This window comes from Chlorocebus sabaeus, chromosome 6, assembly GCF_047675955.1.
Source record: "Chlorocebus sabaeus isolate Y175 chromosome 6, mChlSab1.0.hap1, whole genome shotgun sequence".
In the NCBI taxonomy this organism is placed as follows: Eukaryota; Metazoa; Chordata; class Mammalia; order Primates; family Cercopithecidae; genus Chlorocebus; species Chlorocebus sabaeus.
Window position 1 is genome coordinate 39,221,572 of NC_132909.1, and position 72,089 is coordinate 39,293,660.

A 72,089-nucleotide genomic window follows, 5' to 3' on the forward strand; every position below is an offset into this window, starting at 1 on the left:
AACATGGTGAAACTGTGTCTCTACTAAAAATACAAAAATTAGCCGGGCATTGTGGCAGGTGCCTATAATCCCAGCTACTAGAGAGGCTGAGGCAGGAGAATCGCTTAAACCCAGGAGTCAGAGTTTGCAGTGAGCCAAGATCGTGCCATTGCACTCCAGCTTAGGCAACAGGAGTGAAACTCCATCTCAAAAAAAAAAAAAAAAAAAAAAAAGAAAAAAAATTTAAGTGACTATCCTGCAGGTAAAGACTTGTATTCAATCCTTTAATAAGTATTTCAGTGTCAATTGTGCTTTTTTGTTTGTTTGTTTTTTGAAACAGGGTCTTCGTTGCCCAGACTGTACGGTGGCATGATCATGGCTCACCACAGCCTCAGCTGCCCAGGCTCAAGCGATCTTGCCAGCTCAGCTTTCTGAGTAGCTGAGACTGCATGCACTTGCCACCACGCTGGATAATTTTTGCATTTTTTGTAAAGATGGGGTTTTACCATGCTGCCCAGGCTGGGCTTGAACTTCTGGACTCAAGCATTCTGCTCCTTGGCCTCTCAAAGTGCTGGGATGAGAGGTGTGAGCCACCATGCCCAGCCCAATGCCACATTACCTATCCCTGAAGAAAAAGTCTTAATGGTTCAGTTAGTGTCTACAAGGCAATTTACTCTTCTCTATTTAAAAAATCAGGTATTAAACTAGGGAAAACTGCTCTAATTTTTCCCTAATTAGAACACCTTAGTTAGGAGGTTTTCCAAGTGTGTTCCCTTAGACCAGCAATAGCAGCAGCAGCACGTGGGAACTTGTTAGGAATGCAAATTCTTAGGCCCTGACCCAGACCTGGTGATTCAGATACATACTCACTTGAGAACCTGCCTTAGATTAGACATAGTGATCACATTCAGACTCCATCATTAATGAGAAGCTGACTCAGTACTTAAGTAACACCCCATCTTTCTAGGTGACATAATGTGCCCTCCATACACACAAGAAAAACCAAGCGTATAATTTATGTCAAAAGTACTCTGGACTCTAAACTTATTCTTCATTCATGTGTAAGCCTGAGGCTTGTTTTTTAACTAGTGAACACCAAACGCAGGTCAATATTATCCACAAGATGAATGATAAATAGGCAGTAACTCTATGTTCCAGTTTGCCTCCTGGTTATATCTGGTGTTATGACATAGTTATTCTTGGCACCTTTCTTTTCTCTCAAAAGATTCCCAGTTTAGACAGTAAGTTATTGGCTACATGTTGGGAGGCAGAGGTGGGAGGATCGCTAGATCCAGGTCAAGTCTGCCATGAGCCATGATTGTGCCACTGCACTCTGACCCGGGCAACAGAGGGAGACCCTGACAGCTCACTGCAGCCTCCACCTCCTGAGATCCAGTGATCCTCCTGCCTTAGCATCCAGACTAGTACCTCAGCCACTGTGCCTGGTCCACCCATCCTATTAATAAAAGATAAAATAGCGGCTGGGTGCAATGACTCACACCTGTAATCTCAGCACTTTGGGAGGCCGAGACGGGCAGACTGCTTGAGCTCAGGAGTTCCAGACTAGCCTGGGCAATATGGGGAAACCCCATCTCTACCAAAAATAGAAAAATTAGCCAGGCATGGGCCAGGTGCAGTGGCTAATGCCTGTAATTCCAGCAGGTGGGGAGACCGAGATGGGTGAATCACCTGAGCTCAGAGAGTTTGAGACGAGCCTGGGCAACATGGTGAAGCCTTGTCTCTACTAAAATACAAAAAAAATTAGCTAGGCATGGTGGCATGTGCCTGTAATCACAGCTGCTCAGGAGGCTGAGGTGGGAGGATCACTTGAGCCCAGGAGGTGGCAGTTGCAGTGAATTGAGATTGTGCCACGGCACTCCAGACTGGGTAACCTAGTCAGATACTGTCTCCCAAGTTAATAATAATTAAAAAAACAAGAGTAAATCACTCACAATTTTGGAGCTTTTTTCTTTTATAAAAAACAAAACAAAAATATAAAATAGGGAAGTAAAATATGTAATATTGAATCCTGAAAAATTCTCACCATTTCGCTAAATTTCATTTAACAAAAATAATTTGTGTTCTTACACAATATTTTTAACTCCAAAATAATCTCATTATAAAATTAGTGGGAAGAGGTCAGGCATGGTGGCTCACACCTGTAATTCCTGCACTTTGGGAGGCAGAAGTGAGTGGATCACCTGAGGTCAGAAGTTCAAGACCAGCCTGACCAACATAATGAAACTCCATCTTTACAAAAAATACCAAAAATTAGCTGGGTGTGGTGGTGTGCACCTGTAATCCTAGCTACTCAGGAGGCTGAGGCAGGAGAATTGCTTGAACCTGGGAGACGGAGGTTGCAGTGAGCTGAGATCGCACCACTGCACTCCAGCCTGAGTGGCAATAGCAAAACTTCACCTCAAAAAAAAAAAAAAAAAAGTGGGAAGAATTAAAGTGGGCAAACTTCCTTCCATAACCCATAGCACAGCAGTTGCCTTGCAGTCAAACAAGGAAATGTGCTGCAGCTTAGAAGTCCTTTAGAAAAAGCTTTTATGGTGCCTCTAATTACTGTGTACATTTTTTTTTTTTTTTTTTCTTGAGACGTAGTCTCACTCTGTTGCCCAGGCTGGAGTGCAATGGCACAATCTCGGCTCACTGAACCCTCCACCTGCCAGGTTCAAGAGATTCTTCTCCCTCAGCCTCCTGAGTAGCTGGGACTACAGGCAGGCACCACCATGCCCATCTAATTTTTGTATTATTAGTAGAGACGGGGTTTCACCATATTGACCAGGCTGGTCTCGTACTCCTGACCTCATGATCTGCCGGCCTCAGCCTCCTGAAATGCTGCGATTACAGGGGTGAGCCACTATGACTAGCCTACTCTGTACATTTCAATCCTCTGCCTAAAATCCCTACATGCTTCTGGTATGTGATGATGCCCTCTTTGATTCATAATCTATAGGATGTCACATCACTAGGAGCCAACTTATGTAATTTCTGACAGTGAAAACAATCTCGGATTATCTCAGACCCACAAAGAAATTCAAAGCCACATCAGTGTTAACTTGTGGACTGCAAATGACTGATTAAAAATAAAGGGCATGCTGGGCTAGCAAGAAGCTTCATCAAAAGAAGGAGGGAAGGAGTGTCCGTTCTACTCTATGTATGTTAACGTCAGAGTGCTCTGGAAGCCCTTCAGTATCACGTAAATCCCTAACAAAACATACAGTAAACATTATAAATTTTTTTTTGACAATTCTAGCCAGTATTTAGATCTATAGCTAAGGCACTCAAGGGTCATTTATCATCTGGATCTGAGAAACTCATGTGGCCTAGACCCAGCCAACCACTGAATGAATATACAATTATTTTCCTCTGAAATTGCCAACAATACCTATTTAGGTACCTTAAACAAACAAACAAACAAAAAAAGTAAATCTTCTTGCTCTGTCACCCATTCTGGAGTGCAATGACTTGATCTTGGCTCACTGCAACCTCTGCCTCCCAGAATCAAGCCATTCTCCTGCCTCAGACTCCCAGGTAGCTGGGACTACAGGCATGCACCAGCACATCTGGCTAATTTTTGTTTTTGTATTTTTAGTGGAGATGGGGTTTCACCATGCTGGCCAGGCTGGTCTTGAACTCCTGACCTCAAATGATCCACCTGCCTTGGCCTCCCAAAGTGCTGGAATTACAGATGTATGCCACTGTGCCTGGCCAGAAAAGGAAATCTTTATTACTTACTATATATAAATAGCATTATCTGATTTCACCAAATGCTTTTAATCGCTGGTAGCCATGGATACACACAAATAGATTCCCTAATACATTTACAATAAATTTCATCCATATTCTAAAGCAAATTCATTCATGTTTAGCATACTCTATGACCGGTTGTGGTGGCTCACCCCTGCAATTCCAGCACTTTGGGAGGCTGAGGCAGGTGGATCACCTGAGGTCAGGAGTTTGAGACCATCCTGGCCAACATGGCAAAACTCTATCTCTACTAAAAATACAAAAAACTAGCCAGGCGTGGTGACAGGCACCTGTAATCCCAGCTACTTGGGAGGCTGAGGCAGGACAATTGCTTGAACCTGGGAGACGGAGGTTGTAGTGAGGCAAGATCACACCACTGCACTCCAGCCTGGGAGACAGAAGGAGACTCTGTCTCAAAAACAAAAACAAAAACACCATACTCTAATTTCCTTTCTTGAGCAGAAAATTAGAAGTTTCCAAAACATCTTTATTTTGTTGCTTTCTACATAACTGATTTTCATTTATTTATTTGAGATGGAGTTTTGCTTTTGTTTCCCAGGCTGGAGTGCAATGCTATAATCTCGGCTCACTGCAACCTCAGCCTCACGGGTTCAAGTGAGTCTCCTGCCTCAGCCTCCCAAGTAGCTGGGAGTACAGTCATGTGCTACCACTCCTGGCTTGTTTTGTATTTTTAGTAGAGACGGGGTTTAACCATGTTGGCCAGGCTGATCTTGAACTCCTGACTTCATGATCTGCCCACCTTGGCCTCCCAAAGTGCTGGGATTACAGGCGTGAGCCACCACACCTGGCCCTAATACTAATTTTCTTACCAGAAAGAAGCAACCAACTGTATATTAAGGTACAACACAATCACACTGTCATTGTGGCAGTAATCCCTGCTGCTCGTTCCTTTGATTTCAGCTAAGACTCTATAACCCACAAGGCACTTGAGATTTTTCTCTCAACTGAAGCACAGGGAAGGTGCCTGAGAGCTGAGGCTTTTGGGAGTGTCCATGGTCTTTAGACCCATGTCAAAGATCATGTGTTTCCACCGATGTTGCAGATAGACATTAAGGTTTATTAATATTCTTCTTCTTGTTATTATTATTTTGAGACAAAGTTTCGCTCTTGTTGCCCAGGTTGGAGTCCAATGGTGCGATCTTGGCTCACTGCAACCTCTGCCTCCTGGGTTCAGGCAATTCTCCTGCCTCAGCCTTTCAAGTAGCTGGGATTACTGGTATTTGCCACCACATGCACCACCACGTCTGGCTAATTTTGTATTTTTAGTTGAGATGGGGTTTCTCCATGTTGGTCAGGCTGGTTTGGAACTCCCGACCTCAGGTGATCTACATGCCTTGGCCTCCCAAAATGCTGGGATACATATATAGGCCTGATCTTTGTTTCTTCAAAATACAGTTTTATATAGCCTGGTACTAGATTTTGAAATTACTTTTTATTAACAACAAAAACATGCTGGAATTATTTTTACCAAGTAGTTCTATGTCCCTTGTGATGGTGGTTCATCATCGGATTCACTGAAAGAAATGGAAGCACGAGTTCTCTCTTCTAGTTGGACTACATTCCTTTGCCACTTCAGGGTATGACTTGCGTTTTGTAATAGGATTAAGATGCTTCTTTTCTTCATCAGTAAACCTATATTCAGCCAAACTATAAGACCTTATGATTAAGGTTTTAGGATTGTTAAGATCAAAGTAGATAGTGCAGAAGTTGGCCAGGCTCAGTGGCTCCTACCTGTAATAACAGCACTTTGGGAGGCTGAGGCAGGTGGATGACTTGAGCTCAGGAATTCGAGACTAGCCTGGGCAACATGGTGAAACCTCGCTGGTCTCAACAAAAACTATAAAAATTAGCTGGGTGTGGTGGGCCACGACTGTAGTCCCAGCTACTTGGGAGGCTGAGGTGGGAGGATCACCTGAGCCTGAGAGACCAAGGTTGCAGTGAGCTGAGATTGCACCACTGCACTCCAGCCTGGGGTATAGAGACTCTGTCTCAATTTAAAAAAAAAAAAATGTGTAGTAGAATTCTATAGTCCCTATTTAATAAAGACTGCTTCCTAAGTCAATGAAAGTCATTTCTAATTCCAAGTAGTTATGCAAGAGGCAGCAGTTAGGAATCATGTACATATTGATGTGTGTTGAATATTACAGAACATTTTGAGGAGTGAAGAGTAAATATGTAAAGCCTAAGAATCACTGTAGCTTTTTTTTTAATTTAAGTTTTTAGTGTTACTTTTTAGAAAAGAATAATTTTCTAGGATTCTGGCTTCTTTTCTTTTTTTTCTTTTTTTTTTTTTTTTTTTTTTTTTTTTTGAGACGGAGTCTTGCTCTGTCACCCAGGCTGGAGTGCAGTGGCCGGATCTCAGCTCACTGCAAGCTCCGCTTCCCGGGTCTACGCCATTCTCCTGCCTCAGCCTCCCGAGTAGCTGGGACTACAGGCGCCCACCACCTCGCCTGGCTAGTTTTTTGTATTTTTTTAGTAGAGACGGGGTTTCACCGTGTTAGTCAGGCTGGTCTCGATCTCCTGACCTTGTGATCCGCCCGTCTCGGCCTCCCAAAGTGCTGGGATTACAGGCTTGAGCCACCGCGCCCGGCCTTCTTTTTTTTCTTTTTTTTTTTTTTGTGATGGAGTCTTGCTCTGTCACAGGCTGGAGTTCAGTGGCACGGTCTTGGCTGACTGCAACCTGCACCTTCTGGGTTCAAGTGACTCTTCTGCCTCAGCCTCACGAGTAGCTGGGATTACAGGGGCCCACCACCCCACCCAACTACTTTTTGTAATTTTAGTAGAGACAGGGCTTTGCCATGTTGCCTAGGCTGGTCTCAAACTCCTGACCTCAGGTGATTCTCTCGCCTGGGCCTCCCAAACCAAAGTGTTGGAATTACAGGCATGAGCCATCATGTCTGGATGGATTCAGGCTTAATTCTGTAAGAAATACTATATTCTATATTCTTATATTTCCTGCATTGGCCTACTACAATGACTAAACCACGAATTAGAAATATAAAAATAGGCATCCAGAACATAAAAAGGTAGGAAAATTAGATGTCATCACAGACCTACTTTATGATGTGATGAAACTTTTTGGCTTGATCAACGTCAGGTGACAGAATATGAAAAGAAATTATTTTCTCTTCTGAATAAATACCCAAATTAGGAAAGGCAATAACAGGTTCTTCTTCCCTCATTTTCTCTAAAATCAACTTTTTTTTTTTTTTTTTTGGAGATGGGGTTTTGCTCCTGTTGCCCAGACCGGAGTGCTATGGTGAGATCTCGGCTCACTGTAACTTCTGCCTCCAGGGTTCAAGTGATTATCCTGCCTCAGCAACCCAAGTGCCTAGTGTCATGCACGTCCGTGTGAAGAGACCACCAAACAGGCTTTGTGTGAGCAACATGGCTGTTTATTTCACCTGGGTGCAGGCGGGCTGAGTCCGAAAAGAGAGTCAGTGAAGGGAGATAAAGGTGGGGCTCTTTTATAGGATTTGGGTAGGTAAAGGAAAACTACAGCCAAAGGGGGGTTGTTCTCTGGTGGGCAGGAGTGGGGGTTACAAGGTGCTCAGTGGGGGGGCTTTTTGAGCCAGAATGAGCCAGGAAAAGGAATTTCACAAGATAATATCATGGCTTAAGGAAAGGACCGGCCATTTTCACTTCTTTTGTGGTGGAATGTCATCACTTAAGGTGAGGCAGGGCATTTGCACTTCTTTTGTGATTCTTCAGTTACTTCAGGCCATCTGGGCATATATGTGCAAGTCACAGGGGATGCGATGGCTTGGCTTGGGCTCAGAGGCTTGACAGTTAGGATTACAGATGCCCCCCACCATGCCTGGCTAATTTTTTTTTTTTTTTTTTTTTTGCATTTTTAGTAAAGGTGGGGTTTCACCATGTTGGCCAGGCTGGTTTCGAACTCCTGATCTCAGGTGATTCACCGGTCTCAGCCTCCCAAAATGTTGGAATTAACAAGCATGAGCTACTGTGCCTGGCCAAAATCAATTTTTCTGTGTGCAAATTGCTTTTTTCCTTAGTCATCTCATAGAGATAGGAGAATAGAGAATAGAGAAGGAAAAAATACACTTTATTAGATTTTCTTAAATGTTACTTTGGTATTAGAGTACAATGGAATTCACTTTGACATACTTTTTTCTAGTGATAAAGAACAATAAATTAATTTTAATATCTTAAAATTAATGGTGACAAAGCATTTACCTAAATTCTGCCCGAGAATAAATGGGGTCTAAAAATGGAGTGAATGGGGCAGGTGTGGTGGCTCATGCCTGTAATCTCAGCACTCTGAGAGGCCAAGATAGGCGGGTTACTTAGCCTAGGGAGCCAAGATAGCACCACTAACAATCCAGCCTGGGCAAAAGAGCAAGACCCTGTCTCAAAAAAACAAAACAAAACAAAAAACCAAAAAGCAACAACAACAACAAACCACAGAGAAGTGAAGTGAATGGTTTAGTTCAAACTTACACTCTGAATTAAAAGAAATATAAATGAAACTTGCTTCAAGAAGTCTGTACACTTAAATCATGTTGACATTCCAGCTAAGTTTTAGAAAAACAACATCTTTTGGGAATCACTCTTTTTTTTTTTTTTTTTTTTTTTAAGACGAGGTCTCACTGTGTTGACCAGGCTAGAGTGCAGTGGTGTAATCTAGACTCACTGCAACTTCTACTTCCCAGGTTCAAGTGATTCCTCTGCCTCAGCCTTCCAGGTAGCTAGGATTATAGGTGCCTCCCACCATGTCTGGCTAATTTTTTTTTTGTATTTTTAGTAGACATGGGGTTTCACAATGTTGGCGAGGCTGGACTTGAACTCCTGACCTCAGGTGATCTGCCTGCCTTGGCCTCCCAAAGTGTTAGGATTACAGGTGTGAGTCACCATGCCCGGCCTGGAATCACTTTTGACTAATCTCAGGAAGGATAGAATGCTATCATTATTTTTACTTTTGGAATAATCGCTAAGAGTTTAATAACATTAAAATACATTTAAAATACCAGAGTTAGATTTTAAAAACTATGAAAATATTAAAAGTACAAAATTTCTCACCTTCTAAAGAATAGTGTGGATTTCATCCATTACCATAGATAAGTTTCTGATTGTCTTATTCAAATTGTAAATTCATGTTTTCAAATTGTAAATTCATGTTTTCAGAAATCTTTAAGTTTTCTTATAACTGATGAAGGTCCTTTTTAACTTCTCTGCATTCACCAGAGAGACTTTTGCTGGAATTCTCCGAATTTAATATGGTTTTTTCATCTTCATCTGTTTAAAAAAATCCAAAAATTAATATTTTACTCCCCAAAATTTCCAATTTAACTTTGAGGTTAAAATATCTAAGCTGTGAAAATAAAAAGCTGATAGAATTCCATAAAATGGCAATTATCTGTCAATTTCATTAGTCATAAAGCACACTGCAATATTCATTTCATTTATTTATTTATTTATTTGCTTTTGAGACTGAGTCTCACTCTGTTGCACAGGCTTGAGCAAAGTGGCATGATCTTGGCTCACTGCAACCTCCGCCTCCCATGTTCGAGCGATTCTTGTGACTCATCCTCCTGAGTAGTTGCGACAAAGGTGTATACCACCACACAAAGCTAATTTTTGTATTTTTAGAGACGGGGTTTCACCATGTTGGTCAAGCTGGTCTTGAACTCCTGACCTCAGGCAATCTGCCCACCTTGGCCTCCCAGAGTGCTGGGATTACAGGTGGGAGCCACCGTGCCTGCCCTGTTTCATTTAAATTTTTAACTGGTATTATTTTAAAACATATGTTCTATTTTTAGATGATTGTATAGATTAGAGAACAGAGACTGGTAAAAACTAAGTGGAGGCCAGGCACAGTGGCTCATGCCTGTAATCCCAGCACTTTGGGAGGCTGACTTGGGCAGACCACAAGGTCAGGAGATCGAGACCATCCTAGCTAACATGGTGAAACCCTATCTCTACTAAAAATACAACAAATTAGCCAGGTGTGGTGGCACGCCTGTAGTCCCAGCTACTCAGGAGGCTGAGGCAGGAGAATCGCTCAAACCCAGGAGGCAGAAGTTGCAGTGAGTCGAGATGGCCCCACTGCACTCTAGCCTAGGTGACAGAATGAGACACCATCTCAAAAAAAAAAAAAAAAAAAAAAAAAAAAAAAGAGTGGAACTAGAAGATGATTAAAAGGATGCAACAGATAACAATGAACCTGAGATGCACATGAAGACCTAAGATTCAAAAAAAGCTAAGCAATTTTATAACCTGAACCAGAAATAATGAAAAGTAAAGTTCCTTGCAGAGTGCAGTGGCTCACGCCTGTAATCCCAACACTATGGGAGGCCGAGGTGAGCGATCCCTTGAGGTCAGGAGTTTGAGACCACCCTCGCCAACATGGTGAAACCCTGTTTCTACTAAAAATACAAACAATAGCTGGTCATGGTGGTGCATGCCTGTAATCCCAGCTACTTGGGAGGATGAGGTGGGAATATCACTTGAACCTGGGAGCCAGTGGTTGCAGTAAGCTGAGATTGCACCACTGCACTCCAGCCTGGGTGACAGAGTGAGACCCTGTCTTAAAAACAAATAAAAATAAAAATAAATGGTAAAAGTTCCTTATGTACTTCAATGAAAATACGTGGTATGCATATGCAAATACATGCATAGGTACGTAGATGTGTATGTACATACATAAACGTATATATGTCCCAGCAGGGTGCTAAAAGTATGAACCTATCCAATGCTGACCCTTACCTGTTTTTTCTTCTAGTAACTGCAGCTTCTCTTCTACCTCAGCTCTTAAACTTTTCACTCTTTTCCATTTTTTGCAAGAGGCTTCCTACGTCTACCATTACACCATTGTACACAATGAGGTCAACATTTTCTTCCACATCCTTTGATTCCTGCTTTACTGTTGGTGTTGGAAGTAATCATCTGTTTCCTATAATATGAAATATATCATATTTTAGTGAGTTATTTTTCATCTTTAATTACATTTAATTAGTACATTTATTAAAAAGCAAAACCTTAGTAGCTCAGACCTAGCATATCTTCCGGCAATGACTCAGACTCTTCATGGTTCTCTTCATCTTTTGTGGTGTCTGTTAATTTCCAGTAAAAGCAAGATTCACAGAGCACTACTTTATGAAGCAGCTTCTTTACCTGTTATGCATGCAAGTAAACAAAATAAAGAGATGAAAATACATTTCTTGATTCTCTTAGAACAATTATGTTATAATTTTCACTTTCTTTTGAGAAATAATCTTGCTCTGTCACCCAAACTGGAGTGCAGTGGTATGATCTTGGCTTACTACAACTTCCACCTCCTGGGTTCAAGCAATTCTTCTACCTCAGCCTCCAGAGTAGCTGGGATTACAGGAAACTGCCATCATGCCTGGCTAATTTTTGTATTTTTGGAGAGATGGGGTTTCACCATGTTAGCCAGGCTGGTCTTAAACTGACCTCAGGTGATCCAACCACCTCAGCCTCCCAAAGTGCTGGGATTACAGGTGTGAGCCACCATGCCCAGCTGTAATTTTCACTTATGATGGATATCCATGGAACTGAGTAAGATCCAAGTTACTTTTGAAAAAAAAAAAAAAAAACTTCATTGTTAAAAAGTATAACATTGATAAAAATTTATGCACAGGGATGATTTATTATAGCATAGTTGGTAAATCCAAGAAATGAAAACCACCAGCAACGGAGACTAGGTAGGTCAATGATGGTACATCTATATGATGGGTACTGCACAGCCATTAAAAGAATGAGGCAGGTCTCTATTTTCATGGCAGAATGTATCTATAGAATACTGTGGAATTAAAAAAAGCCAGTCAAAATGTACAGAATAATTCCATGTTTTGTCTATAAAAATGGAACTGAGCTCCTTACAAAAGGATCTAGAATTTTATATATTATAGTTATAAGCAGTAGAAACAGAGGGAAAGGGAGAAGGGAAGTGTTTTACAACTGACTTGTGTTATATTGCATTTATTTATTTATTTATTTATTTATTTATTTATTCATTCATTTATTTTTGAGATGGAGTCTCATTCTGTCACCCAGGCTGGAGTGCAGTGGTGCTATCTTGACCCATTGCAACCTCCGCCTCCTGGGTTCAAGAGATTCTCCTGTCTCAGCTTCCCAAGTAGCTGGGATTACAGGCACGTGCCACCACACCCAGCTAATTTTTGTATTTTTAGTAGAGATGGAATTTCGCCATGTTGGCCAAGCTGGTTTTAAACTCCTGACCTCAAGTGATCTGCCCACCTCAGCCTCCCAACCTGATGGGATTACAGGCGTGAGCCACCACGCCCAGCCCTTGTATTGCTTTGATATATAAAAAAGTCAACAGAGGTTCTATTAACTTTTCTTTCTTCTTTTTTTCTTTCCTTTTTTTTTCTTTTTTTTGATATGGACTTTCCCTCTGTCGCCCAGGCTGGAGTGCAGTGGCGCGATCTTGGCTCATTGCAAGCTCTGCCTCCCGGGTTCACACCATTCTCCTGCCTCAGCCTCCCGAGTAGCTGGGACTACAGGCGTCTACCACCACACCCGGCTAATTTTTGGTATTTTCAGTCGAAACAGGGTTTCATGGTGTTAGCCATGATGGTGTTGATCTCCTGACCTCATGATCCACTCACCTCAGCCTCCCAATGTGTTGGCATTACAGGCATGAGCCACCGCGCCCGGCCCTTTTAAATTTTCACTGGAAAAGGTAACTTTTTGAAAAGTTACTAAACAACGTTTTCCTTTTAAATATTCACAAGATAGATTACCTGAGCCCGAGAAAGATGTAGTCCAGGAGTGTAAAATATTTCTTCCAAATCCTTTTCCAGAAGGTAACCACAATGACTGATCAAATACACAAAAGCCATTAACAGATTTCTGTTAATTGTGATCACTTGAGTCTTTTTTTTCCTAAGAAAATGGAGAAGTAGAAGACATAGTATTCACATTTTTTACCCCTCAGAAGTGAGAAACAGAGACTGTGCATAAAATAGCAATAATCTTGTTAAAGATATTTGCCTCATCCTAGCTAAAATGAGTTAATTTGGTGTATGAATATGAGAGAAAGGAATCAGACATACTAGTTATCTGACATAACCAGAAAAAAACAACTGACGGAATTTTACTTAGTGGTAATTTAGATGTATAAAGACAAATAAACTTCACAACTGTGTTATGTTGAGATGATGTAAGATATCACCGTATTATAAAGAAATACAGTATTCAATAAACACCTTATCTTTAGACGGCCTCTCCTTGCAGTGTCTGTTGATATCTTTTTTGTCATCTCATTTGGTCATTTCTTCCTCATCCCTATCTATAAAATAAATATATCAGTGGCAAAAAAAGTCATCAACACACATATTTTCAAGTTGGGCACAGTGGCACATGACTGTTATCCCAGCTGCTCAGGAAGCCAAAGCAGGATAACAGCTGAGTAGCTGTTATCACGGCTAACTGTTATCCCAGCTACTCAGTAGGGCCAGGCATTCAACGGTGTAGTGAGCAGTGTACCACTGCACTCCAGCCTGGGTGACAGATCAAGACCCTCTCTTTTAAACAGCAACAACAAAAATATAAAGAGAAAACCTTATGCTAAAACATACATGAACCTCGATAACAGGCTAAAAGAAGTCAGTCACAAAAAAACACTTATTGTGTGATTCCATTCATATGAAATGTCTAGATTATCTACAGAAACAAAAAGCAGACTAATGATTGCCTAGGACTGAGGAGGTTCAGGGAAGATGGGGAGTGACTGCTAATGAATCTCTTTTGGGTTCTTGTTTTGAGGGTGATAAAAATGTTCTAAATATATTGTGGTGATGGTTGTACAACTCTGAATATATTAAAAACCACCGACTTGTATATAAGCTCAACTTGGGAGTTACTCAAGGCTCTGGTTCCAGACCACCCCAATAAAGCAACTATTGCAATAAAGCTATTCAAACAAATTTTTTGGTTTTCCAGTAGATAAGTTATGTTTACAGTCAGGCACAGTGGCTCAGGCGTGTAATCCCAGCACTTTGGGAGGCTGAGGCAGGTGGATAGCTTGAACCCAGGAGTTTGAAACCAGCCAGCGCAACATGGCAAAACTCCATCTCTACAAAAAAATACAAAAATTAGCCAGGTGTGGAAGCACATGCCTGCAGTCCCAGTGGCTCAGAGGGCTGAGATGGGAGAATGACTTGAGCCTGGGACAGTGAAGCTTCAGTGCTCCATGTTCATGCTAGTGCACTGTGGCCTGGGTGACAAAGTGAGACCCTGTCTCAAAAAAAAGTTATGTTCAACTATACTGTGGTCTACTAAGTGTGCAATAGAATTATGCCTTTAAAAAGTACATATATTAGAAAATACTTTATTGCTAAACACACTAACGATCACCTCAGCCTTCGGCAAGCAGCAATCTTTTTGCTAGTAAGGGGTCTTGCCTCAGCCTGGGCAACATAATGAGACCCAGTCTCTACAAAAATAATTTTAAAAATGAGCCAGACTAAGTAGAGCATGCCTGTGGTCCCAGCTACTAGGGAGGCAGACGTGGGAGGATCACTTCAGTCCCAAAGGTTGAGGTTGCAGTGAGATGTGATTGCACCTCTGCATCAGCCTGGGTGAAAAGTGAGACCCTCTGTGATGCTGTTTGATAGCATTTGACCCACAGAATAACTTCTTTTAAAATTAGAGTCAATCACTGGGTATACTGACTCACACCTGTAATCCTAGCACTTTGGGAGCCCAAGGCTGGTGGATCACTTAAAGTTAAGCGTTTGAGACCAACCTGGCCAATACAGTGAAACCCCATCTCTAAAAATACAAAAATTAGTGGAGTGTTGTGGCATTTGCCTGTAGCCCCAGCTACTCAGGAGGCTGAGGCTGGAGAATTTAGTGATCCTGAGAGGCAGAGGTTGCAGTGAGCTGAGATCGTGCCACTGCACTCCAGCCTGGGCGAAACAGTGAGACTCCGTCTCATAAATAAATAAATATATATAGAGAGAGTCAATTCCCTCCAATCCTGCCACTGCTTAATTAAGTTTACATAATATTCTAAATCCTTTGTTATTTGAACAATGTCAACAGCATCTTCACAGAATTAGATTGCATCTCAAAAAAAAAAAAAAAAAAAAAACAAAACACGCACACACTTTCTTTGCTCATCCATGAGAAGCAAACAATCATCTCTTTAGTTTACCCTGATATTGTAGCAATCCCATCCTATCTTGAGGCTGCATTTCTAATTTTAGTTCTCTTGCTCTTTCTATCACACCTGCAGTTATCCCCTTTACTGAATTATTGAACCCTTCAAAGTCAACCATGAGGATTTTTGGAAGAGTTGGGGTTTCACCATATTGGCCAGTTTGGTCTTGAACTCCTGGCCTCAAGTGATCCACTGGCCTCAGCCTCCTAAAGTGCTGGGATTACTACAGGTGTGAGCCACTGCATCAGGCCAATAATCGAAATGAATTTCATCCAAGCCACTGTTTTGTTTTGTTTTGTTTTGTTTTGTTTTGTTTTTTTGAGACAGAGTTTCACTCTTGTCGCCCAAGCTGGAGTGCAATGACACGATCTCAGCTCACTGCTACCTCTGCCTCCCAGGTTCTAGTGATTCTCCTGCTTCAGCCTCCTGTGTAGCTGGGATTACAGGTGCCTGCCATCACGCCCAGTTAATTTTTGTATTTTTCAGTAGTGATGGGGTTTCACCATGTTGGTCAGGCTAGTCTCAAATTCCTGGCCTCAGGTGATCCACCCACCTTGGCCTCCCAAAGTGCTGGGATTATAGCTGTGAGCCACTGTGCCCAGCCCAGACTACTGTTAACGTTGATATTTCTACCTTCTCTCATGAACCATGAATGTTTCTAATGGCATCTAGTATAGTCAATCCTTTCCAGAAGGTTTTCAATTTACTTTCCCCAAACCCATCAGAGGAAATAATACATACTATGGTAGCAAGAGCCTTAGGAAATACATTTCTTGGCTGGGTGTGGTGGCTCATGCCTGTAATCCTAACACTTTGGGGGTCTGAGGCAGGATGATAACTTGATCCCAGGTGTTTACCACCAGCCTGGGCAACATAGTAAGACCCTGTCTCTAAAAAGAAAAAAAAAAGTAAAATTAAAAAGGAAATGTATTTCATAAAAAGTAAGACTTGAAAGTTGAGGCTGGGCACAGTGGCTCACACCTGTAATCCCAGCACTTTGGGAGGCGGAGGTGGGTGGATCACCTGAGATCGGGAGTTCGAGACCAGCTTGGCCAACATGGTGAAACCCCATCTCTGCTAATAGTACACAAATTAACTGGGCATGGTAGTGCACATCTGTAATCTAAACTACTCAGCAAGCTGAGGGCATGAGAATCACTTGAACCTGGGAGACAGAGGTTGTAGTGAGCCGAGGTCATGCAACGACACTCCAGGCTGGGCGATGGAGCAAAACTCTGTCTCAAAAAAAAAAAAAAAAAAGTATCTTACTGTTATCTGCTCTCCTATTTACTAACAAAATTCAACACCATTTAATACATTTACTGGTACTGTATTTTCATTTTCTAATTCCACCTTTGTATTGTAAAAAGTGTAGTCTCAGCCGGGCATGGTGGCTCACACCTGTAATCCCAGCACTCTGAGAGGCCAAGGCAGGTGGATCACAAGGTCTGAAGTTCAAGACCAGCCTGGCCAATATGGTGACACCCCGTCTCTACTAAAAATACAAACAAATTAGCCAGGCATGGGCCTGTAATCCCAGCTACTCGGGAGGCTGAGGCAGGAGAATTGCTTGAACCCAGGAGGCAGAGGTTGGAGTGAGCTGAAATAGCACCAGCGCATTTCAGCCTGGCGACAGAGGGAAACTCCATCTCAAAAAAAAAAAAAAAAAAAAAAAAAAAATAGTCTCCAGGAAACTTAAGAGGATAATGAGATATAAAACATGAAAAAAGTGGTAACACAGAAGCAAGCAGCAATTGGAAATTCCAGGGAAACAAACAAAAAAGAACTATAATCCTATCAACATATATTTAGAGCCTAGTTAATTATTTACACTCTTCCAGGAAGTTGGAATATATATTAACAAAGAACACAGAGAAAAATCTCTTTTACTTACATAAGAGCTTTTATTCAAGGGTAGGGGTAGGGGGAGTCGGGCAACAAGCAAAATAAAGAGTATGTAATAAAATAGGTCATAAATTCTGTGGGAAAAACAACGGGGAAGAATAAGAAGAGACCAGAAATGCGCAGTAAGGGAGGGCAGAAGACTGCAATTTTACATAAAGTAGAGTACAGAAAAGGCTTCACTGACAAAGTGATACCTAAGCAGTCTTCATATATGAGAAATTAAGGAAGGTGGATCTCTAGGAAAGACCCTGCTAGCAGAAAGAACTGCCCATGTAAACCTCCTAACATAGGAACATATGTGATGGGTCCAGTCTTCTCAAGAAGAGGGGATAAGAGATGTAATTGGAGACATGATGTGGTAGAGTCCTGTAAGTCATTGTGACCACTGGCTTTTTCTTTTCTTTTCTTTTTTTAAGATGAAGTCTTGCTCTGTCATCCAGGCTGGAATATAGTGGTACAATCTCAGCTCACTGCAACCTGCGCCTCCTGGGTTCAAGCGATTCTCCTGCCTCAGCCTCCTGAGTAGCTGGGATTACAGGCATGTGCCACCACACCCAGCTAATTTTGTATTTGTAGTAGAGACAGGAGTTTCACCATGTTGGTCAGGCTGGTCTCGAACTCCTGACCTAGTGATCCGCCCGCCTTGGCCTCCCAAAGTACTGGGATTACAGGCATGAGCCACCACGCCTGGCCTTCTTTTCTTTTTCAGATAGGGTCTCACTTTATCATCCAGGCTGGAGTGCAGTGGTGCGATCATCACTCACTGAAACCTCTGCCTCCGGGACTCAAGTGATCCTACCAGCTCAGACTCCTGAGTAGCTGGGATTACAGGCATGTTCCACCAAGCCTGGATAAACTTTTTGTTTTCTGTAGAGACAGGGTGTCATGTTGCTCAGGCTGGTCTTGAACTCCTGAGCTCAAGTAATCTGAACAGTGGCTTATTTTTTATTTTTTATTTTTGAGACAGAGTCTTGCTCTGTCACCCAGGCTAGAGTGCAGTGGCGCAACCTCAGCTCACTGCAGCCTCCACCTTTTGTGTTCAAGTGATTCTCATACCTCAGCATCTTGAGCAGCTGGGATTACAGGTACGCACCATCATGCCCAGCTAATTTTTTGTATTTTTAGTAGAGACAGGTTTTCACCGTGTTGGCCAGCCTAGTCTGGGACTCCTAGCCTCAAATTATCTGCCTCAGCCTCCCAAAGTGCTGACATTACAGGCGTGAACCACCATGCCCAGCCGGAATAGTGGCTTTTTCTATGAGGTAAAAATAATGGGGATACACTGGAAGAATTTGAACAAAAGAATGAAATAAATTCTAAATTTTGCAAAAATCATTCTGCCAATTGTATGGAGAAACTTCAGTGTAGAGGGGAGGAAATATGGAAACAGGTTAGGGGGTCTATTAATATAATCTAGGAAAGAGATAATGTGGTTTGGATTATAGTCAAATTAGTGGAATCGGTAAGAAGTGGACTGATTCTGGATCAGTTATGAAAACAGAGCAAATATGACTTTCTGATTGGAAGTAGGGTATCACAGAAAGAAAGGAGTCAAGGATGACTCCTGGGTTTTAGCCTGAACAATTAGAAAGATGGAGTTGTCGTTAAATGAGATGGCTGGCAAAGACTAAGGTTGTAGGATTTGTGTATGTTTTCTTTCTGGTTAAGGGGTTAGCAGCAGTTTAATTTCAGACATAATGATTTTGAAATGCCAGATAACTAAGTGGAGGTGTCAAGTAGACAGATCAATATGGGAAACTGGGAGAGAAGTCTGATATGAGATAGAAATTTGAGGCTTGGAACATCCTTGTAATCCCAGCACTTTTGGATGCCAAGGCAGAGGATTGCTTGAAGCCAAGGAGTTCAAGACCAGCCTGGGCAATATACTGAGACCTCATCGCTACAAAAAGTTAAATAGCTGGGTGCAATAGCATGCACCTGTAGTCCCAGCCACTCAGGAGACTGAGGAGGAAGATTGATTGAGCCTGGAAGTTTGAGGCTGAAGTGAGCTATGACCATAGTGCTATACTCCAGCCTGTGTGACAGACCCTATCTTTTTTTTTTTTTTTTTTTACAGACAGGGTTTTGCTCTTGTTGCCCAGGCTGAAGTGCAATGACATGATCTCGGCTCACTGCAACCTCCGCCTCCTAGGTTCAAGTGATTCTCCTGCCTCAGCCTCCTGAGTAGCTGGGATTACAGGCATCTGCCACCACACTCAGATAATTTTTTGTATTTTTAGTAAAGATGGGGTTTCACTATGTTGGCCAGGCTGGTCTCGAACTCCTGACCTCAGGTGATCCACTCACCTTGGCCTCCCAAAGTGCTGAGATTACAGGTGTGAGCCACTGTGTCCGTCCCAACCCTATCTCTTAAAAAAAAAAAAGGAAAGAAAACCAGAAGTCTGAGAATTAACAGTACATAGACAGTATTTAAAGCTAGAAGAATGGATGAAATCAACATTAAGGGAGTGAAAGGAAAAAATAAACTATAAACCCAGCATTTTAGGAGGTTGGGGTGGGTCAATCATGAGGTTAGGAGATCGAGACTATCCTGGCCAACATGGTGAAACCCAGTCACCACTAAAAATACAAAAATTAGGCTGGGCGTGGTGGTGCATGCCTGTAATCCTATCACTTTGGGAGACAAAGGTGGGCGGATCACCTGGTCAGGCGTTCAAGACCAGCCTGGCCAACATGGTAAAATCCCGTCTCTACTATAAATACAAAAATTAGAAGTGTGTGGTGCCATATGCCTGTAATCCCAGCTACTTGGGAGGCTGAGGCCTGAGAATTGCTTGAACCTGGGAGACAGAGGTTGCAGTGAGCCGAGATCGTGCCACTGCATTCCAGCCTGGGCAACAGAGTGAAACTCCATCTCAAAACAAACAAACAAACAAACAACCCAAAAACCAAAACAACAAAATAGAAAAATTAGTTGGGTGTGGTGGCACACTTCTGTAGTCCTAGCTACTCACAAGGCTGAGGCAGGAAAATCGCTTGAACCCAGGAGGCAGAGGTTGCAGTGAGCCAAGATCGTGCCACTGCACTGCAGTCTGGGGACAGAAGCAGACTGTCTCAAAAAAAAAAAAAAAAAAAGGAAAGAAAGAAAGAAAGAAAGAAAGAAAGAAAGAAAAGAAAAACAGAAAATAAGGCTGACAACTGAAACACTAACAAAATAATGGGAATACTGTTTAATGATTTAACTAAAGCAACAATAAAATAATACTGGGTGTACAGGGGAGAGAAAATGGGGCTGTAAAAGGGGCTTAAGTCTTCATTAAGCAAAGCAAGGAAAGAAGATAAATACTGCTATAAGAATATTATGTCATTGCTACTGAGTTATTATATTAAAGACAAATAAGAGGAAAAATTAGATAGTATTAATACATGCTGTTATGACCTTATTTTCTTAGATGTGATTATGGAATTGTGGTTATTTCAGAGCACATTTTTTCTTAGGCAAATTGAAGAATTCATATGTTAAATTGGGTTACAAAAACAAAACAAGACAAATATTAACAATTATTGAATCAAAGTTGATGAATACATAGGTGTTCACTGCACCATCCTTTCAACTTTTTGATCTTTTTAACTTTTTCATCAAACAATATTAAAAAATGATATGGTAGAGAGAAGAAAATGTAGAGGCAAACAAAAAATACTGTAGGTAAAAATAATTGCCAGAGACGCAAACTGAAAAAAAAAACAAAAAAAAACTGAAAGAACTCTTATAATTTTCTATATCAGAAAAATATGATTTTTTTAAAAGCCACAAATCTACCTGGAAAAGAACAGGTAAGGTATTCAGAGTCCCTTTATAGGTATTTAATCACTGATGTCTATGGTCAGAGCATCTACTGTGTAGTATTTTAAATGTCACCACATGGTACAAAAGTCTGTCTTATAAAACTTAGGTAAAAGGTATACGGGTGTTTATTACCATTTGTCTTTAAACTCTGTATGTACTCCTTTGCATTATGATAATCTTTGTTAAACAAATGCACAAATTAGTTTCTCTCTCTTTTTTTTTTTTTTTTTTTTTTTTTTGAGATAGAGTCTCCCTCAGTCGCCCTGGCTGGAGTGCAATGGCACGATCTCGGCTCGCTGCAACCTCTGTCTCCTGAGTTCAACCCATTCTCCTGCCTCAGCCTCCCCAGTAGCTGGGATTACAGGCGCGTGCCCAGTTAATTTTTTGTATTTTTAGTAGAGATGGGGTTTCGCCATGTTGGCCAGGCTGGTCTCGAACCGCTGATCTCAGGTGATCTGCCTGCCTTGACCTCCCAAAGTGCTGAGATTAAAGGCATGAGCCAGCACGCCCGGCACCAAATGAGTTTTCTAAAGAATATATTCAGGACAGGCATGTAGCTCATGCCTATAATCCTTACATTTTGGGAAGCTGATGTGAGCAGATTCCTTGAACTCAGTATTTCAAGACCAGCCTGGGCAACAAAGTGAGACCCCATGCTTATAACAATTTTTAAAATTAGGCCTGGCACAGTGGCTCATGCCTGTAACCCCAGCACTTTGGGAGTCCGAGGTGGGTGGATCACCTGAGGTGGGGAGTTCAAGACTAGCCTGACCAACACGGAGAAACCCCATCTCTACTAAAAGTACAAAATTAGCTGGGTGTGGTGATGCATGCCTGTAATCCCAGCTACTCAGGAGGCTGAGTTAGGATAATCATTTGAACCCGGGAGGCGGAGGTTGTGGTGAGCCGAGATAATGCCATTGCACTCCAGCCTGGGCAACAGAGTGACTCCATCTGAAAAAAAAAAAAATTAAAAATTAGCTGGGAATGGTGGCAAGCACCAGTAGTCCCAGTTCCTCCAAGGGCTGAGGTGAGAGGATCATACTGAGCCTGGCAGATCGAGGCTGCAGTGAGCTGTGAGCATGCCACAGTACTCTAGCCTGGGTAATAGAGCAAGAACTCGGTCTCAACAAAAAAATAAGAAATTATTATATAAAACATCAGGGACCATCATACATTTTTTTTCTTTGAGACAGAGTCTCACTCTGTTGCCCAGACTGGAGTGCAATGGCACAATCTTGGCTCACCACAATCACGTCGGCCTCCCATGCTCAAGTGATTCTCCTGCCTCAGCCTCCAGAGTACCTGGGATTATGGGTATGTGCCACTACCCCCTGACTAGTTTTTGTATTTTTAGTAGAAATGGAGTTTCACCATGTTGGCAAGGCTGTACTTGAACTCCTGACCTCAAATTATCCACCTGCCTCATACTCCCAAAGTGCTAGGATTACAGGTGTGAGTCACCATGCCTGTCCTATTATACCTTTTATGGCACAGCTTAAGCACCATATTCAAGGAAATTTGTTCTGTCAAGTAGAGTATTAATTATATATGAGACATAGGATAATTAGTAATAAATATGTCTTAAAACAATCTTCTCACCTAAAAATTAGAAAAATTTTCCCACTGAAGAGTATGTTACTCTTTCTATTCTAAAGAAAAAACAATGTTAAATGTATAGATTTCAGCGATATGTCACCGAACAAAAAATGTATTCTTAACTCTAAGAAATAATAAGTAAATTTCAATCATACCATCTTCTTCATCTTCAGCTTCTTCTGCTTCCATAGGGTCATATTCATCTTGATTGCTGTCTTCTTCAGTTTCATCCTCATCCTTAGAATCATCTTTTCTTTTATCTTCTTTCTGTAAATTAAAATGCCTTTGTTTATTTACTTATTTTTAGAAGATGGGGTTTTGCCATATTGCCCAGGCTGGTCTCCAGCTCCTGGGTTCAAGTGATCCACTGGCGTGTGCCTTCTGAAGGGCTAGGATTATAGGCATGAGCCACTGCAGCCAGTGGTTATAATAATATTATTATAATATTATCATAATAATTATATATATTATATATATATAATTTTTTTTTGAGATGGAGTCTGGCTCTGTCGCCCAGACTGCAGTGCAGTGGTGTGATCGCCCTATATTGCAACCTCCGTCTCCTGGGTTCAAGTGATCCACCCACCTCAGCTTCCCAAAGTGCTGGGATTACAGGTGTGAGCCACTGCGCCTGGCTTAAAATGGTTGTAAATTAAGCAAGAAATCTCATCAAACATTAAATTACTAAAACTGAAAAATAGTAAATCCATTAAAGTTATTTAAAAGTTTTACAATGGAAATTACTATTTTGTTTGTTTGCTTGTCTGTTTGTTTGTTCATTTGTTTGTTTGTTTGTTTTGAGACACAGCCTCACTCTGTTGCTCAGGCTGGAGTGTAGTGACACAATCTGGGCTTACTGCAGCCTCCAACTCCTGGTTTCAGGCAATCCTCCTGCCTCACCCTCCCAAATAGCTGGGACCTCAGGGACATGACACCATGTCCAGCTAATTTCTGTAATTTTTGTAGAGAGGGGATTTCACCATGTTGTTCAGGATGGTCTCGAAGTACTGGAGTCAAGCAATCTGTCCTCCTCAGACTCCCAATGCGCTGGGCTTATAGGAGCCAGCCACTGAACCCACACTATAAATGTCTGATAATAATCAGGCTGGGTGCAGTGGCTCATGTCTGTAATCCCAGAACTTTGCAAGGCTGAGGCAGGCAGATGGCTTGAGGTCAGGAGTTTGAGACCAGCGTGGCCAACATGGTGAATACCTGCTTCTCCTTAAAAAAAAAAATTAGCTGGGCAAGGTGGTGCGTGCCTGTAGTCCCAGCTACTTGGGAGGCTGAGGCAGGAGAATCATTTGAAACCGGGAGGGAGAGGTTTCAGTGAACCAAGATTACACCACTGCACTTCAGCAAGCCTGGTCAATGGAGAAAAACTCTGTCTCAAAAAAAGGAAAAAAAAATTTTTAAAATAAAGTATTAGAAAACTAGCTGTAGATGCTCATATTGGCTTAATTTGAAGACCTGAATTTCTTTTCTTTTCTTTTTTTTTTCTTTTTTTTTCTTTTTTTTGAGACAGAGTCTCGCTATGTACCCCAGGCTGGAGTACAGTGGTGCAATCTTGGCTCACTGCAACCTCCACCTCCCGGGTTGAAGCGATTCTCCTGCCTGTACCTCCCCAACAGCTAGGACTATAGGCATGTGCCATCACATCTGACTAATTTTTTGCATCTTTAGTAGAGATGAGGTTTCACCATGTTAGCCATGATGATCTCAAAGACTTAATTTTCTAATATAGTAAAATCTTTCAGTTTGACTTTTACATCTAATATTCTGATGGAAATCAACATCAACCTTTATAACCTAGAAGAGTTAACTGAAAGCTTCTAAACCGGGTTGTTATTACAGACCTTCCTTTCATCTCTATCTTCTTTTTCATCCTTATCATCACCTGATTTTCTCCTTTTGGGTTTCGGCTCATCAGTTTCATCATCTTTCTTCTTTTTTTAATATTTTCTCTCATCTTTTTGCTTTTCTTATCCTTTTCTTTTTTTCCCTCTTTCTCAGGAAGAGACAGTAATGATTTGTATATACGGACACCAAAATCTCTTTGAAGCATTTCATTGAAAAGTTCCGTGAATGATGAAACCTATAAATGATATCAACATGAACCCAGCCAAATTTCAACAGAAACAATAAAGCTAGCACAGTAATTTAGCAAATAAAAACTTGCCACATACAATGATCATGTAAACTTATCGAACATTTTAACACAACCATTAATTCTCCCCTTTCCCCACCATAGGCCCCAGTGTGTGATGTTCCCCTTCCTGTGTCCAAGTGATCTCATTGTTCAGTTCCCACCTATGAGTGAGAACATGAGGTGTTTCGTTTTCTGTTCTTGCGATAGTTTGCTGAGAATGATGGTTTCCAGCTGCATCCACGTCCCTACAAAGGACATGAACTCATCCTTTTTTATGGTTGCACAGTATTCCATGGTGTATATGTGCCACATTTTCTTAATCCAGTCTGTTACTGATGGACATTAGGGTTGATTCCAAGTCTTTGCTATTGTGAATAGTGCCGCAATAGACATACGTGTGCATGTGTCTTTATAGCAGCATGATTTATAATCCTTTGGGTGTATACCCAGTAATGGGATGACTGGGTCAAATGGTATTTCTAGTTCTAGATCCTTGAGGAATCGCCATACTGTTTTCCATAATGGTTGAGCTAGTTTACAATCCCACCAACAGTGTAAAAGTGTTCCTATTTCTCTACATCCTCTCCAGCACCTGTTGTTTCCTGATTTTTTAATGATTGCCATTCTAACTGGTGTGAGATGGTATCTCATTGTGGTTTTGATTTGCATTTCTCTGATGGCCAGTGATGATGAGCATTTTTTTCATGTGTATGTTGGCTGTATGAATGTCTTCTTTTGAGAAATGTCTGTTCATATCCTTTGCCCACTTTTTGATGGGGTTGTTTGTTTTTTTCTTGTAAATTTGTTTGAGTTCTTTGTAGGTTCTGGATATTAGCCCTTTGTCAGATGAGTAGATTGCAAAAATTTTCTCCCATTCTGTAGGTTGCCTGTTCACTCTGATGGTAGTTTCTTTTGCTGTGCAGAAACTCTTTAGTTTAATTAGATCCCATTTGTCAATTTTGGCTTTTGTTGCTGTTGCTTTTGGTGTTTTAGACATGAAGTCCTTGCCCATGCCTATGTACTGAATGGTATTACCTAGGTTTTCTTCTAGGGTTTTTATGGTATTAGGTCTAACATTTAAGTCTCTAATCCATCTTAAATTAATTTTTGTATAAGGTGTAAAGAAGGGATCCAGTTTCAGCTTTCTACATATGGCTAGCCAGTTTTCCCAGCACCATTTATTAAACAGGGAATCCTTTCCCCATTTCTCGTTTTTGTAAGGTTTGTCAAAGATCAGATGATTGTAGATGTGTGGTGTTATTTCTGAGGCATCTGTTCTGTTCCACTGGTCTATATCTCTGTTTTGGTACCAGTACCATGCTGTTTTGGTTACTGTAGCCTTGTGGTATAGTTTGAAGTCAGGTAGCATGATGCCTCCAGCTTTGTTCTTTTTGCTTTGTTTGTCTTGGCAATGCGGGCTCTTTTTTGGTTCCGTATGAACTTTAAAGTAGTTTTTTCCAATTCTGTGAAGAAAGTCATTGGTAACTTGATGGGGATAGCATTGAATCTATAAATTATCTTGGGTAGTATGGCCATTTTCATGATATTGATTCTTCCTATCCATGAGCATGGAATATTTTCCCATTTGTTTGTGTCCTCCTTTATTTCTTTGAAGAGTGGTTTATAGTTCTGCTTGAAGAGGTCTTCACAACCTTTTTAAGTTGGATTCCTAGGTATTTTATGGGAGAAACTTAGTTTTTAGTTTAACTGTGAAGCAAAGATCATAACAGCCCATTCCCAAAACCAGCCCCCTTCTTGACTGGGGGCCAAACTCACTATGTAGGATTAACAAATTAGCCACACGATTAGAAATTGTGGTTTAGGAGTCATGCCACTAAACATGCAGCCAAACAAATTCAGAGTGATTTGAGTAATCACAAAACTCTGGTCTCCTCTACAGCCAGCTCTGCATGAATTTGACTCTTTCTCTATTGCAATTCCTGTCTGGATAAATAGACTCTGTCTGGGCAGTGGGCAAGGAGAACCTGCTGGCTGGTTACAGGAGTACGTAGCAACAATGTGTACTCTTTTCTTCACAACTCAAGACAATTTATCAATCCCATTTTACAAATTCGTTGAATACAGGACTGTCTTAGCTGCTTCTTCCAGTGGTTTTCAGTGTAGTCTGTGCATATTTATACACTGTTAGTGGGAAGGCAAATGAGTCCAGCCCCTGTGGAAAGCAGTTTGAAGATTCCTCAGAGAACTAAAAATAGAGCTACCATTTGATCAAAATGAAAATAAATCGTTCCACCAAAAGACACCTGGACTCATATGTTTGTTACAGCACTATTCACATTAGCAAAGACATGGAATCAACCCAGGTGCCCATCAATGGTCGATTGGATGAAGAAAATGTGGTACATATACACCATGGACTACTATGCAGCCATAAAAAATGAGATCTTGTCCTTTGTAGCAACATGGATGCAGCTGGAGGCCATTATCCTAAGTGAATTAACTCAGAAACAGAAAACCAAATACCAAACGTTCTCACTAGTAAATGGGAGCTTATCATTGGGTACACATGGACACAAACACGGGAAAAATCAACACTGGGGGGGCCAGGCGCAGTGGCTCACACCTGTAATCCCAGCACTTTGGGAGGCCAAGGCAGGCGGATCACTTAGAGTCAGGCATTTGAGACCAGGGTGACCAACATAGTGAAACCCCATCTCTACGCATCTGTAGTTCCAGCTACTCGGGAGGCTGAGACAGGAGAATTGCTTGAACCCAGAAGGCGGAAGTTGTAGTGAGCCAAGATCATGACACTGCACTCCAGACTGGGCGACAGAGTGAGACTCCATCTCAAAAACAAACAAACAAACAAACACTGGAGATTCCAAAAGTGGGGAGGGTGCCAGTGGGGCAAGGGTCAGAAAACAACCTATTGGGTACTATGTTCACTACTTATATGACAGGATCATTAGAAGACCAAAAGGATCGTTAGAAGACCAAACCTCAGCATCATGAAGTACACACATGTAACAAACCTGCACATGTACTCCTTGACGCTAAGATAAAACAAAACAAAAAAGTAAACCAAAATGGGGTCCCTGGACCAGTAACATCAGCAATATCTGGAAGCTTGCTAGAAATGTAAATTCTCTGCTGCACCAAGACCTCCTGAATGGAAGACTTTGGGGTGATACCCAGAAATCTGTATTTTAGCAAGCCTTCCAAGTGACTCTATTTGAAGTTTTTACTATTTTAAGATTTTTGCTGATGTTTTTATAACAATATTGGTACTTTCAAATTCATATTATCAACACTCATATTTTCATATTCATATTTGTAAAATGTTTCATCCTATACATGAGAAAACACACCTAAGATAAAGCGAGTGGCCTAAAATCACCCAGCCGGTGGGTGAGAAGCCAAAATCTTCCAGTCCGGAATGTTTTTCATTCCATTACATTGAAATGCAGAATTAATGTTTCCTCTACCTAGGCATTAAAGGAGAGAATAGGGTTAAGCTCACCTAGGGAAGGTCACCTGGCTGGCCAGAGAGGTGGCCCCCACCTTGGGAAATTTACTGTTCACAGCAGCCACACAGTCTTAGAGATCTCTATTGTCTGAAATCCAAAAGGAGAATCCAACCTTTTCCCAGACAGAGGGATATTAACCAGGCCCGGGGCCACCAGTGTCTGCCTCTCTCAGCAGCTCTTCCCTGCTCAATTCCCAGAAAGCCAATTCATAATAAGAATTCTGTTTTTTCCTGCAAAAGGTAAGGAGAAAATGAGTGTGTGTGTGTGTGCGCGCTTGCTTGCTTGCTTGTGTGCGCGTTTAGTTACATTACTAAAATGTTAATCAAAATCAAGTTAAAAATGGCCTGATTTGTCCACCTGATAATTGAGCAATTTTGAGGAACAGAGGAGAGAATGCAGAAAATAGCTCTTTGTAAACTAAATAAAGGCAAGCAGCAGTATTATTATCATTTACCTGTAGACATTCACAGTGTTGTAAGTTTTTTTGACTACATTTTACTAGATTTATGGTGCATACCCTTCAGAATTCAAGAAAGCTTTCAGCATTTGGTGTTTAGAGTTCTTTTAGATCTTTTAAAATGTCCTGGAGAATGAACTTGTTAACAGAAAGTTACATCCACACACATTCACTCTTAAATATGTGTTATGGAGTGTCTACCAAGAAATCCCGTTGGTTTAGTCGTGGCTGCAACAGCATGGTTTTCGGATAAAGGGAGCCTCTGCAGACAGCAAGGGTGCTCAGATCCAGAGTCCCTGACTCTGTTGTCTGTCACAGCTGTGGTTCTCTACAGCTGCATTGGGTAACTTCCTTCCCTTCCCAGTCTGGCAAGTCCTACCTGGGTTCATTTCTTTCTCATTCATGGTGTCTGGAGCACTTTGAGTGTTTTGTGATTATTATTATTATTGTTTTTCTTGTTCAGGGAAAATTTCCCTTTCTACCCATAATACTATTATTTTTGCACCACTAGTCTAGTCTGCGACTATTCCCACCCATTCTCTACCCACCTATTGCCTCTCCAGTCCCTGCACATTGAGGACACGCCACTTCCCTGACACCAGCTTTCCTTGGTTAGAAGTCACACATTTGGGTTTTCATCATCATTATTTATTACCCTTCCTAAGTGTTTTTTGAGTGCAGAAATGTGCACAAAATTTAGAAAAGATAAATTGTCAACTTTTATTTTGAACCAACTAGTATTTAGTTTATGAAAGTTGAGAATTCAAAACTCCAGTTGTTTTTGAATCTTTAAAGTTCAGTTTACAAACTTTCTTATTCTATTCTATTCTACTTAGCAGATTTTCACAATAATTTCTAAAGGGACTGGGAATAATGTTGGTTCCATTTACAGACCTAGATAAACCCCATCCATCCTGGTATATTACTCTACTAAGTTAGCATTTCTACATCTTACAGTTTGTACTTTACTTTTGTTATCTGTCTTAACAAATAAAACTTTCCCTCATCCTAAATAACTATTATAAATATAAAAATACACTTAATAAGGAGAGCCTTAATTATCTTTGATATTTTAATATAATGCCCAGACTTAGCATGATTTTACCTTAAGACCTGAAGTTTAAGTCAATGACTCAAACATACATTTTAAATCAACATTATAAGATTGTCAGTTCAACAGGTCAAATCATTCCAAGTACCTCAAAATGTTTGATTTGAGAAGTTTTTCATGAGAAGCACATTAAATGCATATAGATTTGATGGCCAATGTTTATTGAACACCTTTTTTGTGTGTATCAGGCATTCTTCTACATTGTTGTTATTATTATTCTTTGAGACAGGGTCTCACTGTGTCACCCAGGCTGGAGTGCAGTGGTGTGATCTTGGCTCACTGCAACCTCTGCCTCCGGGATTCCAGTGATCCTCCTGCCTCAACCTCCTGAGTAGCTGGCACTACAGGCATATGCCACCACACCCAGCGATTTTTTTGGTGTTTTCTTGTAGAGATGTTTCACTGTGTTGTCCAGGTTGGTCTCAAACTTCTTGACTCAAGCAATCTGCTTGCCTTGGCCTCCCAAAGTGCTGGGATTATAGACATAAATACATTATTTTTTTTTAATGAAAAATGTTTAAAGAAAATTTTAATGGTAGGATCTTGCTATGTTGCTCAGGCTGAACTCAAAATCCTGGGCTCAAGTGATCCTTCTACCTCAGCCCTATGAGTAGCTGAGACTACAGGTGCACACCACCAAAGCTATATTTTCCCAAGATTAAAAGATGCTTTCCAATTTATGGAAGATAGTTAATTCAGGTTACTTAAGACTGGAGTCTTGTGAATGATCACAATGGAATACATGGAGCCCCTTGTTACAGTTGTCATTTAATGGACTTTGAAATGTAATAAGGGTGGGCCTCTTTGGTCCTGTAGCTCATTCCTCTGGCTTGAAGTTTTATTCACATAGCTCCCCAGTTCTTCTCTTTATTCACAGAAATCTGCAGATTTTATCCAGGTTGATCACCTGATGGAACTTAATTTTTTTGTTGTTTTGTAAGAGTTGTAAATATATTTTTTCCTTGACTTCTTAAGACCATTGTACCATCTAAAGACAATTGATGGAATCTCAAGATATTTAAAAGTATAGTTTCTATTAAGTGGTAAAGATTTTTTTTCTTGATGTGATTCTGCATTCTTTCATGGTCTTAGGACCTTACAACTCTGATGAATATTTAAGATGATATTCAATTGAATTTTGGATAGTATTTAAGATGACATTCAGTTGAATTTTGGATAGCTCACTTGGCTTTCTCTGACTTGCTGTTACAATTCATGAGGCCATTCTAACAACAGATACACATATGCAAACATTTATGCACAGTGGGGAAAATTTGATCTCACAGGCCTAGTTTCCACTTTCTCTCCTCAAAAAGTGTAACTTTGGTTGGAATAGAAAGAGAGGAATTGAACCTTCTTTTATTCCCTTGTGGATTATGTTGGAGAGGTAAATCAATATTAAGAACTGTATGTAAGAGAAAGGAAATTCCAAAATTTGCAATGGAGTATATTGGTAAAGGATAGCACAATTTTAGCCATTTCCAACTCATCTTTCTTTCAACATTCATTACCAAATATTTACTGAGCCCCTACTATGGGTCAAGCATGGTTCCAGGTGATTTGAGATATACAAGTGAACCAAATGAACAAAGGCAGATGATAAACAATCACCATAATACAATGGTAATTTATATAATATCCCAGAAAAGACGAAATGCTATGGCAACAGGGAACAGTGGAGTAGGGTAGTGGGGGAAGAAGAAAGGCAGTGGTTACCATTTAAATAGGGATGTCTGGGAAAGCCTCACTGAAATGGGATAACTTGAGCAAAGATATGAAGGAAGTAAAGGGAGTTAGCTATGCAGATATGTAGAGGAGAGGTTTCTAGGCAGAGAGGAGCTGCAGCCAAGGCAAAATTGAGGACAGCAAGAAGCCATTATGCCGGATCAGGGATGAGGAGAGCTCTAATGGGGGCAATTCAAGGAGGGTCTGGTGGCCTTTATGGGTGTTGGCTCTTCCTCAGAGGAAACTAGGGAGCCATTGTAGGGTATTGGGCAGAGCAGTGACATGATCTGACTTATGTTTTCAGAGGGTCATGTGTTTGGAATAGACATTTAAGGGGCTACATGGAATCACAAATTGTCTATGATCTAGGCGAGGGAGAATGGTTTGAGCCAGTATGGAAGCAGTAGAAGGAGTGAGCAGTGGTTAGGTCTGAGGTAGCCTTTGAAGGTAGAGCCAAGAGCATTTTTGACATTGGATATGTGATATGGTGTGTTTTATTTATAAAACAAACATATAGTTTGCTGGAATATTTCCAGCTCTATCTATTGAAGGAATTTCCAGAACTAAGATTTTTCAGCTTTTGAATGAAAGGGTCAAATTGCAGTGCATGCAATTTTACATTTTACTCATTTACAACTTGTCATTTTATTCATGGTTGTGAATAGCTCAGACTTTATGATATGCGACCCAGAAACGGTTTCAAAGACCCCAACAAAACCTACTCGTATTCCACATTGAGATAATCATTTAAATTGAACAGAAGCACATTCTTCATGGTCTTTGGAAGCAGCTCAGCCCTTAATGATTGGGACTCAAACAGAGGCAACACAGTTTTCATTTGAACATGTTATTCAGATACAGCAATGATAAAAAAGAATATTGAGCTGGAGGTAATTTTTAAGCATTTTTTTTTTCTGATAAGAAGGATATCTGCTTACCATTTAAAGAGACTCAAATTGTTACAGAAATATATAATAGGGAAAGGGAGACTCTCCTGTAATCTTGCCCAACAGTTTGTTGAAGATGCTGAAGGGAGAAAAGACAGCTGGGCTGGAACGCGTCTACCTGCAGACATTTTGAAACCCCTCTGAAGTTTAATCAAGGGAGTCGTTGGGATTGCTCTGGTCACACACAGACTGTAATTCGTTTGCGCTTCGGCCTTGATTTGCTGGCCCAGGCTGATGCATTTCTGAGTGCCCAGGAGAAGCACAGCAACCTAGCCCCCGCTAGGCGAGGGATGCCCGGCAAGTCCCAGAAAGGTTCTGTTCCGTCCAGTGCAGGCAGCGCCGTGAGGCTCAATCTGACTGCTGCTGGCTCTTATCAGGCCCACCGCCTCTCTGCTCCAGACCGGGAGGATTTGATGCCCTTCAAAATGTAGAGTCTGTTGATCTGTTTTCTAGGCGACGAATGCTGAAGCCATGTCCACTAATGCGACTGCAGAAGGTTAAATATGGATTTGGCAAGAATTATGAGCTGCCCACAAATGTTTTAGAGATGGTCTGAAATGCAGACATAGAGAAAGGGGCAACTCAGGGGCGGGTTTTGTGGCCACGTGTGCATCTCCCAAGGCCAAAGTTATGTCCTCTGTGTTTAATTGGCTTTGCAGTATGCTGGATCTTCAAAATACAATACCCATACCTGAAAAATTAGTATAAATGGGAGGAACGCAAACAATGTCAAAGACAAAAAAAAATTCTCTTTACACATGTCTTACACATTTTTGATACTATGCGTGTATTAATCAGTCACCCTGTCACTCTCCCATTACACTCAAGAAGGTAGAGTATTGAGAGACAGAGAAAGAACATAAAATCTTCTGTAGAAGGCAAACTTTTAACATGTTGGGACAAAAAGAACAAGAATTTAGCAATATTTTACTAAGTGACAGATTTAGAAAGTTCTTTGTCATTTGATCTTCAGGCTTTTTTCTCCTCTTGTTTTTTATACAAAGCGTGGGCAATAAAAATAGTTCTGTTGGTTTTCATTTTGAGTCTGGTTTCACATCTGTCTTTTATGTGGTGGTAGCTGTAGTATGCTTGAATTCATAGAAAATACCTCAGGGAATGCTTACAATCTACTCTTGGGATATTTTCTAGATTTTTTTAAATAAAATGTGTGTGCATATGACCTGATTCATATTAAAGTGGATTTTTGCTGAACATTTCAGCCTCAGAAAACCTAGGTATGAATCTTGACTGTAATATCTCCCAGCCATGTAACCAGTAATAATATTACATCGCCTCTCTCAGGTCACATTTTTTATGTGTAAAATGCTGATAATCACAAGTCACTCACATGACATGTCACAGGGTTGCTTGGTGTGTTACAAGAAAAATATATGAGGTAGTAAATTGCAAATGATAAAACCCACTAAAGACTAATTATTAATTTTGAAATATTTCTACCTTTATTTGAATATTACCATTAAGAGAACCTGTTTGAGAAAAAGTCCTAAAACAGAGTTTGGAGCTCTCCTTGAGTAAAAGAGATGTGGAAATGATGGGAAAGTTCAGGCTTCTGGATTTAAGCATTAGCCTTGGAGACAAACTAAAAAGGGAAGGGAAATTTTTCTAAACAGGCTTATGGATAAGCGGATACCTCAGAGATGTGTCTTTGACTTTTCAGGCTGCTGTAATTGATTTATTGTGCCTGTGTGAAGTTTGCGTGCAAATGTAATATTAACCCGTAATTATACTCTAAAAGTGTGAATTATATAGGCAATTAAATGTTATGAGACTGAAAGGTGATGTTATCCCTGAGGTATGGTTTTGTAGGATCAGACTTCTATTGTGTGTGTTGGTTTCCAGAATTAAAAAGAGCACCTTACTCCCTCACCAGCTCCACTGGAAAAGTAACATGGGTCTGCATGATTTAGAAAACTTTCTCTTCTGCTGATTGTAGGGTGGGGCTTAAAATGAAAAATGAAACACTGCTTGTCTCGATGATCATATCTAAAAGCATATGATGTGCCAGCAGATATAGGAACAAGAAGTTCTGCTGGTTTTTTCTCTGGCTTTTTTAAGAGGGTGAGGTAGAGATAATATTCTTTCATCTTCTGTACAGTTCTAAGGGCATTGTGGATTCTCAAAAATTACTAAACTACCCATGACAGTTTCAGATCTGTGGCATGGATGGTTTAATAGATTTCACCAGTTATTTGCTTCCTGAGTGAATATTCAGCTTTTGTCAAGTTCAGGAGAAGAGAGCACTTTAAAAATCAGGAAAGTGACAAAGCATATTTAGTTTGTGGATGAATGACAGTAACTGCAGATGCAGCAAGTAGAACCAAATCAAAAAGTCGTTAGAAATGCTAGTTGATGCTAATTGACTTAATGTGTTGGAATATCTGAGAGTTCAAAAGTAGCTTCAAATAAGCTGCTTTGTGATTGCAAGCCAGCTTCATCACTTACCAGATGGGAAACTTTGGGAAGGTTGCTTAGTCCCTCTGAGCCTCAGTCTCCTCATTTGCAAAATGAAGGTAGACCTATTGTAAGGTTTCCATAAATTATTACAGTTAAGGTACCTGAAAGTATACCTAGAACATCACACTCACTCATTAATGCCAGCTATTATCTAAATATTTTAGCAAAATAATTTAAGCAAGGAAATCTCTTCATATACTGAAATTCCTTGTAAAGTCAGAATAAAAACAATGTGTTCAAATTGTTTGGTTGGCTTTTTTTTTTTTTTTTTTTTTTTTTGACAGTGCCTTGCTCTGTCACGCAGGCTGGAGTGCAGTCATGTGAGCTCACTGCAGCTTTGAACTACTGGGCTCAAATGATCTTCCCACTTTAGCTTCCTGAGTAGCTGGGATTACAGGCACATACCACCATGCTTGGCTAATTTTTATTTTTCTATTTTTAGCAAAGATGAGGTCTTACTATGTTGCCCAGGCTGGTCTTGAACTCCTGAGCTCAAAGAATCCTCCCATCTTGGCTTCCCAAAGTGCTGGGATTACAGGAGCCCCCGTGTCCAGCTGTCTGTTGGCATTTGTATTATGACATTTGGCACAATGGTTATGTTAATAGAATTGCTGAGAAAAAAGGGTATTGTGCTAGGTGAACCCAGGCTTCATTTTTCCTGCATCCCAGCCCTCATTGTGATTTAAAGAGGGACACCGACATGTAACAATAAAAGATAATGCTGATGTGTAACCACTGGGCTTGAAATGTTCCTTACACATGACGTAAGACAGGCATGCAGCAAATTCCCATTAGATAATTCATTTTCAAAACATCCTCTGCTATTGCTATCCCTGTTGCATATACAACATATATGGCATCTGGCAAAAACCATATCCCAAGAGTCTCTCTATCTACGTGGAACTGACTCCTTCTCCATCCTATCAGACATAACTCTTTCTTTCATTTTTTCTGTTTCCTCCTTTCCCTCTCACAGTTTTACCATACTCTTTGTTTTCTTTAATTTTTCGTTCTTTTTCTCTGTCATGTCTGAAGTTTTCCAAAAAAAGTTGTAGCCATCCTCTACTACCAATTAAGTGACAGAAACACAGAAATTAGGCTCTCCTTAGCAGAGTATGCTTTACTCAATAAAGAAAGGAGAGCATAATTTGGCCCTTCTAAATGTTAAAGTCACTGCACATATCTTTTGTTTGAATTAATCATGGTTTCTGGTAATTGTTGAAGTGAGGGTTAACTTATTTATTTCTGTAATTCTTCCTGCCAGCATATGAAGACAGCAAATGGTAAATTGATCCTAGCCAAAGACTCCAAAAAAAAAAAAAAAAAAAAAAGGAAGTAGTGGTGGGTTGTGCTTCTGTTGCTCTGGGGTTATACATTTCTTAGTGCTCTTTGGAAAAATAAATGGAGATACCAATAGGCATAATTATCACAAAGCGAAGGAGGGAAGGAACAATGAAACTGACATGAGAAGAACTGCGCATAGGTTGGCACTTCCGAACGTGGAAGTGTTGCTGCTGGGGAGGAACAGAACATACCGCTTTGGGCTGAGCTCTAATCCTGCAGAACAGGAGACCTGGGGAGAAGGGGAAGAAAACGTGGGTGTAGCACAAAAGAAGCAGAAAGAAAATGAAGCCGTTTCCAAGGAACAGGTGACTAGGATTCACCTAGTTGTGAAAACAGATCAGCTTCTTTTCCGAGTTCTGTTTTACTATTGAATAAAGTACAGTGACTCCTTAGACACTGCCACAGAACCTTGTCATGATGAATTGTCCTTCTCCTTAGCTTGCAGTAATGGGATTGTATACTTCCTTCTCTAGCTAGACTGGCATCCTGTCCCCATGTGCTATTCCTCAAGTTGTGCAACTGCACAGCCATATTTTCTTGCTTGTTCAAAGGGTGTGCATGTGGCCTTGGAGACTTCACTGTTTTGAGCTGAAGTCAGTCTCTCTTATTCTGGTCTCAAGTTTCAGTGGGTATCTCCCTGTATTCCAGGCACATTTTCCAGTTGTAATTTTTCTACTTTCTACAATGCTTAAAAGTCAATGGGAATTGATCAAGATGTAAGAAAAACTGAGTTGTCTTTGGAATGCTTTCACGCTTTGTGATGGCCTTCTTAGAATTAGGACATGGAGAACGTGTCTACCTCTTTAGGGCCCACACTAGGATGTGTGGGACTCTGGGCAAGTATTATTTTGTGTGGGTTTCCCATTTATATAAGCAATTCCTTTGAAAAATGTTTTGCAAAATTTTAAACATATATGAGGTTTAGTGATTGATCACTGAAGATTCAGAATCATGGGTAAAGAGGTGCTGATGTATTTGTTTATTGTCCAGACTACTTGATAATTCTTTGTACCATCCCGACACTACCTCTTTCCTTCTGGATCCAGAAATCGTCTCTTCATATTAGTTATTGTCAAATGTGCTGTTCCTGGGTAATTCATATTTCCCACTGTGAGAAAAGGGTAGCAATTTTGTTATTATTCAAGACCTATAGCTTGTCAGAACCTGTCCGTGTTGAGGCATTCTGACTCTTCTTGCCTCTAAAGTCCCCAATGCTATTTGTTTCATGCTGGCTACATCATTACTCACGATGCTGTACCATCCATCCTGCTGCCTGTGAATACTGGCTTCCGATGGCTTTTTAAGAGGTTGTGCCTGTATTTCTTTGAAGACGACCACAAAGGCACAGAGTATGCAGGAAAATGTGCACAGTCATTTATTTTATGGTCATGTTAAATTTACCCTTTGGAACTTTATGGTATAAATATAGAACAACACATTTTTCAACCGTGTCTTCTCTTGAACCCTTGAGGCTGTAATGACAGCATTCCTAAAATGTGATCTCTTTTCATGTGGACTGCACCCCTGGTTTCCTCACACTGTTTCCAGTGGTGGAGCAAGAAGAGTGATCTCATTTATGCAAGGAATCCCTGACCCTTATCTCGCTCAGCTTAACCTGGGAGGGCCAGGCACCACATCAGCTGGAGGAAAGAATGAACATGGATTGGAAGAGCCTGCTGGTGTTGCAGAACAACCATCTGGAAAGCCCTTGGAGGAGGTGGGTGAAGCCACCCTTGAGCACTGTGGTGCAGCCTGCAGAGGGATGGGGCGATGACCCTGGGTTTCAGCAGCAGCAGGGGCACAGTATAAACCTTGCCTGCCACCGCGGGTGCTGCAGAACAGAGGCAACACCACAATAGCAGCAAGGGGGATAACTGAGGAGGCAGGAAACCTCACATGCAGCTCAAACCCAAGGGCTGGCTGATGGCTGTTGGGAGCCCAGAGTCCTGAACTCATCCTGTGACGGAGTGAGTGAGAATCATTCAAAATCAGGATGTCAGCACCATTCTGGTGGCCCAATCACACACCATCCCATGACAGCAATCCTGTGCCAGTCAGCAGAATCAATCCACTCCCTAGGCTGCTTTTCTGGAACTGGAGGTCAGCCCCAGGGCCCCAGGATGACCTTGCAGGGACGATTTCTGGAGCTCTTTGGAATGTCAAGCCCACCTCGTGCATAAGAAAGTGGGTTGGAAAGAACTCTAAAGGGGAGAAAGGGGGACTGGGTACAAGCAAATCCCTATTTGAGCTCAGGAAACCTGCCCAGACCACACTACCAGCTCCAGCCAGGCCCAGGAACCAGAGGGTTGGGGGTGGGAGGGTTTCTCAGAAACTATCATGAAAGACATTTTCATGGGCCCCTGAATCGTGAGGACTGAGGGAAGAGCCCAGCTCACCTGGGTCTAAAGCGAGCCCTGCTGTTTGTTTCTTTCTGCAACAAAAAGGAGTGGAAAGGATGAAACAGAGGGTAGGCATGGAAGAGTTGAGGTCAAGTATGAACTGCTCTTGGAAGCCTGAGTCCTGATAAGGGCTATCCACAGGTTGGCCCCTATTCAAGGGCTAACAGTTTTTCATTAAATAATTGAACTAATATATAAACAGTTACAGCGGCAGCAACAGCAGCAACACACGCTTCTATAATGAAGCTCTACCAATTCTGCACTGGTGGGAGAAAATGCAAGAAAGGACATTATTCGGTCAATGGACAAAACTAGAATATGATTGTTAGAGTAGAAAAAAATTATTGTATCAATGCAAATGTATGAAGTTGATAAGCCCATGGTGGTTGTAGAAAAGAATATCCCTTAGGATACACTGAAGTATTTAGGGGTAAAAAACAATGTTCAGAAAAAAATTATCTATTTATCTGTCTATCAATCATCTGTCAGTCTATTAATCTACTAATCTATTGATCATCTATCATCTATTGCAAATGACAAAGGAAATGGGAATAAACTATTAACAGCAGCAAAATCTGGGTAAAGGCTAAATGGATAGATGGTCTTTGTACTATTTTTATTTTTGTGACTTTTTGTAATGTTAAAAATAATTTCCAAATAGAAAGTTAAAAAGGTTACCTCAACACAATGTATCAATTTTGGTAAAATTAGTTATAACAATGTTTTCTTTCCTTCCCTTCCCCCATCCTCCCTTTCTTGTCCCCCACCCCCTTTCTTTTCTTCCTCTTTCCATTTTCCCTTGGCATCATATAAATGAATACAGTTAGGAAACTTCTGGCATACTGGCATGTTCCACAGATTAAAAGAATTTAAAATTAAAGAATTAAAAGGAAGTATTGGCTAGATCCAGGATGAGTGAGATGGCAACAGAGTTGCAAGCAGAAGCAAGAGGATCCAGAACTTGACTTTGTGTTTCTGTAGCTAATACAAAAGTTGTATAGAGAACTTGAGTAAAAGAATCATAATAAGCTGGGTGCAGTGGCAAATCCCAACACTTTGGGAGGCCAAGCTGGGCGGATCATCTGAGGTCAGGAGTTCGAGACCATCCTGGCCAACATGGTGAAACCCCATCTCTACTAAAAATACAAAATTAGTTGGGTGTGGTGATGTGCGGCTTCCCTTCCCTTCCTTTTCCCTTCCCTTCCCTTCACTTCCTCTTCCCTTCCTTTCCCTTCCCGTTCTTTCTTTCCTTTCTGGCTCTATTGCCCGGGCTGGAGTACAGTGGTGTAGTCTCAGCTCTCTGCAACCTCTGCCTCCTGGGCTCAAGAAATTCTCCAGCCTCAGCCTCCTGAGTAGCTGGGATTACAGGCATGCACCGTCATGCCTGGGTTCTTTTCGTGTGCATTTTTAGTAGAGATGGGGTCTCGCCATGTTGTCCAGGCTGGTCTTGAACTTGTGAGCTCAGGTGATCTGCCCACCTGGGCCTCTCGAAGTGCTGGGATTATAGGTGTGAGCCACCGGGCCAGCCTAGAATGTCCTTATTTCTAATGTAATGGTTGCCAAGGGCATCACAGCGTGCCATAGTGGTTAGTAATGTGGGCTCTGGGAAAAAAGAGTTTGAGTTTAAGCTAAGCTTTTGCACTTCCCACCTGGGTGATCTTGGATAGATGGCTTCATTTCATCATGTATCAGCTTCCTCACCAGTAAATGGCATCTGATAGGAATATCTTCACCTGAAAGTACCAGAAAGTATGACTTACAGTAGCTTAAACAAAGAGAAACCCAAAGAGCAGGTGCTGTTGATCAATAGTGTGAGAGAAATGAGGTTTTTTGTCTCTGCCATACCGTGTGTGCGATTCTACTTTTCATACAAAAAGAAGGAAAAAGAGACATGGGAGAATTTTAGCTGAGTCGGCCTTTTTGTCAGAAAATCAACACTTTTCTCAAATTTCCAATAAGCAGAAACTCACTTATGGGCCTGATTTGTGTCTTCTGACCACCTTTGCTTGAATTTGCGAGAGAAAGGAGATTCTAGATACGGCTTAAATCAGACAATCAAGAGCATGGGTTATAGTGTGTTACAGGATTCTGAATATTAAATGAGCTAACGGCTGTAACGTTCTGAGAAAAATTCACAAGTGCCCAATTGTTAGCTTGTTATCATATTCGTAATACTAATAGAAGTAGAATTTTTGTGTACATATTGAAAATATCATCAGAAATAATTTTGATAAAACCTGTGGAAACGGAAAAAGGATGAAGTCAACAGCTCCCTCCTTAGTTTCACTCTTGGAGAAGGCTTAGAAGGAAGTGAAGCATTGAGGTGTAAACCACCTGCATGCTTACAAACACCAGTGATTGACCCCCTCTGTAGGCCAGGTAGGAGTGTGGGACCTGCTACGATTGAGAAGGGCTTGTAGATTTCAAAGAGGATGCTGGGATTCCAGAGTAGCACAAGTGGCTGCACTTATTCACTTATTTTGATTATAATAATATATGTGGTCATCAGTTTCTCCCTTATTTTCCATGTGGATGAGCTATATTTATTTTCTTGGGGTTGGCTCAAAGTAGACACAACAGTCTTTGCCTTGAACATTTTCAGTGAGCCATGTTGCCCCTCCTGGAAGTGGGGGTGCTTTGTCTGTCCACTGGGGCTCCAAAGACACAAGTACACCCACATTTTATTGGTGGCTCTTTTCCAAGTTGCTAGCTTGGCGCTTTTCAAAATGTGCTGAATGGGTGTTTGGAACTTGTTTCTGCTGACTCTACTGGGCTCAGTTTCAAATCTCTCCTAATCCACTAATGAACCTTTATTAAAGTGGGAGACAGAGGGTGAATCAGTCTTTGGACGCATTATTAAAATAAAGTAGGAGCAGTGAAATGATCAAAAGAGAACAATTACAAAGGAAAGCTCAGTCTCTCCACCACCCTCTATTCAGTTATTTAAAGCTGATATTTTGGGGGAAGAAATGTCAATATTATTAGATTAGTTTTCAGTAGTCTTTAATTTTGTTTTATTTTAACTTTAATTTTGTTTTATTTTTCAGGGAAGCTCATGAAGAGACTGTCATTCACCAGCAAACCCCTGCCCCCTCACTTTTTCTTTTTGGCAATTGGAAGTTCAGGTTGAACTGCTCTGTAGTTATTTACCCACTTCTGCTGGCCAAAGGCCCACAAGGATTTAAATGACTAAATAGGCCATAAAATGTCAACCTTTTAGAAGTGTAAAAAATGTCTGCTGGATCAAACAGTCATCATGAACCACCCTTAGATTCCTCTGCCACCCACTTTGCTCCCTGTGTCTGGGATACCCTGAGTCCACAGTGACTCTGTGCCAAACTATAAAGAAACCATCATGTACCTTTTCAAAAATGTCCACTTGTCCTTAAAGTCACGAATCAAGGAAGAGATGGCTTCCAGATATGCAACTCGACTTCCGACAGCCATCACCCCCTAAAATTTCCCTGTGTTTTCACTGAACTTATGCACCCACTTCTGCTGGTTCCTGGTTCATATAAACATTGAGCAAGTAACTTTCCATTAGACCTAGAGGATAGACTAGGATAGACTTCAGAATGTCTGAAAATTCCTGGTCCTCAACAAACCTGTGTTCTGCTCAATAATTTATTTTGTGAGAAGAAGTTATAATAAGTCTAGTCATTAAATTAAAAGAGAAAAACCTTAATTAAGTATAATATTGCTTGGTATTTGTTTTTGTCCATTCCATTTCTTCATTACCTTTTTGATTGGTAAAATAAAGATCATTACACAAATCTATTCTCAAATGTAGCCATGAATGATTTGATTTCTCTTTGTCTCTTTTCTCCCTCTGTGCATACACACACACACACACACACACACATATATACACACACTCAGAGAACAGAGTTGTCTCTCTATATATATATGCACACACACAGCATGTATATATATGTGTGTATATATACATATATGTGTGTGTATACATACATATATGTGTGTATGTGTGTATATATATTTATATGGAGACAGAGAGAGGAAGATAGAGAGACAGAGAAAATAGAGAGAGAAAGATGCTCCTCAACTTATGATGGGGTTATGTTCTGATAAACCCACTGTAAGCTGAAAATATTCCAAGCCAAAAATGCATTGAATGCACCTAACCTTCCGAACACCGTAGCTTAGCCTAGTCCACTGCAAATGTGCTTAGACAGTTAACTTGTAAATGCACAATATTTACATTGGTCTACAGTTGGACAAAATCATCTATCACAAAGTCTATTTCATAATAAAGTGTTGAATATGTCATGTAGTTTATTGAATTCTGTACTGAAAATGAAAAACAGAATGGTTATACAGGAACTTGAAGTACAGGTTCTACTGAATGTGTTTCACTTTCACACCATTGTAAAGTTGAAAACATCGTAAGTTAGGGACCATATGTGCATATACCTATATGAGATATATATAAATAAGATATATATGTAAACAACATATATGTCAATGAGATATATAAAAACATATAAATAATACATAGATCTCCTTGTTGAATCCTACTGTGTACAAGACATAATTTTTTATGCTGGGATTCATCAGTGAAGAAAAGGAAGGAAAGCTCTCAGCTTCACAGAACTCATACTCTGGTGAGGGAGACAAAAATTACATAGAATATAAGAAGGTGAGGGCCGGGCATGGAGGCTCATGCCTGTAATCTCAACACTTTGGGAAGCCAAAGTGGGTGGATTACTTGAGGTCAGGAGTTCAAGACCAGCCTGACCAACATGGTGAAACCTCATCTCTACTAAAAATACAAACATTAGCCAGGTGTGGTGGTGCATGCCTGTAATCTCAGCTACTTGGGAGACTGAGGCATGAGAATCACTTGAACTCAGGAGGTGAAAGCTGCAGGGAGCCGAGATCATGCCACTGCACTCCAGCCTGGGTGACAGAAGGAGACTCCATCTCAAAGCAAAAAAAAAAAAAAAAAAGAGAGAGAAGGGGGTAAGTACCGTATGCAAAAGCAGAGCCAGGTGGGGGACAAGAGTCTTGAAGAGTTGTCATTTACCCATGTAGATGATATGGTCAGAGAAGCCTCCCTGAAAAGGTAATGTCTGAGCAGAGACTTACGGGTGGAAAGAGAACAGGGTAAGAAGATCTCTGGGAGAGGAGTAGAAAGTGCAAAGACACAGGCAGCGAGGAGCCCCATCCGGCTGGAACAGAATGAAAAAGGTGTTCAGCTGGAGGGACCTGAGAGGTAAGGATGGCAGGGCGGGTGGAGGTGTAAGCTCAGCAGATGGTGGACACCCTGGAGGCCACTGTGAGGCTCTGGTTCTCCCTTTGAGTGATTTCAAGGTCCATTGCATGGTTGCAGCAGAGAGGAGAACAAGCCTTATGACCTGGTTTCTCTTGAAGAGGATCATTCAGGTAGGCGCTTTGAGGGAAAAAAAAAAAAAAAAAAAAAAAGTAGGAGAGTCTGGGAGGATGTAGAAAGTCCTATTTGTAAGGCTTTGTGATCTGGGTATATGTCCACTGAGCAGTGAACTTACCGTCTCAAGTTCTGTATTCTAGTTGGGGCTATTCTGCTAACTGTTGGAGGGTATTGGCACACTCCCCTTACTGTTTTATTCAGAAGGGAAATAGAAGTGAACACTTAGTGTTTAAGTTTGAGCCGATTTCTTCTTAATCCCTATGATCTGGAGCCTGCTAGGATCCTCAAGTTTGTTTTTCTTTTTTTCCAACACCAGAGCATGTATCTTTGCTTGCCCCACCTCTGTCCTCAGTTTCTTTACTAACAGCACTGACTTCCCTTCCCAATCCTCTCAGCACATGCAGAAGACAAGAAGCAGAGGACAATGGCTTTGCTAAACCCTGAATTGTTCCAAAGTTCGAAGTTGAAACCCATGAGCTATCTCTTTGATGAATGCAGTCAAAACTGGATGTTAGAAATATTTTGGAGGTTAAAGGAAGAGCGACTTGCCCCTCCCTACCACTGAACTGTTTAATATTCTAGAATTGATGTTACACAGTAAAAAACAGACAACTCTGTCTGCAGTTCTGTGACTGGGATATGCCTGTGCATACAAGTATCTGCTCTGTTTTGGGTTCACTTCACTTTAGTTATTTGATTTGGTGTCTGCAAAACCCTGTGTGCACGTTTTTATGAACCTTGGGACAATTTACTGCCAAGCTTGCTTGAACTCTAAAATATGCCTCCAGTTTTGGAAAACCACAAATTATTTACCAAGGAGGCAAGGAAATGGAGGTCACTGGGCTCATTTCTTACATAATTTTCAACTTCCTTTTTGAGGCCTGACATCTCCTGGCAGTCACAGTGATGTCTTCCTTAGATAGATTCAATAATGGGGAAGAACAGGTGAAAAGTGGTGAAAGTTGCTAACTGCTGTGTTCCTCTGCTTGCTTTTCATGCTGTGTGCCAGGAATCAAAGCTGCAGGAGTGGAAGGTAGATGTAAAGTAACCCCTTTTCCTAGGTTATTGTGTTTATAAAGCGTTAAATAAGACAAGCTAAAAAACAAAACAAAAAAACCCCCTCTATTTTGTGGGAAGCAAAGTTATTTAAGGTATGAAAACAACAGTATTAACCTAAAACAATAGAATAAACGATCACTAAAATGAAAGTACAGAACAGGTATAGAAAGTCAATCTTTGAAACATCAGCTGGTATCAGTTTCTTTCAAGATAATTCAAGGGTGATTAACATGTAACTAGCAAATACATTCAACACACAAGAGAAAAAAAATGAGGATGAAACAGGGTGATAAAATACATAGGGGAATGAGGGATGACCACAGATCAAATGGAAAGGATGAGGAAGGAGGAAAATATAGCTCCTATGTGTCTAACTTGGAAAGATAATGACTCAATTGAGTGAACAGGGGAGACAAATTGAGGGTTCAGGAATTTTTATTTTTATTTATTTTTGAGATGGAGTGTAGTTCTGTCGCCAGGCTGGAGTTCAGCGGCCTAATCTCGGCTCACTGCAACTTTTATCTCCCAGATACAAGCAATTCTCCTGCCTCAGCCTCCCGAGTAGCTGGGATTACAGGCATGCACCCCACGCCTGGCTAATTTTTGTAGTTTTAGTAGAGATGGGATTTCACCTTGTTGGCCAGGATGGTCTCAATCTCCTGAACATCATGATCCACCTACCTTGGCCTCCCGAAGTGCTGGGATTACAGGCGTGAGCCACTGCACTTGGCTGGAACTCACGAATTTTTAAAGACATGGCAACATTCTTGTTGTATGGGTTTACTTATGACAGATGGGTGCATAGGTCTGTCCAAAGGGGCTGGGACACTTTGTTAGGTTTTAGGAATTTTTTTCTGCTAAATTCTCTTTTTCCTTTCTTCCAAGGAGGCAGGATAAGGAGAGGTACCAGGTGCTGGTGGATTGTTTACTTTGGAGATTACCACCTTACAGAGGAAATAGCTGGTACCTCAGCAGAGACCTCTTTTGGTGGGCCTCAGAGGTGTGAGTTGAGCACTTGGAGCAGGGAAACATTGGATGTTTTCATGACATCGGTAGGATTTAATTCAATCAATGAATAGGGCCCAGAATTAAATTAGCTGAGACAGTGGGGGAAGAGGAGCAGAATCCCAACTGTGCTTAGTTATAATTTCAGATGTAGAATAAAGAGTGCTCCAGGAAGCACGGCTCCAGGCCAATGATGAGATTTTGGATCCCTTCATGTTTATGATTTCATTTTTTTCCCTTCATGCTTATGATTTTAATTATCTCTGTTTCCCAAAGTGATTAGCAGAAACAGTTTAAGATGAAATGAATATATGTGCTGGAAGGGGAGGCAAAAGTAGGGTGACATCCCATTTCATAATCGGGCTTGTGGTGGGGAGAGGGGATGGTACAAGTGAAGAGAGAGAGGGCTCAGTAGTTTCTGAGAGGAGGAAGGAGAAGAGGAACACAAGCTTAGTTTCTGAAGAAAGAAATCGATGGGAACCCAGGCTGATTCCACTCAGGTCTGCAACACTCCAGACAAATCCAGTAGCTGGCAGCTAGAATGAATGTTTATTTCTCAATAGAATGAAAAAAGAACAGAGATGGAGTTGAAGATACTGCACTGTCTGAAATGATTTACCTTATGGGCATTCAGGCTAATGAATGAGTTCATTTCCACATCCATGTGTGATCTTTGTGAAGTTCATTTCATATATGCAATGCTCTCTGTAAGAAAGGTAGTCTAATGCCTGGCACTGTTAAGGTCTCAGAAAATGTTGGTTGCTTACTTCTGATTCTACCCACAATGGCACCTGATTCTCTATTATTCTGATATGTGAGCAATCTCAGTCAAGCTGTCTACAGTGTATATCTGTGCTTTCTAAAGTTAACATACAAAATAAGAGTTAAGGCCGGGTGCGGTGGCTCACGCCTGTAATCTCAGCACTTTTGGGAGGCCAAGGCGGGTAGATCACCTGAGGTTAGGAGTTCGAGACCAGCCTGACCAACATGGTGAAACCCCGTCTCTACTGAAAATACAAAAATTAGCTGGGCATGGTGGCACATGCCTGTAATCCCAGCTATTCAGGAGACTGAAGCATGAGAATTGCTTGAACCCAGGAGGCAGAAGTTGTCATGAGCCGAGATGGCACCATTGTACTCTAGCCTGGACAGCAAGAGTGAAGCTTCGTCTCAAAAACAGAAAACAAAAGACAAAAAACAAAGCACAAAACAAAACAAAACAAAGTAAGAGTTAAGATGTAAAGTTCTAAACTCGACTTCTTTTGAATTGTTTTCTCAATGTTCCAATTGACTCATACTTGTCAGGCATAAAGTTTCTCCTTAAAATTGGTTTTATTTATCTGAGTTATGAGACAATTGGAAACAAATGGTTTCTATCTGGTTTAAAAAGCAGCTACAACCTTCAGATGATAAACACAATTTATCCATCTTTCATTTGTCCCTTGTTTTGACTTTGTTGAAATGAATTTCCTTTTTAAACTAGTGATATTCAGATAATTTGTGAAATGTTTTATATGGGTTTAAAATAAGGACTGTGGCACATTGATCATCTAGCCCATTAGAATCAGCAAGTCTTTCATCTTCAGCAGTTTAGTTGTGAAATGCCTAGTTGTGGTTTTCTTTCTTTCTTTCTTTCTTTCTTTTTTTTTTATTATACTTTATGTTCTAGGGTACATGTGCACAACATGCACGTTTGTTACATATGTATACATGTGCCATGTTGGTGTGCTGCACCCATTAACTCATCATTTACATTAGGTATATCTCCTAATGCTATCCCTCCCCCTTCCCTCAACTCCATAATAGGCCCCTGGTGTGTGATGTTCCCCTTCCTGTGTCCAAGTGATCTCATTGTTCAATTCCCACCTATGAGTGAGAAGATGCGGTGTTTGGTTTTCTGTTCTTGTGACAGTTTGCTGAGAATGATGGTTTCCAGCTGCATCCATGTCCCTACAAAGGACACGAACTCATCCTTTTTTATGGCTGCATAGTATTCCATGGTGTATATGTGCCACATTTTCTTAATCTAGTCTGTCACTGATGGACATTTGGGTTGATTCCAAGTCTTTGGTATTGTGAATAGTGCCGCAATAAACATACGTGTGCATGTGTCTTTATAGCAGCATGATTTATAATCCTTTGGGTATATACCCAGTATGGGATGGCTGGGTCAAATGGTATTTCTAGTTCTAGATCCTTGAGGAGTCTTTATAGCTATCCTGAGTTGGCTGAGATTCTTGAATGTGAAGATTGCTAGCTTTAAGAGTTTTGGAAAATTCTTGACTATGTTTTCTTTACATATTTGTCCCACCCTATTCTTTCTTTTTTCTTTAGTAACTCCAATAATAGGAATAAAGGGGTGTGCACTATGACTTGCATGTGACTGATATGTGTATTCTTTTGCATTCTCTGTGCTCTAGTCAAATATTTCATGTTGATCTGTCTTTGGGATCATTGAGCCAATCTTCAGCTATACTGTTCAACTCATCCAATGAGGTCTTCATTTCAAGTATTGTATTTTTAGTCTTACAATGATTACTTTTTACAGATTTGGTTCAATGATTAAACCCCACATCTTTTCATAACTTTCATTCATATTGTCTTTCAATCTCTTTGAAATATTTATCATTGTATCAAAATGTAATCTTAAGATGTTAAATAAAATATCATTTTCTTTCTTTGCATCTACTTATATTGTTTGTTTGTTTCACCTGGTAATTGATCACAACCTCCTGCCTCTTTTTATGTTAGTAATTTGTGACTGTATGCCAGACATTGTGGACAAAGCACATGTCAAAACTCTGTATGATGCTACTTTGACCAGATAGGAATCTGTGTTTTCTCTGTGGAGCAGATAAGGTGAGGAGGTCATCACCCCAATCCAAGAGGCTGAGTTAGATCAAAACTGGGTTGACATTTTAGTAAGATCCCCTCCACCTCTAGTTCTGTTTTTGTTTCTCAGGCCTGTCTCTTCTACACTGTTGATTGAGAGCTCTGAAAGACAGTAGAAGATTCAGACTGTTTAGCATCCTGCCATATGCTCCATCCAAATTTGATGGACGCATCTTGGGGAGACCAGCCACGTTCTGAGCAGACTCCTTTCCTCAAGTGGAACTTTTCCTCCCAATTATTATGGGACTTCTGAAGATTTTAACTTAGTTTGCAGAAACTCCTAACCTTTTACTCAGTCTCAATTTAGCAAGGGTGCTATAGGAAAATTGGCAAGGCATTTGGGGATACTTTTGTTTCCAAATTGTTGTGGTTGCTTCTATGAACACCACAAGCTTTGCTCACTCCTCTTTCCTTCCTACAGTGCTTCTGCATGAACCAGATCTGATCTATGTTTCAAATCAGCAAATATCCCAAGAAAGAAAATAGCCTGTGAAAGGTAGCTAACGTTGCCAAAACACTCTGCTCTTGGGCATTTATGTCTTTCCAACCTAACAGTCCATAAGATCTTCCCTTATTTTTCCAGAAGCTTCAGATGAGACTATCACAAAAAAAATTATGGATATATGTGACAAATAGAGATTACAAATTAAATTCATACTGTCCAGCATGAAAAACTTGACTGTCCTTTTTTCTGCGTGTCCAGAGATACAGGGAGTCCACAGAGCCTCCCCTGCAAGCATCGTGGAGTCCACTGACTCAGAAGACCTGCATCTAAGAAATTGGCTGTCCTTATCCTTAAGTATGATGACTATGTTTCCAATTCCAGTAGACCCTTTGATGTATTCTGAATAAATATTCCTTCTGTAATTGAACTTCTAGAGCTCTTAACTTTGGCCCACTTTAGTTTTCTCTCTCTCTCTCTCTCTTTTTTTTTTTTAATAATTTTTTTTGTAAAGATAAGATCTTGCTTTGTTGCCCAGGCTGGTCTTGAATTCCTGGACTCAAGCAATCCATCTGCCTTGGGCTCCCAAAGTGCTGGGATTGTAGGTGTGAACCGTTGTGTCCGACCGCTTTCTGGTTTTTCTAGCATATGTTATCCCAACTCTGTTCTCTATGTAAATTTCCCTGATCACATGGTTGTATCTTGGCATTTCAAAATACTTAACAGACTTTGTTTTGTTTGAATTTTACAATGAACTTACATGACTAGGCATGGTCCCCAGTTCAGTTTTATAGACAAGGATTCTGCAGGTCAAGAAGTGAAACACAACTAATAACAGCAGGTGACAGGATGTAAACCTGGGTCACTGTACTTATTTTTTTCTACTCTGTCATTATGTGTATCTATCCTACCTCTGCAATGACAGATGGCCCTTGAGCAAGAACACTTCCTTACATCTGGTATATAGTTGAAAAGTAAAAATTCCACACAAATAAATATGGAAAGAAGTTTTACCTGCTCCTATAGCTTCCTTTCAGGGACCTGGCACCCACAAAGGTTGAGTAACAGAAAGGGGACTTATATAACTTAAAGTAGAGAAAGTTATAGAGACTGTCTTAGCATCATATAGCATGGAGTGGTCATGCTTGGAGGTGCAAAACATCTGATGGTCTCGGACATGGCTTAACCCTGAATGACACTAGTGAGGCAAGTTGCCTTGAGCAAAGCAAACTTATTGGACCCAAAGCTCTCATTTGAGAATTTTGTTGCCTAAATACTATAAAATATCAGCAGTTTCATATGGTTCAGCCTAATATTTTATCACTCTTCCTTTTTCTATTCTAAAGCAATAATTTTTAATAATGTAAGCTATACACATACATGCTTTCAACATACAACACCCTGACTATCATGTAATGGATATTTCAAGAAGTAAATGTTCAGCATGTCTTCACCCCCACTTGAAGACATAATGTATCAATTAGGCTGTTCTTGCACTGCTATAAAGAAATACCTGAGACTGTGGAATTTATAAGAAAAGCTGTTTGATTGGCTCACGGTTCTGCAGGCTGTACAGGAAGCATATTGGGTCCACTTCGTCTACTTCTGTGGAGACCTCAGGGAACTTTGACTTATGGTGGAAGGTGAAATGGGAGCAGGCACCTCATGTGACTGAAGCAGGAGCAAGAGAGAGAGAGCGACCGAGGTGCCACACACTTTTAAACAACCGGAACTCTCTCTTGAGAATTCACTTAATGTCTTGCCGACAGCACCAAAGGAATGGTCCTAAACCATTCATGAGAAATCCTTCCCCATGATCCGATCACCTCTCACCAGACCCTATCCCCAACACTGGGATTACAGTTCAATGTGAGATTTGGGTCTGGACACAGATCCAAACCCTATCAATATATTGGCCAGACGCTTGCAGCTATATGAAGAATACCCTGGTTACCCAGCCACAAATGCAGATGTTATTGATAAGGGAGGGGGGCAGGGAAGTGCTGGGAGGAGAAAGGCAGGTCTCTGGCCAGGGCTCCACCCTGGGGCCTGTGCCCACAGACCTGGGTGAGGGCAGGCACTCCTGCCTTTGCGTCCAAATGTTGCTTTTCCCAAGACCACCCTGGCCCGCCAGGCCCCCATCCCGTGCCTATGAAAACCCCAAAACCCTAGTGGGCAGTCACACAAGGGGCTGGACATCCAGAGGACATCAAGAAGAGCACGTCGACAGGCACGGGCAGACCCTGGCAGGCCACCGACTGGCAGAAGGACATGGAGTTCGGCTGGGCAGTTGGAGGAGATCCAGGCCGCTAAGTGGCCTGACTCCAGGAAACACACCTTCCCACTCCATCTCCCTTCTGCCTCCCCTGTCTGCTGAGAGCTACTTCCACTCAATAAAACCTTGCTCTCATTCTCCAAGCTCACGTGTGATCTGATTCTTCTGGTACAACAAGGCAAGGACCTTAGGATACAGAAAGGCCTCTGTCCTTGAGATAAGCCAGGGGTCTAATTGAGCTGACTAACACAAGTCTCCTACAGATGGCAAAACTAAAAGAGCACCCTGTAACACACGTCCACTGGGGCTTCCGCTGCAATCGTTCACCCCTAGACACTGGGTTAGAGCCCCACAACCCAGCCGTCTGCTTGCTCCTCTAGAGGTTTGAGCAGTGGGGCACAGAAGAAGCGAGCCCCTCCTGCTGTTGCACACCCTGCGAGGGGGCAAGGGAACTTCTCCTGTTTCATCATCAGGGATGTTGTATTGGAGTCTTAAACAACACTAGCATTTTGCCATATTTGGAGCTGCTACTGGGCCAGCTCTGTTTCCAGGCCTGCCTTTCAATCTTTTCCTTGCTTCTGGCATGAGTTCCCTTCTCTCTTGAGAAATCAGTTATGCATTTGAAAATATGTGTAGCTATACATACTTTAAACATACCATTTAGCAAGGATGCTCCTTGTTGGACGGTCTTTCACATTGCTGGGAACAGAGAACTCCACAGTTCCAGGTGAGCGAAGTAGTGCGATCTCATGCATGATGAAAGCTAAGCAGGCAACAGCTTTCCTGTAAGTCAGCATTTCAAAATGTATTTGTAGAAAGGCAGTAAAAGAATAAGATGCAAATCAAGCTATTTTTAAACCATCGTTTTCAGGGCCAAGGAAGAAAAATGAATTCTTTTAAAAAAAAAATTTTAAGGTCTTTAGTGGTGTTTTTAGTTGAAGTAATTTAGAGATGATTAGGTATTGTTATTTTTGATTCAATTCTTTAGAACAAAGACTTACAGAAATAGAAAGCTTTGCCATTTCTTTTCCTCACAACTTTAAAAAGTAAACCATGAGTGTTGGGTCACAAAAACCTTTCTTTTTAGTCTCCTTTTTGTGCAGATTCATCCACCATCAAATTCCATTGTACTCCTTCCTCCTCTGACTACCTGTAGAAGAATGTTTATATAAACAAACCCAAAGTCCTGTCTTTTTGTCTGTTGCTCTGAGTAAACAGTACAAAATCGATGCCTTAGTCTGGTAATTTGATTTAATACAAATAGACATTGTTAGAACAATTCTTTACACCTGAGATATTGGGAGATTTACTTGTAACTTTCCTTGCTACGTGAGCAGCAGTAGTATTTGTTGTTTCTAAGATGTGTTGTAGTTTGATTTTGTTTGTATCATGCCACAGTGACTGCATTAAGAAGTACCTAGTTGATTAAAACAAAACAAAACAAAACTCCTTTAAATCATTCAGCTGTTTGACCTATATTAGTGTATAGGTGTTATACTTAATTATATATTTTAATGCTGTCTGTTTTATTATGTGGCAGTGTGTAGTCCCAGTATTTATGCTAATTGTATAGTTCTTTGGACTCAGTTTTTCTATTTGTAAATTTGAATTAAAGTCTATCATGGCTCCTTTCGAAGAGAGCACTATATGTAAATGGAGGGTACTTTGATACCACTACAGGGATGGAACTGAGATCTCAAAGAAATAGGATACACTGGCTCTGGGGTGAATGTGTCCTATGACTTGTAGGGCTTCGGAGTAGGACATACAACTCTGCACACCTTGGTTTGGCCCTGGCCAGTTGAGGGAGTTATGAGGAAATACATTGCTGCGGTGACTTCGGTCACTCATTTCTCTGTGTATATTGGTATTAATTGATTTTTTTGGCAGAGTTTAAAGTACTTTTGAACTTTTCCCCTTTCTTCTCTCTTCTGCTTCTTTTTCCAGACTGCTTCCGAGATTGGATGAAGAGAATCTATTGACAATGCTGTGAAGAGAGGTATTTGGAGTGTGTTGGGGGAAGTAGTGTTGACTTCCTTGTGCAATCTAGGATTGAGTGGGGGATGGAGTTGGAAGGGAAGAGAAGTAAGACTCCTCCATCTTCCTGGTCCAGAGAAATTATGCTGGAGCCCCCTAGCCTTAATGAGAAAGAAGGTGTTTGTGTTTCCACCATCTTTGAGATCTGATTGCTAATGGAGCTACCTTTAAAGAATTCTACTATTTACAATAAAAGTGAGATCTCCCTCCTCCATCCTGTGTTGCACATCTTGGGATTGCACCCTTGTTCCTGGCACCTTTGTATTGCAGGAGCCTGCCTTTGACTGTCTTTCCTCTCTGCACATCTTCTATTCTTGCTGCTTCTCTTTACAGAAAGTGCTGAGCTTCTTGGCGAGTGTCCCTCCCAACAGATGAATATTCAGCAGAGAATGGAGAGCTTTCTACCATAAGAATCAGGATGTGACTGTTTATAAAGTTATTGCATTTTTTTTGAAGAGTGGCTGCAATTAGTTTTGGTGTTAAGCAGCAAAAACCCCAAGATGTTCTTTTTGATTTCACATTGCTTGCATAATACAGATACCCATTTACTGGAAGAAATCTTTGTGGGTAAGTGTATGAGTGTGTATGCATAAGTATGTGTGTGTGTGTGTGTGTGTGTGTGTGTGAGACTCCACATATATTTCTGGAGTGCCTTCTATGTTCCAGGCATGGTGTTAGTCAACATATGTAATTGAGAGTAAAACAGTCATGATCTCTGCTCTTAACCAATTTACAATCTAGGATAAAAGAGATCTTCCATGTTCAAATCCACAATGACATTAATTGCAATATGATTATTGTTGTGTTTGAAGAATAGCTAAGAAAAGCACAAAGAACTTACAAGATGGTTTAACAGAAGAACTTCATCTAGCTTACAAGTATGGATAGCCCCTATCTAAGAAAGCGGTATGAGTAAGGATGAATAGGAATAGGCCAGATAAAATACTAAGCCAGGAGTTGGAGGTGGACACGGGGGAGGGAGGTGACATAGTACTGATAGAGAGGTGTAGAGAGCTGAGGAGGCTGATGAATGTAGAGAAAGTAGAAGTGTCACTGGATTGCAGTTCTTGATAGGTAGAAATGTTGTATGAGGGGACGAAAACAAGGCCATTGGAAAGGGAAGTTGAAGGAGGTGGTGGTGGTGTTTGTGAAGGTATTCATATTATTGCAGAATTATCTGAAGTGCAGTTTCCAATGTTGACCAAATTCATGGTATGACTGTGGAAGTTGGTACTTGGGGTGAAAGATGACAACTATCAGTGGGTATCAGGGTAAGGAACTGCTGGTCAAGGTGTTGATGGTGCATCCAAGTGATGATAAATCTGCTTAGCATGATGGTAAGGTTGGGTGAAAAGAAGACGATCAGTTGGGTGCTAAATTCTTTAAGGAGTGATCAAATGATTAAGTGAGGACTAGAGGGAGAAGAGGCTCTTATTGTCAACTACTCAAAGGAGCAGCTTACAAAAGGGAGTGCAGTTATTTGTCTGCAAGTGGCATTGGGTAGTCAGGAGGACACTGCCTTGGTTCTGATACTGGGATATTTCAAGTTTGATGGAAAACATCTCCCAGCCCCTGCTTGAGAGGAGAAGCAGTATCCTTAGGTGACAGTGGGTTTCAGTGAAGTCAAGAAAGTGTGTGGTGTGTGTGTGTGTGTGTGTGTGATAACTTTGAGATAATTATGGGTTAGAAACATGTGGATTAAGGTAAGAAGAGACTACTCTCAGGCATTCATCCAAACTTTGAATTTCTTCTAGAAACCTCCTCTTAAGTCACAGTCAAGTGACTGTGATTGATTGATCCAGCAGTTGCAAAATCACTCTCTTCTAATGCATACCATTTAAGTTAATTTAAAATGTAAGTTTTATTTTCTTTTTCGATGGGGTCTTGACTGCATCCTGAAAACGTAGTTGGTGTTTTTATTACCTTAGTGTAAGCTGTGTAGTCCAAAGAATAGTGGGAATGGTCACTGTGTGTGGATATTGTTGTTCCTGAGGTAAATTCTGTCCTAGCTACTAACCAAAGGATCTTTCAGAAATGCTCTCCCAAACCACTGCCCATTGGATAGCAAACGCAGTATCTATTTTAGAGAAAATGATTGCATCAGATTAAAATGGTTAAATTGTCTTAACATGGCAGGATCTTATCTTTTCATGAAAACATTTTTTATTAACTTTTTTTTAAAGGAGGACAACTGCTCTTCAGATTTTTCCCATGAGAACTGGAGATTAAACTTTGATTTTTCTCCTTTTATCCTCCCCAACAGAAGCTGTATATTTTGAGGATAACCACTTGGTTTAAAGCAAAATAGCCTTAAATAAACATACATACCTTAAAATGAATGAGCATTTCTGGTATAGTCTTAGATTTCAGTGTCATAGTGACTGGGTTGAGAAAGCCACCAGAATTTCATAGCTCAAAGTTCAGGTTTTATACAAGATTTATATGTCCTGTAGAATATTTTGTTTGCTGCAGTTTGAAATGATAGTATCTTCTTCTCTAGGAAACTAATGTTTAACAGGTAAGTACAACCGGATTGCTAACAGGAGATGGAGGAAAAAATGTCACTATTTTGAATGGGGTTTGTGTTTACCAGTACACAAAATGTATGCTTGTATTATCTATTATGTGAAAATATCTATAATTGTTAGAAAGATAAAATCCATGTTTGACAAGAAAATCAATTTTTTCCATATCTCTCTTTGTGCACTGTGGTTTTAAAATTTCCTTTTCATTTTGAATGGTGTTTTCTGTTTAGAAAGCTTATTTGAAAAAATTAAACAAAAATTATATACATTTATTGTGTACAATGTAATTTTTTTTTTTTTTTTTTTTTTTTTTTTTACTGGCTGCTTGGAGTTTATTTTCTGCTCGGTGCCAGGTGCACAGTTCCAGATGTCAGGAAAGCTAGCGAGTGCCAGGGCCGGGCGGTAGAGAGCGGGGCCCTAACTCCTATTTGGTGTCTGCTGTGTTGATGCGAAGGTCTGCTTGCTGCAGCCGCCTGGTCTACAGGGTGGGGAGTGGGAGGTGGGGAGGGGTCGGGGGGCGGGGAGCGGGGAGGGGCTCTGGTGGACTAGCGCCTCCGCAGGCCTCGGGCTGGTGGTAACCGCTCAGGTCAGGACGGGGGTCCAGCGCTGGCTGTGCTGGACTGACCGCCGGGCTGCTTCCTCCGGGCGTCCCGAGCCAGGCCACCGGTGGTCATGCTGCTGGAGGCCTGGGGGGGTTCCGGGTGCTCTGCGGACTCCAACACCGTGGCCATGAACGGGAGGGTGGACTTCCCGAAAAAGAAGCTGGCCCACCAGTGACCCGGGTCAGCCTTGGGGAGACCTGGGGGGTGGGGAATGGCTTCCCCGGGGCACTCGGTACTGCTGCAGGAGCTGTTGCTGGAAGTGGAACCCAGGCGGCGCCGGTAGTAGTCGTGGGTGGCCACGAGCGAGCCGCTGGAGGGGATGGCCGCCATGCTCTGGCTTGCTGGCTGGTGGGACCTGGGCGGCAACCCCTCGCGGGCCTCGGCGCACGATCACGGGTGGCGGGGACGGGGACGCTAGGCCACGGAGCCCATTTGCAGAGGAGACCGCGGGACACCGCGCCACGAGAGAGACGCGCGCGCGCCACAATGTAATATTTTAAAATATGCATACATTTGAAATGGCTAAATGTAGCTAATTATCATATGCATACTTATGATTTTTGTGGTGAGGACACTTAAAATCTACTCTTTTAGAAATTTTCCAGAATACAATACTGTCCAATGTTATTAACTGTAGTCACCATATTGCACAATAGATCTCTTGGACTTACTACTCCTGTCCAGTTGAAATTTTGCATACTTTGACAAACATCTCTCCAATCTCCACCTTTCTCCCCACCAGTCCCTTGTAACCACCATTCTACTTTCTGCTTCTGTGAGTTCAACTTCTTTAGATTCCACATGTGATATTTGTCTTTCTGTGCTTGGCTTATTTCACTTAACATAATGTCCTCCAGGTTCAGCCATGTTTCACATATGACAGGGTTTCTTCTTTAAGGCTGAATAGTATTCCATTGCGCATATATATCACATTTCTTTTATCCATCCCTCCATTGTTGGACATTTAGGCTGATTCCATCTCTTGGCTATTATGAATAATGCTGCAATTAACATGGGAGTGCAGATACCTCTTTGACACATGGATTTCGTTTCCATTGGATATATGTGGTATGCTCAGAGGTGCGATTGGTGGATCATATGGTAGTTCTTTTCAAATTTTTTTTGAAGAATCTCCATATGGATTTCCATAATGGATGTACCAATTTACATTCCCATGTGCATTGTTTTCTGACGTTGATAAAGCAGTAGATCTATTTGTTTCACAAAGCTTTACTGCGTGCTGACTATGCATCAGCATAATGGGAGACGCAGTTGATACAAATAAAAGGCACAGCCTTACTCGGAAGCAGATATGGTAACTATTGATTAAACAAAGATGTCAGAAGTGGGCAACTGACCGCATGTGAGGAGAGTGACAAGGAGAGTGGAATCTAGGATGATGTATATTTTGGCTTGGGCTGTTGAGCTAATGAGGAATGTATACTTTTTGAAATGCAGTATACTGTCACCTTATTTCTAAGTAGGGTCAAGTTTGAAGCCAAATAAAACTTTCCAATATTTGTTCTTCTAGCACATTAATAAAATGTACTTTGTGATTATGAGCAGCTGATTTGAAGATTGATTAATTTCTACTCCTGTTACCTTGATAAATAAGAAATAAATTTCATGGACAAGAACTCATCATTTGAAATAGATGGTAACAGTTGGATTGTCATTGATTACATGAGGTGATTTACAAGGAGGTCCAGCACAAGCATGTAGTGTGCTATTCCTTGCTATGTCTGTTTTCTGTTAATTAATACAAATGTTGTTGTGTAGATTTTGGTATTTTGACTCAAATTGAGAAAATGTATACACTTTTATATACACGTATTAGTGTAAAATTGGACCTGGAAAAGCAGAGGTTTCTAATAAATTAGCTAACATTTTCTCTGAAGAATTCAAGGTACCCTGAAGTACTTTCCTAATGATTGAATTGTTATTGTTAGAGGTCAATTTTCCACAGACTTTTTGTATTTCTGCATCTCTTGTGAGTGAGCAACTAACTGCCCTTCATTCTGAACTATCTTTTCAGGGATATTTGTATTGTGAACAGTCTTGGAACATAGAGACAGTGTCTCTGTCTGGAGCAAAGGCCAGGCATGCTCACTGCCCATTATAAAGGATTCAGGTTCCCTGAATTCAAGATTCCTCTTCTATAGCACAATCACTGAAGGCACCATCTGGTTCTCTTTGCATCACCTTGCAAAAATGGAGGTCTGGTTAACTGGTACAAAAAAATGCTAATACTTTGGCTACTGCTATTGTCATGAGCACTAAACTGTTATTTTTCTGTGACCCAGGAGTCTTATGTCTTCTACCAGCATTCATGAAACTTTTGTCTGTCTAACTGGTTAGTTTGTGAGAAGGGTGAACTCTCAGACCCTTCGCAGTTTTTTGTTTGTTTGTTCGTTTTGTTTTTTGAGATGGAGTATCGCTCTGTCGCCCAGGCTGGAGTGCAGCAGTGTGATCTCAGCTCACTGCAGCCTCTGCCTCCTGGGTTCAAGCGATTCTCCTGCCTCCTCATCAGCCTCCCAAGTAGCTGGGACTACAGGTGTGTGCGACCACGCCCGGTTAATTTGTTGTATTTTCAGTAGAGACAGAGTTTCACCGTGTTAGCCAGGATGGTCTCGATCTCCTGACCTCATGATCCACCTGCCTCGGCCTCCCAAAGTGCTGGGATTACAGGCGTGAGTCATGGCGCCTGGCCTCCTTCACAGTTTTTGATGGTTAATGCACTTCAATGTCTTATCTTCCAATCTGTAGACTTTATCCTACCATAAAATATGAAACATTGCGACTTTTCCAGCACTGAGAGGATGGAACTCTGAGTTGTAGATTGACATGGTTTGGCTGTGTCCCCACTGAAATCTCAACTTGAATTGTGTTTTCTAGAATTCCCAAGTGTTGTAGGAGGGACCTACTGGGAGGTAATTGAATCATGGGGACCGGTCTTTCCTGTGCTATTCTTGTGATAGTGAATACGTCTCACGAGATCTGATGGGCTTATCAGGGGTTTCTGCTTTTGTTTCTTCCTCATTTTTCTCTTGCTGTCACCATGTAAGAAGTGCCTTTCGCCTCCTGCCATGCTTCTGAAGCCTCCCCAGCCATGTGGAACTGTTAGTCCAATTAAACCTTTCTTTTTTCCCAGTCTTGGATATGTCTTTATCAGCAGTGTGAAAACAGACTGATATATAAATGAAATAACAAAAAGTCAAAAACTGTTACATCTGCTTTTCCTTGTGATTGCAAATGAATATAGTGCCTGTGATACCTCACATTTATTACATATCACGATTTTTGAAACCTCTCACTGAGAAATATTGGAGTGTAAGTATACATTTAAAGCAATGACTTTTGTGAAATGTGAATATTTACTATCACTCATAGTTCATTTATTTTCAGTGCACTTAACTTTTATCTAGGGATCATAAACAAGTGTTTTGCTTTCTTATTGTAATCAAGTTTATTGAGGTGTAATTTATGTGTAATAGATTGCATCCAGTGTACAGTTTGATGAATATTGACTGTTTAATATGCCTGTAAGATCACCATCACCATCAAGATGCAAAACACTTCCATCACCCCAAAGGCTTACATGTACCCTTTGACTAAATGAATTTTGATAATGTGTATAAGCCCTTGATATTGAGCAATTTGGGCATAATTTCTGCTGAGGAGTTTTTGCTAGTTTCCTTATTTTATTTACTTTTTAAATTACCATAAGCATTAATATCTTATTTTTTTTCCTTGGTTATTTGCTTTGATTTCTGTTTTCCCGTTAAGGGTCCTCTGTTTGGTCTTTCCTTCTCTTTCATATCTGTTGGAGCAGAAAGACCAAATAATGTTTTCATGAGCTCACATAAATGAGATTAATAGAATACATTTGAAAAAACATCAAGACTAAGTTGCCTCGAAGGGAAAAAAAGTCACACCAAAAAGAAGGTGTGAATTAGTGTACTTGAGTATGGAAATTGATTAAGCAATAAAAATATGATGACAATTACTTTTGTAATTCAGTTATGAATTATGCTTAAAATGTGTACTTTATTCACTTTAATTATGACATTTGATTTTAGAGTTTTTCCTTCTCTCAATTGTTGATACATTTTCTAGGGAAGGCTTTCTCAAATATTTGTTTTCGTCTGACTTTTTATAATCATGGCTCTTAAAATCGAAGGATGGATTTTGAACAGTCAATTTCTCTCAGCAGTGTAAAATGAGTTACATGGGTCACATTTGTCTTGAATCCCTTCAAAGACTGGAATGTGAGTAGAAATTGCAGACCACAGCACTAATTGCATGTGAAGGCCAAGACACTTCCATATTGTAATACCAAATATAAAATAGTGCACAAAAAAAAAAAAAAAAGTCTCTGGTTAGAACTGTTCCATTTGTCACATGCCTTCTAATGTATAAAACAAGAATTTTCTCTCTTCTCTCACCCGGTTGGAGGATCAGCTTTATTTTTCAAAATTTGGATGGAAATCAGTCTTCAGTCTGCTCTATCTGAAAAGAGAAAAATGCTTGCAACAGTTTGAAACACTATGAATTGGAATACTTGATGTCAGTTATCTAGGATTTTTCTATCACTCCTCTTCCAGCCTCCCACTTCTCACTGATGAGGGTTTCTTACTTTGGGGGGAAGAACACATAGCAACTGTAAAAATGTAAAATAAAGCGAGTTCATTTGATTAGTCTGCCATCTCTCTCTTTTCATTTGCATCTGGAAATTCTCAAGTAGACACATGGAAACTTGCAGCATGCATGCTTTCTCCCTGTGTGTCTGCATACTCCATGCCATTTTCCAGCCATGCTTGTCTTTTATTAGGAATTAGATGGTCTGAATGAGAATAATTTAAAACATTTTTTTAAAACTTTATTTTTTTAGGAAGAGTTTTAGGTTCATAGCAAAATTGAGATAAAAAAACAGAGATTTCCCATATATCCCTCCTGTCCCCCTCACCTGGCCTCCCCTATTATCAACACCTCTGACCAGAGTGGTACCCTTGTTGCAATCCATGAGCCTATACTGACACATGATTATCACCCAAAGCCCAGAGTTTACTTTAGGGTTCCCTTGGAGTTGTATATCCCAGGGGTTTAGACAAATATGTAATGACATGTACACAGAAAAATAAAAATTTGAGGTCAACATCTCACCTTTCCTGTTCAGTATTAAACATGAAGCAACTGTTGTGCCTTTTCCAAAAATACTCTGCCACAAGGAGCAATAAGTAATCAGAATTTAAGGGGGAGGAAAATGGAAAACACAAGAGGCCTGCTTTACATGAACACACACATATTTTATAACTTCTCTTATACTTTAGAACATTATTCCACTGGATTCTGGATTTCTAGATATCACATGAAAGTTCAACTGTAATTAGGAAGTACTTAGCTTAGGGTGAGGCAGGGTAGCTTGGGCTCTGTTTGATAGAATTGAATTGGGTCAACTTGCGATGCATCAAACACTCAGAGCGAGTATTTTTTTGGGAATCATCCACCTGAACAGGGAAATTTTCTAATTTGCACTAAAGTGCAGTACATGCTCTCAGAACATGAGGAATTGAAGACAATCACACTTCCCCTCTTTTGCAGCAAAAGGATTTTTTTACACTGGAGATCTCTGTTGAATTATGCCTAGTCGGTATTATCCATGCAGGTTATAAGTATGAGATGCTTTGATCCAAGAAAAAAAAGCATTTTTTGCCTTTTTCTTGTTTTTGTTTGCTTGCTTATTTTTACTTGTTTGTTTTCACTACTGTACCAGTCCAAGGAATCACTGGCCAAAAAGGAGGACAAAGTTATAATTAGGAAATAAAGGAGGCTGGCGGGAACTAGAAAGACGTGAATAGGTGGTTCATTATACTGAGAAAACTGAGAAAGCAAAGCTCAGGGAAAGCAAAACTCACTACTGAGAAAGCAAAGTTCACTACTGAGAAATTGTAGTGGGGATGGGAATGGGGTTGAAAGAGATGCAACTGTATTGTAGACAAGAGAAAGGCCACTTCAGGCACTAACTCATAAAGGCAGTGCATCTGCCCTGGTTTTCCTTTCATGAACAGCTAAAATACTTGGTGGCACTGGACATGGTGAAAGCACATAATAGGATGAGGAGGTTGGTTTTGAAATTTGGACTAGGTCAAGATTTCTGGCTCATAGAAGTTAGTTGATCATGGAACAGTCAACGTTCACAATGGGTCTCAGCAGCTAAGGCAGGCAACGGGGAAGTCAGGCAACAGGGATCAGAAACCCAGAGGAGAGGTGTGGAGAACCCAGAGTCTAGACCTATAGGTCTGGGAAGAAAAGATCAATATGCCTGGTCAAAAATTCCAGGAAGGAAAGATTTGGATCTCAGCAGAGGTCCTGAGTTGTGGGGTGTCAGGTACAAGAATGAAGCTTGATTCCAAGCTCAGTGCTACAGGATCTTCTCTTTTCTGTGTATGCACAGAACGGATGTGCAATTTTGACAAGGCCTGAGCATGCGGTTTGCAGAAAGTAAGTTCTGCCTGACCTAGGTGTGGTGCTTGAACAAATGGAGAGAAGTAAACATCTCATGCATAATTCAAACTGGAATATATTTATAATTACAAAGGAATGCCAGAGGGGCACTGTCAAAGTGGATGGTTATGCTCAGGTAAGAAAAAGGTGTAATCCTCCTCAAAGTATCATTTCTTTATATTAAAGTCTAGAAATATTTTCTCATTCATTTATTCATTAGTTCATTTATTCATTCATCAAATGTTTATTAAATGTCTACTACATGTTGATATGTTTCACATCTTGCAAATCACTTTAACTAATAACTTTCACTATCTGTCTGTCTGAATTTTCAATAATGAAGTCCATCTCTCTAATAAATGTTAACAATTAAAAATGGAGCCACTGTTGAAGCAAGTTCAAGTTCTGGGGAATTATGAAATTTACCAGAAAGCATTGATGACAATGGAGAGACACAGGATAAAATTGTAAGAGCCTGAGGTGATGGTTTATAACTAAAATATTGATTTGAGAATGAATTAACTGAACCACTTAGCTATGATAATAGTGAGGTTGGACATCCATAATGGGAGTCATGATTGATTGTACAGTCATATAGAAGTTGGTCAAAATCTCCAAACTGGATGAAGAAATCAATTTGGTGGCTTCCTTTACATTTATTATTTGAAATAATTTTAGCAGGGAATACTAGACTAAAAAATGTAATGGCATTTTTTCTGGGCTCTGGCTCAAGTGGTTTGCCAGAAATAAAGTCTAAAAGGCTCTCCTTACTGTCGTATTTGTGACTTGTGGTTTTTGAGCCAATTATTTTATTCTCCTGAAAGAACGGCTGTTATTATTCAGTTCTGATTTTACCACAATGTGTGTGTGTTAGTGTGCATGAAAACAGCATAGGATGTGTTGGGGTTGCAAGGAATAAACCTAGAACTGAGGCATGCTCCTTTATAAGCAAAGACTATTTGCTATTTTGAGTAGCAAATTATTTTAAACTACAAATTCTACCCAGGTGGTATTGTAGTATTTTTCTTGGCCAAACTAAATGTGAATTATTCATCAGATAAAAATTCTATTGAAAGGAGATAAGGTAGAGTTTTGGAAAGATAAGCGTTGTTTGTTTTTGTTTTGTTCTGGTAAACATGAAGGACTTTGGACAGCAAGAGGGCAAGATGATGATATGCAATAGGAAGAACCATAAAGAAGAGGGAAGGGAAGTGGAAGGTTTCAGAAGGGAAAGTGAGAGGATTCATGTTTTCCTTGGAACTGAAGTGCCACTACACACTGACTCTTCTTTCCAAGTGAAATTATGAGGAGAATTTGTATTTATAAATTTTGGTGTCCTTCAATCTAATCCTTTATACCAGAACCATGTTAATTCAGCCCAGTCTTTTTTCTGATGGGTTACTCCCTATCTTCTTCTCCATTTGATGGGAAGAGAAGAGGAAAAGACAAGAGGAAAAACAAACTAAAACTAAAAGAACTATAAGAAATTTATGGCTGGGTGTGGTGGCTCACTCCTTTAATCCCAGCATTTCGGGAGACCAAGGTGGATGGAACGCTTGAGTCCAGGAGTTTGAGATTAGCATAGACAACATGGGAAAACCTCATCTCTACAAAAAATACTAAACATTAGCCAGGCATGGTGGTACACGCCTATTGTCCCACCTACTTGGGAGGCTGAGGTGGGAGGGTCACTTTAGCTCCAGAAAGTTGAGGCTGCAGTGAGCTGTGATCACACAACTGCACTCCAGCCTGGGTGACAAAGTGAGAACCTGTCTCTAAACAAACAAAAAAAGAAAATTCATGGCTGGGCTTGGTAGCTCATGCCTGTAATCTTAGCACTTTGGAAGGCCAAGGTGGGCATATCACCTGAGATCAGGAGTTTGACAGCAACCTATCCAACATGATGAAACCCCGTTCTACTAAAAATAGAAAAATTAGTCAGGCATGATGGCACACGCCTGTAAGTCCCAGCTACTCAGGAGGCTGAGGCAGGAGAATTGCTTGAACCTGGGAGACATAGGCTGCAGTGAGCCAAGATTGTGCCACTGCACTTCAGCCTAGGCAATAGGGTGAGACTCTGTCTCAAAAAAAAAAAAAAAAAAAAAAAAAAAAAAAAAAAAAAAAAAGAAAAGAAAAGAAAGAGAAAAAAAAAGAAAAGAGAAGAAATTCATACGAAATATTTATCTATGTTTTCTTTGTTGTTATTGTCCTTAATTGTTCATGAATACATGGACCTTTTCCTGATTTCTAGGAACCAGTGAATGCTAAAGCTATGCTGTCAAGAATGAACTCTGTTGACACAATGGATTCATGTTATATGCCCATTGAAGACAAGCAAATTCTACTATAGCTTGACAAGAAAATAAGAATTTACATATAGAAAATGACTATGCCTTTTATGTCACCCAGTGAGCATGTGCTCTGCCATGAGAATGAGATGGGTGATGTAAAGCTGTAATCTCAGCCTCAATTTCTGGATATTATTCATGGCATGAGCATCTGAGTGTGCTGAGATTCTGGTAGTATTATTTAACCAGCCAACTAATGGACTGGCCAACCAACTGACTTTTAAAAACTGCCCCTTGGCTGGGTGAGGTGGTTCACTCTTGTAATCCCAGCACTTTGGAAGGCTGAGGCGGGCAGATCACCTGATGTCGGGAGTTCGAGACCAGCCTGACCAACATGGAGAAACCCTGTATCTACTACAAATTTAAAATTAGCCAAGTGTGATGGTGCATGCCTGTAATCGGAGCTAGCTGGGAGACAGAGGTGGGAGAATCGCTTGAACCTGGGAGGCGGAGGTTGCAGTGAGCTGAGATCGTGCCATTGCACTCCAGCCTGAGCAACAAGAGCAAATTCCATCTCAAAAAAAAAAAAAAAAAAAAGAAAGAAAGAAAAACTGACCCTTATTTGGTCATTATTTCCCAAATACCATTTCCTGTGCTCTTTTATTCTTTTTTAAAATATTTTATTTTTATATACTTATTTATTTTTCAGACAGAGTCTCAGTCCATTACACAGCTTGGAGTGTATTGGGGAGATCTCAGCTCACTGCAACCTCTACTTCCTGGGCTTAAGCAATTCTTACACTTCAACCTCCTGAGTAGCTGGGATTACAGGCATGTACCACCACACCCAGCACATTTTTATATTTTGATTTTGATTTTATATTTTATTTATTTCTTATTATTTTTCTTTATTTCTTCTATTAAAAAATGGGATACATGTTCAGAATGTGCAAGCTTGTTACATAGGTATATGTGTGTCATGGTGGTTTGCTGCACCATTGACCCATTCTCTAAGTTCCCTCTCCTCACCCCCGACTCCCCAGCAGGCCCTGGTGTGTGTTGTTCCTCTCTCTGTGTCCATGTGTTCTCACGGTTGAACTCCCACTCATGAGTGAGAACATGCAATGTTTGGTTTTCTGTTCCTATGGTAGTTTGCTGAGGATGATGGCTTCCAGCGTCATCCATGTCCCAGCAAAGGGCATGATCTTATTATTTTTTATGGGTGCATAGTATTCCAAGGTGTATATGTACCACATTTTGTTTATCCAGTCTATCATTGATGGGCATTTGGGTTGGTTCCATGTCTTTGCTATTGTAAATAGTGCTGCAATAAACATATATGTGTATGTGTCTTTATAGTAGAATGATTTATATTCCTTCGGGTATATTCCCAGTAATGGGATTGCTGGTTCTAGATCCTTGAGGAATCGCCATACTGTCTTCCCTAATGGTTGAACTGATTTACATTCCCACCAACAGTGTAAAAGCATTCCTATTTCTCCACAGCCTCACCAGCATCTATTGTTTCCTGACTTTTTAATAATCACCATTCTTGATGGGCATGATATGGTATCTCATTGTGGTTTTGATTTCTCTGATGACCAGTAATGATGAAGTTTTTTTCATGTTTGTTGGCCACATAAATGCCTTCTTTTGAGAAGTGTCTGTTCATATCCTTTGCCGACTTTTTGATGGTGGTGTTTTTTTCTTGTAAATTCATTTACATTCCTTGTAAATTCTGGATGTTAGACCTTTGTCAGATGGGTAGATGGAAAAAATTTTCTCCTATTCTGTAGTTTGCCTGTTCACTCTGATGATAGTTACTTTTGCTGTGCAGAAGCTCCTTAGTTTAATTCGATCCAATTTGTCAATTTTGGCTTTTGTTGCAATTGCTTTTGACATTTTTGTCATGAAGTCTTTGCCCATGCCTATGTCCTGAATGATATTGCCTAGGTTTTCTTCTAGGGTTTTTATGTCTTGGGGTTTTACATTTAAATCTCTAATTCATCTTGAGTTAATTTTTGTATAAGGCATAAGTAAGGGGTCCAGTTTCAGTTTTCTCCATATGCCTAGCCAGTTTTCCCAGCACCATTTACTGAATAGGAGATCCTTTCCCCATTGCTTATTTTTGTCAGGTTTGTCGAACATCAGATTGTTGGAGATGTGTGGTGTTATATCTGAGGTCTCCGTTCTGCTCCATTGGTCTATTATGCCAGTATTATGCTGTTTTGGTTACTGTAGCCTTGTAGTGTAGTTTGAAGTAGGGTAGCATGGTGCCTCCAGGTTTGTTCTTTTTGCTTAGGATTGTCTTAGCTATACAGGGTCTTATTTGATTCCCTACGAATTTTTAAATAGTCATTTTTCTAATTCTGTGAAGAATGTCAACAGTAGTTTGATGGGAATAGCACTGAATCTATAAATTACTTTGGGCAGTATGACCATTTTAATGATATTGATCTCTCCTATCCATGAGGATGGAATGTTTTTCCATTTGTTTATGTCCTCTTTTATTTCCTTGAGCACTGGTTTGTAGTTCTCCTTGAAGAGGTCCTTCACATCCCTTGTTAGCTGTATTCCTAGGTATTTTATTCTCTTTGTAGCAATTGTGAATGGGAGTTGATTCATGATTTGGCTCTCTGCGTGTATATTATTGGTGTAAAGGAATGCTTGTGATTTTTGCACATTGGTTTTGTATGCTGAGACTGCTGAAGTTGCTTATCAGTTTAAGGAGTTTTGGGGCTGAGATGACGGGGTTTTGTAAGTATAAAATTATGTCATCTGCAAACAGAGACAACTTGATTTTCTCTCTTCCTATTTGAATACCCTTTATTTCTTTCTCTTGCCTGATTGTCCTGGCCAGAACTTCTAATATTAGGTTGAATAGGAGTGGTGAAAGAGGTCATCTTTGTCTTGTACTGATTTTCAGAGGGAATGATTCCAGTCTTTGCCCATTCAATATGATACTGGCTATGGGATTGTCATAAATAGCTCTTGTTTTTGAGGTATATTCCATCAATACCTAGTTTGTTGAGAGTTTTTAACATGTAGGGATGTTGAATTTTATCAAAGACCTTTTCTGCAACTACTCAGATAATCATGTGGTTTTCGTCCTTGGTTCTGTTTATGTGATGGATTATGTTTATTGATTTGTGTATGTTGAGCCAGCCTTGCATCCCAGGGATTAAGCTGACTTGATCATGGTGGATAAATTTTTTGATGTACTGCTGGATTTGCTTTGCCAGTATTTTGTTGAGGATTTTTGGATCATGTTAATCCGGGATATTGGCCTGAAGTTTTCTTTTTCTGTTGTGTCTCTTTCTAGTTTTGGTATCAGGATGATACTGACTTCATGAAATGAGTTAGGGAGTGGTTCCTCCTTTTCAATTGTTTGGAATAGTTTCAGAAGGAATAGTACCAGCTCCTATTTGCATTTCTGGTAGAATTCAGCTGTGAATCCATCTGGTCCTGGGCTCGTTTTGTTGGTAGGGTATTAAATACTGCCTCAATTTCAGAACTTGTTATTTTCTATTCAGGGATTCAGCTTCTTCCTGGTTTAGTCTTGGGAGGGTGTATGTGTCCAGGAATGTACCTATTTCTTCTGGATTTTCTAGTTTATTTGCAGAGAGGTTTTTATAGTATTCTCTGATGGCAGTTTGTATTTCTGTGGGGTCAGTGGTGATATCTCCTACATCATTTTTTTTATTGTGTCCAATTTGATTCTTCTCTCTCTTCATTTTTATTAGTCAAGCTAGCAGTCTGTCTATTTTGTTATTTTTTTCAGAAAACTAGCTCCTGAATTCATTGATTTTTTAGAAAGTTTTTCCTGTCTCTACCTCCTTCAATTCTTCTCTGATCTTAGTTATTTCTTGTCTTCTGTTAGTTTTTGGATTAGTTTTCTCTTGTCTCTGTAGCTCTTTTAAATGTGATGTGAGGGTGTTGATTTGAGATCTTTCTAGCTTCCTGATGTGGGCATTTAGTGCTATAATTTCCCTCTTAACACTGTTTTCACTGTGTCCCAGAGATTCTAGTACATTGTCTCTTTGTTCTCATTGGTTTCAAAGAACTTCCTGATTTCTGCCTTAATTTCATTATTTACCCAGGAGTCATTCAGGAGCAGTTTGTTCAATTTCCTTGTAATCATGTGGTTTTGAGTGAGTTTCTTAATCCTGAGTTCTAACTTGACTGCACTGTAGTCTGAGAGATTGTTTCTTATGATTTCAGTTCTTTTGCATTTGCTGAGGAGTGTTTTACTTACAATTATGTGGTCGATTTTAGAATAAGTGCCACGTGACACTGAGAACAATCTATATTATGTTGATTTGGGGTAGAGAGTTCTGTAGATGTCTACTAAGTCCACTTGATCCAAGCTGAGTTCAAGTCCTGAATATTCTTGTTAATTTTCTGCCTTGTTGATCTAATACTGACAGTGGGGTGTTAAAGTCTCCCGCTATTATTGTGTGGGAGTCTAAGTCTCCTTGTAGGTCTCTAAGAACTTGTTTTATGAATCTGGGTGCTCCTGTATTGGCTGCATATCTATTTATAATAGTTAGCTCTTCTTGTTGAATTGTTCCCTTTACCATTATGTAATGCCCTTCTTTGTCTTTATTGATCTTTGTTAGTTTAAAGTCTGTTTTGTCAGAGGCTAGGATTGCAACCCCTGCTTTTTAATTTTTTGCTTTCCATTTGCTTGGTAAAGTTTTCACCATCCCTTTATTTTGAGCCTATGCGTGTCTTTGCACATGAGATGGGTCTCCTGAATACTGTGCACCAATGGGTCTTGACTCTTTATCCAATTTGCCAGTCTTTGTCTTTTAATTGGGGGATTTAGCCCATTTACATTTAAGGTTAGTATTGTTATGTGTGAATTTGATCATGTCTTCTTGATGCTATTTGGTTATTTTGCACACTAGTTGATGCAGTTTTCTCATAGTGTTATTGGTTTTTATATTTTGTTGTGTTTTTGTAGTGGCTGGTACTGGTTTTTCCTTTCCATATTTAGTGCATCTTTCAGGAGTTCTTGTTGGGCAGGCCTGGTGGTAACGAAGTCCCTCAAAATTTGCTTGTCTGGAAAGGATTTAATTTCTCCTTCGTTTACGAAGCTTAGCTTGGCTGGATATGAAATTCTGGGCTGCAATAATTCGAAGTCAGGTAGCATGGCGCCTCCAGCTTTATTCTTTTGACTTAGGATTATCTTGGCAATGCGGGCTCTTTTTTGGTTCCATATGAACTTTAAAGAATATTTTTCCAATTCTGTGAAGAAAATCATTGGTAACTTGATGGGGATGACATTGAATCTATAACTTACCTCGGGCGGTATCGACATTTTCACAATATTGATTCTTTCTGTCCATGAGCATGGTATGTTCTTACATTTGTTTGTGTACTCTTTTATTTCACTGAGCAGTGGTTTGTAGTTCTCCTTGAAGAGATCTTTTACATCCCTTGTAAGTTGGATACCTAGGTATTTTATTCTCTTTGAAGCTATTGTGAATGGGAGTTCATTCATGATTTGACTCTCTGTTTGACTGTTACTGGTGTATAAGAGTGCTTGTGATTTTTGCACATTAATTTTGTATTCACCTATTTCTAAGTCCATTGCCTTCATTGCTCTCAATAGACTCTTTAAAAAGGCTAAAATGGGCCACGTGTAGTAGCTCACGCCTGTAAACCCAGCACTTTCGGAGGCTGAGGCAGGTGGATCACAAGCTTGGGAGTTCAAGATCAGCCTGGCCAACATGTGAAACCTCTCTCCATGAAAAATACAAAAATTAGCTGGATGTGGAGGCACACACCTGAAATCTCAGCTACTCGGGAGGCTGAGGCAGTAGAATCACTGGAACCCAGGAGGTGGAGTTTGCAGTGAGTCAAGATGGTGCCATTGTACTATAGTCTGGGTGACAGGGTGAAACTCTGTCTCAAAAAGAAAAAAAAGGGAGGAGTGGGAGCAAACACTTGAAATGGTTGTCCAAAACATTTAAACACGTCATCTTTGTAAATCTGATATATTTGATAAAATACTTTAATCAGATCATTTTCTGATTATAAAGGATAATGCATTTTACGGTAACTATAACTTATTTTAGCCTATTTTATAAAGTTTATAAAGTTGCACAAACATTTTTATTTCAAATCGAGTTGCAGTCTCACTATGAAACCCAGGCTGACCTTGCTTTCTCTCCCCTGTTTGTCAGGGGGCCCAGATGCACCTCCCTCTGACTGAACTTCTTCAGCACAGATCACTTCCCAGTCCCTCAGGGAGACACTCCTCGGAGATCCGTGTCATGACGGTCTCTCTCTCCAAATTTCTTTCCGCCTGCTTGGGCAGGTTCCTTGACCCTGGAGCTCTTGGCTTCCATACGTGTCTCCGGCAGGGAAGCTGTCTTGCTCTCCCTGTATCTCCTCATGGCTGGGTGGCCTGCCAAGCATGAGCGGTAGGAGACCGTGACTGGCCTTGTCTTCTTGGACAGGCGGTGCGGCACTTCCCCTCTGCACTTCCCCTCTCGTTCTTGAGGGACAGCCTCTCCTCTGCTCCTCTGAGCGGGTGGACTGACTCCCTGAATCTTCTGGCCCCCTCCTGGATCCAAGGCGTTCTTTGATTTCCCTTGGAATCCACGGACAGGTCCCTTGGGACCCTCTTCCACCCGGGCACAGGCCTGGACTCCGCCGTTGGTTTCGCCGTCGCCCCGTACGCCCGGACTGACACGCATTCACGTCGTCTGCTCG

General features: G+C 40.7%; 1 protein-coding gene and 1 pseudogene across 2 annotated transcripts; both read right to left on the reverse strand.

Moving 5' to 3' along the window:
• Positions 1-8,799: 8,799 nt before the first annotated feature.
• LOC140711773 (cell division cycle and apoptosis regulator protein 1-like) lies at positions 8,800-41,777 on the reverse strand (annotated as a pseudogene).
• Positions 41,778-56,259: 14,482 nt separating this feature from the next.
• LOC140711880 (pancreatic progenitor cell differentiation and proliferation factor-like) lies at positions 56,260-57,057 on the reverse strand. 2 transcript variants are annotated; one of them, XM_073016694.1, is made up of 2 exons: positions 56,772-57,015; positions 56,621-56,734 (listed from the first exon to the last, which is right to left on the reverse strand). In XM_073016694.1, the coding sequence occupies exons 1-2, from the start codon at positions 56,902-56,904 to the stop codon at positions 56,643-56,645; spliced, it is 225 nt and encodes a 74-aa protein (XP_072872795.1). In that variant the 5' UTR covers positions 56,905-57,015; the 3' UTR covers positions 56,621-56,642. The 2 variants fall into 2 exon arrangements, with proteins under 2 accessions (XP_072872794.1, XP_072872795.1); XM_073016693.1 differs by having other exon boundaries at positions 56,260-57,057.
• Between the last annotated feature and the right edge of the window lie 15,032 nt (positions 57,058-72,089).

What these genes read in the sequence shown, in the direction of transcription:
- LOC140711880 (XM_073016693.1), bottom strand. Translation starts at nt 56,904, where the DNA reads ATGGCGGCCATCCCCTCCAGCGGCTCGCTCGTGGCCACCCACGACTAC.